Source organism: Lepidochelys kempii, chromosome 1 (assembly GCF_965140285.1).
Source record: "Lepidochelys kempii isolate rLepKem1 chromosome 1, rLepKem1.hap1, whole genome shotgun sequence".
Lineage (NCBI taxonomy): Eukaryota > Metazoa > Chordata > Testudines > Cheloniidae > Lepidochelys > Lepidochelys kempii.
The window spans coordinates 185916566-185988654 of NC_136380.1; the positions used below are offsets into that span (position 1 = coordinate 185916566).

Consider the following 72089-nt stretch of genomic DNA (forward strand, 5'->3'; position numbering starts at 1 on the left):
CAAATAAATGTATTAGTTTCTAAGGTGCCACAAGTCCTCCTTCACTACGGGATTGTTTCCCTTTGCTCCAGCTTGATGTTCTCCTTCCCTGAGACTTTCATCCTCCTCAACAGCATGGAGGCTGTCAGATTGGGGGTGGGACCACTCTACTGTGTCCCAGAAAGTCTCATCTGTATTCTTCTCTGTCTCCCTTATCTCCTCCATTTCAGTCATTTGGCCTCAAGTGCCCTACTGTGTTGCTAAGGGCCATGAGTTGCTTATAATTCATGTGCACACCTGCCACCTGCCCACAAGGCAGGTAATCATACATGCTGCATTCAATGAAATAAACTGGATAGCCCCCACTCTGCTGCAGACTTCTGCCTGCAGAAACAAACATATTTGTTTTTTAACTTTTGCATGATTTTTTGCTTTTGTGTTTATTTTTGTGAGATTACTTATTGGCCCAAATTTGGAGCATGTTTGTTAGGTGTATTGGGATTGGTTTGGATTTTTTCTTCTCTCTCTCCTCCCCTCATGTTTCTTTTCTAGGGGGCTTTTCTGGCATCCTTTTAGTAGTTAGCTTAGCCTGTAGGCTTCCTCCCCCCGCCACTGAACTCTCACTGCAGCCAAACTGTCCTGACCTTGGTAGCTCACACTGTTGCATGTCTCTCTTACTCTGCACCAGGGTTCTCTCTGCTTGAGAGCTGGACCTGGAAGGAATGCTTCCCACACTCCCTCACACAACTCCTGTTGGCTAGCTCCTCTGGTCACTTAGGAGCTCGCTTGTTAAACCCCTGCTCTCCATGTGTTAGCCCCACCCCCTTGCAAAGGGATCCTGAAGGGGTTATGGATCAGGCGAGAGCCTTGTTGGTAAGCTCTCAGCCCAGCCTAGCCCCCAGAACATACCACGCTGTAATCTTCAAACAAACAACAGACAAACTCACCCCAAGGATCATGTCATCTCTCCTCCTTCACCTTGAGAACTCCCTTGCAAAACTACCCTGTCTGATGTTCCTGTTCAGAAGCTCCTCTGATACCAAACCTGATACCATAGCTTATCTAGCAGTTTGGGTGAAGACCAGAACTGCCAGAGCCATCTCCTCACTTCTGTGGAAGTCATGAGTGATTTTAGAAGTATGCATTTGTTGCCATGGTGTAGTTTGAAAGGCTTAATTCTATGCCTCTCCATTTAAGTCAAAGGGAATTGTGGGATGATATCTTAGGGCTTAAAACATTTTCACAACACACGCAAAGCAAGGGGATTCAAGGCAGGACATTCATACATCTCAGAAGCCGTATAATCAGCTTGGAATTCTACCACGCTATTGCTCCTTCCCATAAGTCATGAATCCACAGTCCTAGAGAGGACAGCAAATAAGTGCCCAGACTCTGCCTCTTTGGGAATGGCAGGTGGCTCTTGGAGCATTCACTAACAAAAAATCCTCAGTGTATATTTTCAGGAAATAAACAAACCTATTTGCTCCATTGGTATGAGACCCTGGGTAAGATTCATCCTACCATACTCTGAAGAGTGCTGAATTGTTTGTCCATTCCATCAGCATACACCTTCTCACCAACAATAGCAGGCATAAGTGTCAGTATGTGGAAAGTCTTGCTGATAGCTAATCCCCCAATATCAACACCCTGCAACCCATTTACTGTAAAAATAACTCATTCCCTTTCTCACAGCACCTACTTCCCCTCTTTCAAGGAATAGAATAAAGGGAAGAGAGATTGGAGAGCAAGCAGTGGCCTCCCTTTCTCACATTTCCTTACAATGAGAGAGAAGTGGGCCCCAAATCCTCCCTATCCAACCTCCCATCCTGAAATCTCAGAGTGCTTGCCTACTTCCTCTGCAGTCCCCATTCTGTGCTTGAGCTGCATCTGTTCTATTGATAAACAAGAGGCTTTATTCTCATGACAGTTGAACCAGCATCGTTCATGAGCACTAAAATTCATCCCTTAAAAAAAAAACCCCTATCAAGCAAACACCTCCCAGTGCTTTTCACGAGCCATGCTACAGAAACCCCAAGGCTGCCTAGCAATCGGTCACAACTCTGCAAAGTTCAGCAGCTGGAAAGGCAGCTGGACATGAGCACAATAACTTTAGTAACGTGAGGCAAAAATCAAACAGACATTTGCCACAAAAATTCACTACTGGCAAATGAGACATAAGAGACTAGTACAGTGGCTCTCAAACTGTTTTACTGGTGACCCTTTTCACATAGCAAGCCTCTGAGTACGACCCCCCCTTAAAAATTAAGAACACTTTTTATATATTTAACAACATTATAAATGCTGGGGGCAAAGCGGGGTTTGGGATGGAGGTTGACAGCTCGCAACCCCCCCATGTAATAACTTTGCGACCCCCTGAAGGGTCCTGACCCCGAGTTTGAGAACCCCTGGACTAGTATGTGGTTTGAAAGAGTTACGGACAAGACTGCAAAAGGGGAGGTGTGAAGAATGTGGTAGGTCAGGGAACTGGTATTACTGAGAAATCAGAGCAGCAAAGAAAACCAGGAGCAGCAACCAAAACAGTAACATGGACATGACCAAAGGCAGCCCACAGAGAGCTACAACATTATCCATGGTTCCTTCAACTGTAATACAGAAGTGTGCCCTGCCAAGAGGCTGTCGGGAGGGCCCAGGGTTTCTCAGACCAGAGAATACTGAACATTGGAACCTGTACTCTCTACAGCTTGCACTGTTCTGTTCAAGATGAAGGTGGCTGCAATCTTCTTTATTCTATGCAAATTGAGTGGCAGATTGCAGCTCCTGGCAAGTTGCCAATGTGGCCTACAGCTGGGCAAAATTTGTGTGGCCCTGTGAAGATATATGAAGGGTGACTTTGGTCACAATCTTACCATGCTGAAGAGACAAAAACTGAAGTGATTTATGCAAACTGTATTTGAGGTTACTTGTTATATCTGAAAATTGTCACACATGTCCGTTTCCAGCTGACTATCACACACGCAGATATCACATGTAATCTACAGATGTCTGCACTTTAGCTGGAAATTGACATGTGGGTTGATTTCTGGAAGTAACAAATTTAGACAAACCTCCCCCTACGCTAAGCCTACAGTCGTTGGTGAGTCACGGATGCCTCATGGAGCCACTTCATTTCCTACAAACTACTCCGAGTGTTGTTAGTCATCTTTAATTTATTACCCAACTTGCCTAAGCCTAGACAATGGGAGCACGGATTAGTGGTACTGCATACATATTACTGGAAAAGCAAGGCTTGGGTGGGAATGAAAGTGAAGTGTATTGGTTTCTGACTCTCCTTGCAGGAATGAATTAAAGTTGTCTTGATCATCACACAGGGTGGAGGCAAGATATCAAGAGGGGTAAGAAAAATCTCACATGTGGGGTTGCAGATCAAGACACATTTCTCATGATGCAAGAACAAGGGGAGATTCAGGCTGGGATTTTCAAAAGCACTTAACATAGGCCTAACCTAGCTCCTCTTAAAGCAAAGGTAAAACTCCCATTGACTTCAATGAGTGCAGAGTAAGGCCAATACTGAGTGCTTTTGAAAAGAACTACCCTTGTTGTAACTGAAAGGCAAGGAAATTTAAAAGTGACAAAACGAAATACATTTTTACACACATATAATTAATCTGTGGAACTCATTGCCTCAAGATAGCATGAGTCCAAGCACATAGGAGGTCTCAGAAAAGGATTACATAGCTATATGGAGATAGTGAGAACATCCATTCCAGTGGATAGTGGAAATTGACTTTTTTTAAAAGGGTCTATATATGCAAAGAATGGAGTCTGTGTGTAGTTGGACTGAGCATGCCTCCTGAGTCACTACCTCAGCTATTATACATAGTGACAGAGATAAAGAGACAGGAATAGATGTCCATGTTTCAGATCCTAACAAAACTATTCAGTTTTAATACCAGGAACCAGATAAACACCTTGAGAACACAGGGTATCAAGGAACAAAGAGAGTCACCATCAGGAACCGTACAGCAGAAGCAGGAATGTGACAAGATTCTGGCAGGAGCCATCAAAGCTGAGCGCTACAAGGCCCATTTAGGTCCCCGATGGCCAGACTGTGCGAACATAGAAGGCCTGTCCATGTGCTGGCTCATAGTGATAACATTGTGTGCTAAGATTGGCACAAAATCCAGGTGAAATCATAATTGGAAAGTCCTTCTCCACTCTCAGAACTGAGTGTTCACACTCAGAGCTCCTAGTTTCCTCCTCAGCCATAAACACTATTGCATCTCTCCTTTGATCTACTCCCCAAACTAAGTCTATCCCACTCCCAAGGGGATACTTTCTCTGGTTTGGCTTGCTTCCATCATGCTGGCACAGAATTGGATCATGAGCAGCCATTGTTTTGTCATGGGAAATATTACAGAAATTGCCTGGTCACATCCAGTATAAATAAGGACCCAGATCCTCAGCTGGAGTACATCGGCATTGCTCCACAGACATCAACAGATCTGACTCCACTTATACGAGCTGAGAATCTGGACCATTGGCACAATACTTTCCATTATTCCCACTATGGTTTCAAATGTTTATAACTTTCAGAAACATTCTTATCTGAGGCGGATTTCACCCCATTCCTGGTTTCTGCCAAAGTTAAAGTTTTGGGGATGGAGCGGATTTGAACAAAATCCTATCAGCTATTCTGGAGTGATAGGAATGTGTTGGGAAATCTTTTTTTCCATTGGAAAAAGTCCCAGACTTTTTGGATCAAAACTGCAGAAAAAAACCCCCACGGTTGACGTCTGTAACTTGAAAGTGAGGCACGGCCATAATCCTTGGCTTGAGGAGAATTAAAACAATAAAAATAGAGAAGTTTATGAGTAATTGAAAAATTATTACTTCTGAGCATGCTCAGTGGGCACATGGTAAAATTTTTAGCAGAGCCTAAGTTTGAGAGATTTGTGATAGGGGACTGGACAGGGGCTCAGGAGACCTGGGTTCTATACCTAACTTCATCAGTAACCTGCTGAGTGATCTTGGGAAAGCCATGTCACCTCTGTTTCCCATCGCACTCTTTGTCTGTCTTATCTAATTTGATCGTAAGCTCTTTGGGGCAGGAATTGTCTCACACTTGTGTTTATACAGTGTCTAGCACACTGGGGCATCTAGGTACTTGTCACAGAGGTGATGCCCCAGCACAACCCCTCTTGGCTGGAAGTGGTAGTGTAGCAGCTGTGCCTCAGTTTTCCCAGTGTTTTTTCTAGCCCAGTCTGCCTGTAAGACTGACCTAATCCTCCAGCCAAACCATATAAGAGAATCCACCCCTTTGGAGGCCTCAGACTCTTTCACTTAAAGTCCAACAGAAAATAGTAAGACACTAAATTGACATCCCAGCGAGACTCAGCTGTTAACCTCCTCCATTGTAGGCTAGACCTGGCTGCAATAAACTGTCCCAACACTGACCCCAGTTCCTGGGCTTCAACCTCACCACCCAGGGACTGACACACTGTCCCTCTACTCAAGATTTTCTGGCAGCCTGTAGTCCCTGACCAGCTCCTGTCTCCAGCTAGGCTCCTTGTCCATCACAGGACAGTCTGTCTGCTCTACCTCGCACACCTGCTGGGCTTCCTTCCTCCTCTGAAGTCCAACCCTGCATAGTTGTAGAGGGGCAGGGCTAATTAAACAGGGCTGACTGGCCCAAGACTTCTGGCCATTAAAGGAACAGGCCACCCTGTTACAGTGCTACTATAATATAAATAATAACAATCTTGGATGGCTTGGACAGAGACAAGAATTAGTGCTCCTTGGTTGCTACCAGGGACATTTGCTTGAGGGATATTATAGGTGTCTCATTGACACATACACAGCAAATACTTCCAAAATAACTGTGCCCAAAGAGTTGCCAATCTAGGACCCTGGTCCTGCAAAAACTAATGCTCATGCTTAACTTTAAGGCAGGAATCCACTCCAAGGGCATAAAATTAAACTCATGCTTAAGTCTTTGCAGGGTCAGGCCCTAGAAAGAGGAGCAGCATGCAAAAGGTGGGAAGACAATCAAATATCATTATTTGGAAAGAGATCGACACATGAATTTTTCAGGTGTGTGATTACCCAGATAAACACATAAATATAGGTTTGAATTCTTGGTTTCTAGTTGATTAAACAATTAAGCAAACAAAAGCCATTCATAATTCCGAGTTAGCATAAATATGGATTCCCCACCTCCCAAAGTGGAAGGAGTACAGCCAAGTACAGTGTGTACTTAACTGCAACCATATCCACAATGGATAATAGGTACGGTGAGGTAATGTGAGTACCTTTAGCTACAGAGCAATCCCAGATTGGTGAGACTCATGGTGGGCAAAAGGTTTGGGATTTCATTTCAGTTTGGATAAGCACCACTATCGCACTACTGGAGGTGGGGGATGCTGCAAACATATTTCGGGAGGGGGGTTGACTAGAGCTGAGTGACATTTTTTTGGCCAATAGTAAAGTCTCCAAAAAATGCATTTTTCTGCAAATTCTGCAGATAGCATTGGCCAAAAACAACAACAAAAAACCCCTAAAAAAATAATTGGAATTGTCAAAATGACGAGCTTTGACATTTTAAAAATGAACCATTTGGTGTTTTGTTTTGAAATGACATTTTTCAAATGAAATGTCAATTTGAAACAATGTTCAAAACAGCTCATTCAGCCTGAACTAAATTTTTTGTTTTGTGTTTCAGTGAGGGGGAAAAAAAAACAGTTCCAGCTAGAAATGGAATTTTTGCCCAGATTTTTCAATTTGGCCACTGAACGGAAAAATCGATTATTCACTCTGCCGTAGTTCTGACTACCCTCCCTTTCTATATGGCTGGATGGGAGAGGGCTTCTTAAACTTTTTCCTGTTGTACCATGGAGTCATGGTATGGAAAAGGCTGGGGACCACTGGCTCATCCCGGCTGACCAAATGTTCTGAGTCTGCAGAGCTCTAAAAAACAGCACATCCACACAAGATTTCCTCTACTTCTTCCATTTGAGCTGGAAGTAACTAAAGAACAACCAGCCTCCTAGGAGGTTTAGGTGACCATTTGGTAGGGCAGGTGGTTTCCCATATTATCCAAACCTGTTTGCCCATCCCTAGATCAGATCACATACAACAGAGGGAGCAAGAATATCCAAGACCACACTGGTTTGGGGTTTCTAATAGGTGGTGACTTCTATTGCTGTATTAGGTGGGGTTACATGGTGTAACAGTAGTCACTGGTGTTTGTAGATATCTACCCCTGACATGTGACATGGATAGTAACCCTCGCCCAGGTCACATGACTGGGGCCAGGAAATAAAGAGAGGTGTCTTACCAGCATTCCTGAGTGCCAACATACTTAGTTATTAAACATCCTGTGATATGAAATGACAGGTCCCAATGGGCTATGAAGTGAAACAGCAAACAAATCTATCTGGAACACTGTCGCCTTCAAATTATTTTGTGGAAACATGGATCTGCTCAAACCAGCACAACATGGAGAAACTGGATCATGTTATGGATAGTATCTCAGTCATCCCAGGGATTCAGTGGCGTTACCTGAGGGAAGAATCTGGCTCTCAGTGAGGTTGGTGTGTTCTGTCATAGCAACACATGGAGAGGCTCCTTTTTACATAAATGCTTCAAGCACAGTTCCCAATTTGTCATATCAGACCTAACGTACCCAGAACTACATTCAGTATTTCTGGGATAAGTTTGATGGCTTGTTGGACTTTTCCATGTGTGTGTTTTATTATGGTACAACTGCAGGTACATATTCAATTGCTTTCTTCCCATTCCATCTGCCTCTCCCCTCCCTTTGTCTCTCTCCTTCTTCCCTTTTCTGTCCCGCTCCATTTCTGCTCCTCTCCCATTTCTGTCTGTCTCTCCTTCCTTCTGTGTGTGTCATTCCATACATTCATCTGTCAATGCACATCCTCTGGGATCATCCTCTCCAGCCGCACCAGGGTTCCCGGTCCCCTCTCTGGGGCTGTAGGAATGCATATTTCAGTAAGACTAAACCTGTAAGGACAAGCAGACATCTCCTCGTTACTGCCAGACGCTCATTGCTCAATACAGCAAGGAGACGCCTGTAAAGTGATAGCCTTATATCCGCAAAGACCTCTGGAATTTGAAATGCTCTCTCCTTCCATTTTCAGGGCAAACAGCTGAAGAGACTGGGAATTTTGCCTCCCTGTGAGGATCTCTCTCTCCCTCAGACATCCTGGCCCTACAGATATCAACCTTACCTCCAGACCCTGCTGTTCAGCAAAAGCACTATCATATATCCTACTGTTTACCCAGCCCATGCAATCTGATCTGGCACCTATATCCAAGAGGGTGATTAATATCTAAGGGTACTTGAGAGCTGACCTTCCAACAGCCATGATGCATTTTTGGAAGGACAGAAAGAGTCAAAAGGCTTGTTAAACACTTTGATCAACTAGACTTCCCGTTACCAAACGCACATCAGCACCCTCTCCATAAACCCGGTCACTCATTCCCAGCTCCATGTATCCTCCCTGTTATCTCAGCATTCACTACAGACCCAGTCATTCATTCCTAGTTCCAGCTACCCTCCCAGCTACACCACCACACGTTTAATAGGCCCAGGAACTCATTGCTCAGTTACACTATCTTCCCTCCTCCAATTACCCCAGTGTTGTCTCCAGGCATCGTACCCCTTCCTTAGCTCCCAAAGCATTCCAGTTAGCAGGAGGGAGCAGCATTCAAAAGTTCAGGCCACCATTTTGTCACTTGTAAACCCTTAAAAGCCAGCAATATTAGTGTGGGCTAATAGCATTCCGTTCTCTCTCATAGCTCCCTTTCCCCTTCCCAGCCTCTCTATTAATGCCTAATGCCAGCTACCCCTAGTAACGCCCTGATTTTTACTACTAAAAATATATATATCCCTTAATTGGTGGAATTTTGACATCAGAAGTAGCCCCCACCCCTCTACATGCATTTGCTCCACTTCTCTCTTTCCATTACACTCTAATCTCTTCTCTTCACCTCCTCTCCCTCTGCCTCTATCATGTGAGCTTCTCATTGTCAAAGGGGAAGATATTTGCCATCGCTGTTGTTGTGAATGGAGAGTTTGGTATAGCACCATACCAACAAGGAGCTTGTAAGCTAATGCAAAGAGACAGGAGGGCGCAGACATGACACAATGGGTGACCAGATGACAGTCTCATTTCAGAGTGGAACAGCTTATTCATTTCCACTGCATATCACATAATCCTACAGTTTTTGATTGAGGTGGCTTGTAATTACAAGGCTCTGTGACAGAAGTGTGTCGTAAGGAGGGATTGCAATGCGGAGAGGTGGTCATTTCGTGAGCAAGGCTAGAAAGGGATTTTCAAGGGTGGGGCACAGAGCAAGGGGTTAAGATGAGAATGGGGTGGGGCAAAAAAAAGGGCAACTCTGTGGGTAGCTCAGGAGGAATGTCAGTAGCAGGAGGGGAAATAGGAGGAGCTAAGGGATGAGATGTAGCCAAGGCATGAGTTGTTGTACGGAGTGCAGAAGGTGATGCTGAGAGGTTGGATCTAATGCAGAAGGCAACAGGAAGCCACTCAAGGGTTCTGAAGATGGGGAGTGACGTGGTTAGAGTAGCAGGATTTTGGAATGCATGCAGGAGGGTGAAGTGAGAAGCTAGCAGATCATGGAGAAGGTTACAGCAGTTGAGTAGATAGATGGCCAAAGAACTGACTAGGTTTTTATTGTGAGGGACAGAAAGGAAAGGTCAGATTTTTGAGATAATGTAGAGGAAGGATTTATGGGATTTGGCAGCATCTGGGTTTGGGCAGGGCTGGATTATAACACCATGTTTGCAAACCTAGCTATCAGTATCAGAGAGAGTAGTGGAAATTTTCATGGTGAAGGGGAGGGGAAGGGTTTCATTTTTACCATGTTGAACTTGAGATGTTGGCAGACCATCCAGGAGGAGATGCTGGAAAAACAACCGGAAAAGCAAGACTGGAGAGAGGTGGAACGGCAGACCTGCAAGACATTGGCATAGAGTCAGTAGCTGAAGTTACAGAACAGACAGGTATAAGGAGAAAAGGGGAGAGGTACAAGGACAGAGAATGGAGAGACTGGAGGAGCAGTCACCAATGGAGATGCGTATTAGATAGGCAGGACCCTGACCCTGGGCCAAGGAGCAGAGTGAAGGGAAAGGGAAGGATCAGCATTGTTGAAATCAGAAGAAAGATCAAAGAGGCTCAGACTAGAGAAAAGGCTCTTAGACTTGGTAGCCCTGGGGGGAGCAGTTTTGGGGTGATGAAGATGGAGCTGGGGTGCCAAGGACCCAAGAGAGAATTACAGGGCAAGGGAAAGCCAAAGCAGTGAGAATAGACAGCACACTCAAGGAGCTCACACCATCCCAGCTATGTTCTATAAAGTGATGTGTACATTTAAGGCACTGTATAAATGATTTAGAATAATAAATAATAGTGGGTGATGGTGCAAGGATGGAGTTAGGGCACAATGAGAAAAAGAGATGCAGAGACACGGCAAGACTATTATTAGAGCTGGCTGAACATTTCCAATAGAACAGTTTTCCCGTCAAAAAATGCCGATTCAAAGAAATCTGAACGTTTTGCAGGAACATGTCAATTTAGTCTATGTTTGAAATGAAAAATTACTGAAAAAATTCAGTTCAGTAATGTTGAAGCATTTTGTTTCAATTTTATTATGACTACTATGTCATATCTAAAAGACAAAACAGTAAAGTCAAATCAAAGTGCTTCAATCTTAGCAAAATAAAGCCTATTGATATTTCCAGCACAAAAGTGTTTAGAAATTTTGTTTGGCAGGAGATTTGAGTTTTCATTCCGATTTGGGACAAAAGAAAGTTTCTAAATGTCAGAATTTCCCACAGAAAAGAAATGCTTAGTTTTAACCAGCTCTGTTATGTAACAAGTGGCCATGGGTATCTTTTTCCCCCTCCAAGGCTAAGCTTTGAGTAGTGGTGTATGAACCTGCCACTGCATCTAACCTAACAGACTCACTCCCTTAATTCAGTAGCAGTTCATGATTTTACATCCAGAGATCCTCCTGGATTCAAATTCTTGCAGGTGACCCATCCAGGGGAATCACTGTAAGTGGTATCCCCCATGGAAGAGCTAAACTGCTGTGAACTCAGCCAAAGAGAGTGAGTAACAATTGTATATTCAAAAACAGAAGCTACACTGAATGACCGTTTAGGTTGTAACACGACACACCACCACCCACCCAAAACCTCAAAAGCGTGGAAATAAGAAGTGAAGCGGAAGACTTTCCACCTTCATATTGCCTACAACGCTATCAATAACTCCATCATACCATAGAGTTTAAACTTCCATTTCCGATATATACCCCAGCTCCATCAAACTTGCAGTCCAATGTAAAACCTTCCCAGTGACCTCTAATGCTTTTATATCAACAGAGCAGCATACGGGAAGTTATGCTGCCTCATCACTGTCCCAGGCTATAGCTATTCTTTATTACCATGATCTGGCCCTGAGTCCAGGCTTGGGGTAGCTGCCTGCTTCAGCTCTTTCAGCCTCTCATGCGCTGCAGCATTCTCAGCCGAGTTAGTCAGGAGATTACGCCAGGGATGGTATTTTATCAGAGCTGCTACGAGGTGAGTGAAGACGCGATAAGGACGTGTTAAAAGTCAAGGAGGTGCCACTGACAAGGACCAAAGTTGGGCTTGAACTTCCCCGCCTGTCATGTGTGCACTGACGCTCTGCAGTCCAGTGCTGTTTTTGCCAGCTGCTTCTTTGGCAGTTCTTACTTCACCCTTTTTTGTATGCACTCCTCTCTTTGTCCCGCCAGCTGATGATCTCCAATGGAAGTACAGCAGCACTCTTGAGCTCTAGGCTTGTGGGGAATGAATCCTTTCCTGTAAAATCCTCACTGTGTCAGGTTCCCCAATGAGTGGAAAAGGCACGCTCCATTTTTCAGGCACTCTGATGTAGAGGTAGCAGGGTTGCCTTTATTTTCCATACCCTCATTTGGGAGGACTGTTTAAATGCTGAGTGACAGTCCTACCAGATGAACTACGTGGAGCCAGGAGAGCTCTGCTACAGTACATCTGCCATTCCACCCACAAAGACTGATATAATGTGATCCATCTCTCCTGATTCCTTAATTGCAAGATTCTAGGGCTCTGTTGAGATTTAAGATCCTTCCCAACCTAGCCAGATCAGTATGCACCCTGTTTTCAGAGGAGCTTGATGCAAGATACTGTAATCAACTCATTAGTTTTTTTGTGTGTGAGTGAGAGAGATTTTTGCCACCTACTGGATGGACTCTGAACTGGTGAACTGCATATTATAGGCCCTAACAGCTAAGCAAGAGTCTCCTTTGTCCCAGGTGATAAGGTCTGTGTGTTTGGAGCAGGAAGATCTGTGTTCGATCCCTACTGTAACCCTGTAGTTTTGAGTGGCCATGATGTGCAGCATGGTGACTACAGCAGAGTCCTAAGAGGCCATGGATTTGTTTTAGAAAACATGAACCCCAGAAGCACAGAAATGTAGGGCTGAAACGGACATCAAGAGGTCATCAAGTCCAGCCCCCTGCACTGAGGCAGGACCAAAGAAACCATCCCTGACAGGTGTATGTCCAATCTGTTCTTAAAAGCCTCCAATGATAGGGATTCTACAGCCTCCCTTAGAAATCTATTCCAGAGCGTAACTACCATTATACAGGTTTCAGAGTAGCAGCTGTGTTAGTCTATATCCACAAAAAGAACAGGAGTACTTGGGTCTCTAAGGTGCCACAAGTACTCCTGTTCTTTCTACCATTATACAGTAGTTAGAAAATTTTTCCTAACATCTAACCTAAATCTTCCATGCTGCATATTAAGCCCCTTGTTTCTTGTCCTACCTTCAGTGGACATGGAGAACAATTGATTACGCTCCTTTTTGTAACAGCCCTTAACATATTTTAAGACTGTTATCAGGTCCCCCTTTGGTCTTATTTTCAACACTAAATATTTTAACCTTTTTTTTAAAAAACCTCTCCACATAGATAAAAGGTTTAGAAAACCAGACCATTTTTGTTGCTTTCCTCTAGACTCTCTCTAATTTGTCCACATCTTTCCTTAAGCATCATTCCCAGAATTGAACCCATTCCTGCAGCCGAGGCCCTCGCCAGTGAGGAGTAGAGCAGGACAGTTACCTTCTGTGAGCTCAGGGATCAGTTTTATCTAATTATATACAAAAAGACCAGCTTAGCACAGATCTTCCTCTAGCTCAGCCAGGGGAAAACTCCCATTTGGTTCATCTAGTAGAGCTACTGCCAGTGGGCCTCAGGGTTTCTCAGCTGGTGCTTGAATGTGGCAATGTGCAGGATGCAAACCCCAGTCCAGACAGGGTCCTCCACTAGCTGGTTAGAGTCCAATCCAAGCCCCTGCCCCTGGTTTCTGTGAAATGAGCTGATGTTCTCAGTTAAATTCCTAGGGGGCAGGGGTCCACATCAAACAGTTCCATCACAGCTGGCACCAACTGAGCTCTTGTTAGCAGTCTCAGCAAAGAGACCAGGGACTGAATGGGATGGGAACACAGAGTGACACACTCACCTGCAGACAGAGTCCCTCCTGCTCAGGATGGAGGCACTCTGGCCTCACAGTACCAGGAAATTTGCACTGCTGCTACCCATATTTTACCAGTTTTGCTAATGAAGAGAGGACTTCTAGCTCTAGCACTGAACTTACTAGAAGAAAGAGAGATGTCCCTTCTCTAGGTTGCATGTTCATAGAATCATAGACTATCAGGGTTGGAAGGGACCTCAGGAGGTCATCTAGTCCAACCTCCTGCTCAAAGCAGGACCAATCCCCAATTTTTGCCCCAGATCCCTAAATGACCCCCTCAAGGATTGAACTCACAACCCTGGGTTTAGCAGGCCAGTGCTCAAACCACTGAGCTATCCCTGATCCCCCTGTTCTGTCCATCAGCTGCCAAACAGCCTCCCAGACATCAGTACTTCCTCTTTTTCAGTCCTTGTAAACAAGGCCATTGAATTGCTGCGCTGGGGCAAGAGTGGCTTCCTCACAATCCACAGGCAGACATACAAACCCACAGCACAATTATGCTACTTGTACAAGCGCAGGGGTGGTCCTACCTCCTAATGACTCTACTCCCTTTCCACAGCTCATAGAGGTTCCTGCAGCACCGCTCAGGACTACCCTAGCCTGCACCAGCAGTTGAGCTCGCCGCCAGCAGCCCCTGAGTAGGGAAAGTACAAGCCAGCTCCTCACTGCCCCTGCATCAATGCTTGTATGAAAGGGGCTTTTTATTGAGACAAGGGTACAGAGACACTGCTCATTGCTCAGCCACTTCAGCCACCACAGAAACGTTAACTCAGCTTGTGTGGACTCAATATGCTTGACGTTCCTCAAAATAAGCTTTTGTCATACTAATTATTCCCTCTTTTGATATTAGTGCTGCACAGCTATACAACTTGGGAAAAATTTGATGCAGTATTTTGAAAAGAAGTTTTATGTAGCAGGGAGGTTTCCTCACACTTCCTCATTTGGTTTTCTAAGTCTTTCTTCAGAAGATGGCCCCTCAGAGTGGTCCTCAGCCACTTGCACAGATGTGATCCCGGTATGCCGGACCTGCTGCTAGCCATCCTCTCCACACCTGAAGGTCCCCACGACATCCCTCTTTCCTACCTTCACCATGAACTAGTTGCCCTGTTATCATACTGAGCCCCACTGCGCTGCCTCGCTCCCATTCAGCTGGGTGTGTTCTACTTTGCAGCCAACTTGGAATGCTGCAATTTGTAATCTAACAGAAGCTGGTTGCTTGGGATTTTCCTACATGGCAAGATACTGTACAGCAAGCCAGGTTGTGAATCTACAGTGACCCCGCTTGCCAACTAGCAATCCACCATGCTGGTCTGGCTACAGCACAGCAAAAGTCACAGCACGAGGCTCAGCATCCTATGCTTTCAAGCAGCAATACACAAGCTGCCCTCTGGGTCCTTCACTGTGCTGCAGCAGGGTTAGGGTGACCAGATGTTCTGATTTTATAGGGACAGTCCCAATTTTTGGGTCTTTTTCTTATATAGGCTCCCCACCCCCGTCCAAATTTTTCACAGTTGCTGTCTGGTCACCCTAAGCAGGGTCCACACAATAAGTTACTGTATGGAAAGCTAGTGCACTGTAGATGCACTCCCTGGCTTGCCATGCACTAATTCACTGAGAAGACATACCCCAGGGTTTGGAACATCCAAAGCTCTGTTGTGGGTTAGGAGGGTATGCTATTGAATGCGGAGGAGGATAGACAGACAGATATCATAACACAGCACATCACAAACGTATTTGTCTAAAAAAGACTTATACAGGGACCAGAGTCAAATTGGGAGCCCAGAACCTGTGGGTTCTCTGTGGATTTCTAACCTATTCATCTATAGTTTTACACTGTCCACCACCATAGTGTCTGAGTAGCCACAGCTTAGGGTTTGTCTAAGACCTGTCTGTGTACCACCTACCCCTAGCTCTGTGGGAACCCCAAAGATTTGGAGCTTTGGTTGGATATGGATAAGTGGCCAGATTTCAAAAGCTCCTCTGAACATACACCTCTACCCCGATATAACGTGTTCCTCGGGAGCCAAAAAATCTTACCGCGTTATAGGTGAAACTTGCTTTGGCCTCGAGCATTTCCGTTATTAATAGTCACTTCCCGCCCCCTGACTGACCCCTCAGAACCCCCGACCCATCCAACTCCCCCTGCTCCTTGTCCCCTGACTACCCCCTCCAGAGACCCCCCCCACCCCTAATCACCCCAGAACCCCACCCCCTACCCAACCCCCCTATTTCCTGTCCCCTGACTGCCCCAACCCCTATCCACACCCCCGCCCCCTGACAGGCCCCCCGGGACTCCCATGCTCTATCCAACGCCCCCGTTCCCTGACTGCCCCGCCCACAGAACCTCCGAACCATCCAACCCCGTCCCCGCTCCCTGTCCCCTGACCGCCCCCCTGAGACCCTCTGCCTCTTATCTAACCCCTCGGCCCCGGCCCGGCACCCTTAACACGCCGCTCAGAGCAGCGTGTCGGAGCCAGACATGCTGATCCGTCGGAGCGCGCAGCCCCGCCCCCACAGTGTGCTGCTTTACTGCGTTATATCCGAATTTGCGTTATATATGGGCCGCGTTATATCGGGGTAGAGGTGTATCTTCACTCTGGGAACCCGACTGGCAGCCTCAGGAGATCAGGCTGCTTTGCAAGAACCCTACTACGTCCTAGTTTTGTCTGGAACAGAAACACCACAAGCACAGCCTCTCTTAGAGTACATCTGCTTGCAGTCCTGACAGACCAGAAAGTTCCTCAGTCTGGGATTTCCCCCCCTCCCCCACAAACATTTACAAAGTTAACCTAACTTGTCTGAACCTCAAAGACGCTGAGGTTGGGCTAAAGGTTAGGTCAGTTCTTATACCCCGATACCCAGCCTTAATCCATCCCAGTTCCCATTCCCAACTCCAGGAGTTGCTGTTGCTGGCGGCATGCTCAGGGCTAGAGTCTCCCCTCTGCTACAGCCTTTTTGCAGCACTCACGCAGAGTGAAAGGGCCATAAAGATGGCTAAACCAGCTACCCGGAGATTCTTCAAGGGTAGGGAGACTCCCTGGGTGGCTCTGTGCCATTTCTCCTGTACAGTTGTGGCTGAAGGGAAAACGAGTGTCTGGCCAGAGCACAGCTGCACTCTGGCTGTCCCAAGCTGCCAGAATGGCCTCCTGGGATCATGAGCAGTCAGGGACAGGCAACAACAACCCTGAGGCTACTCTGACATACATTGGGGTCTGAACTAGTCCTTGTCTGGCCCCAGAATCAGAGATAATAAAAGGTGGTCTGTCAAGCCTCCTTGGCCCACCCCGCTTTGGTTGCTATGTTGAGTGAAGCTCAGCCAGTCTCCAGCAGCAGGGCCAAAGCATTGTGTTCAGTTAGTTTAAGGAAGTTTTGTTCGCCAATTCTTCAAGTGGCTGTTGGGAACCAAGTAGCTCTACTGCCCTGTTGGGGCTCCAAAGTCACATGAAAACGTCCATAGAGAAATCCAGGGGAAGTCCATGTCTGCATTCCCCTCTGGCCATTTTGGGACTAGTTGCTTTCATGGCAGCATGCATGGAAATACGGGTGTGTAGGACCCAGTTTCTCCCTCCTTGGGGGCATATGAAAGAAAAGAAGAGGGTGGTAAGTACGTGGTACCTGGGGAATCCTGCTCAGACCAGTTCCAGTTTGCTGTAACTGGAACAAATTGCACTCACTTCAAAGCCTTGACTAACAAGCCATTGCTATCCCTCACTGGTAGATGCTAGAGCAGGGACAGAGATAGAAAAAGCAGGAGACTAGGCAGAGACAGCAGCTCCTGTGTGCCTTCAAGCTAAAAATTAGCATCAACACCCAGCAACAATGCCAAAGTTTTAGAGAGGCCCAAGCTGCCATCTGACTCAGCGTCTAGGCAGGATATTGATTAGAGGGGCTATTCTTTATTCCTCTGCTATTGTTTGAACACTCACTGCCCTTGAGACACCAGCAGCAGCCGTGGGAACCCAGCAGCTTTGGTGTTAAAAAGTGCTCTTATCACCACGCTGAGCAGAAAGGTCTCTGTTACAGATGGTGTGTCTGATAGGCAGAGAGAGGCATTATAACAGAGTGTCTTATTTGTAGCATGGAGTGTATATTGGATGCCCAAACACACACCTCCTACACAAATTACTTGATTTAGCTCATCAGCAATTCAACGCACCCTGACCCTGAACTATACAGGCTGTAATTAAGGAGGCTGCTCAGCGTACCAAATCCCTAAGCTGCCAGTAAGGTGCCAAGTGTACTGCGACTTGGAGGCAAGCACTGTAGGTGCTTCAGCAGCTAGACCTTGTAGGTGCTGCCTTAGTGGGTCTCCATAATCACCCAGACACATGGCTAAGGAAAAGTGGCATTTTACAAGGGCTGGCAGGAAAGGGAAAGTCTGCAGATATCCTAGGTACAGAGGCTTAAACAATTACAGTTCAAAGTGAGCAGCAGTGGTTCTTGTTTGGGTCCCTGGGGCAGCCCAACTGAGAGTCAGAGCTTGTCTGGCCTAATGCCTGGGTTGTTTTCTCCAGTCTGGTCTTTATTCAAACTTATAGGAGCTTACAGGTGTCCAGGCCAGGCTCAGTTAGTGTTTCCTAAACAGTGGAATGTTTTAATTGTATTAATTGTTTCAATGTATTAATTTAGATGGAACAAATGAACCAAACGTATTAACATAACCCAGCCACAGTCCAACATTAAGCTGTGCTACACAAAGTTCAGGATTTGGTATACAAACTCCTTAGCCTGCTTAGTACCATGGCCAACACACCATCAGAGGACCTTTTAACCTTCTATTAGAGATTCAGAAAAGAAGTGGGGAAACAGTTAAAGCATTTGAAATAGGAAGTATAGAATAATTTTAACAGCATCTCCTGGTCCCTTTAGCTAGAGAAAGTTTTTAGAAAGAATGGTTTCAGAGTAGCAGCCGTGTTAGTGCGTATTCACAAAAAGAAAAGGAGTACTTGTGGCACCTTAGAGACTAATAAATTTATTTGAGCATAAGCTTTCGTGAGCTAGTGAGCTATAGCTCATGAAAGCTTATGCTCGAATAAATTTGTTAGTCTCTAAGGTGCCACAAGTACTCCTTTTCTTTTTAGAAGGAATGAGACCCTTCCCTTACATTACTCTCCTGTAGATCGTATCAAAGAAAGTAAGAATTGTCTTTCACATGGCAGGCCTCCTCCCTCACCCTGGGTTCGTCTCTGCAAACAGCCCTCATACACTCCCACAGCAAGTTCAACACCAAGTGCTTTATTTACAGCATGATATACAAGTCCTTGTCTCCCCCCAGTTCCGCATAAGGCAATGCGGGGAAGAGATCTCACCTCCCTGAGATCCTGGGCTTCTCTGGACCTTCCTTCTAGCCTTTCCTTCTCCCAATTCCTATCTCTCTTTTAATTGTCCTCAGCTGAGGCACTAAATCACCTTGTTAATTGGTTAACCCTCCAGTCCTTATCCAATTATCTCCTCAGTTTGGCCCATGTGGGGACACCTGCCAAGTGTACAGAGTGGTGAGTCAGCCTTAGGCTACTCACACTCTGTTACACTGTCCTTCCAGGGGAGGAGAAAGTATCTGAAGTGGGCTGGAACTGTTGGAGCCCTCCCATCGACATAGCACTGTCTACACTGGGAGTTAGGTTGGTATAACTGCATGGCTCAGTTTGTAGTGTAGACCAGGGATCAGAGTTTTATCCTCTCTGTAAACCTCCATCCACTAGAGGGTAACAGAATCTAAGCATTTCAGCCAGACTGATTTAATCTAGTAAAGGACAGGGGTGCTACAGGATTCTGACCAACCAAATTCTGCCTGATTGCCTTTGGAGAGGTGAAACTAGTCACTGTGTATATACTACCGCTTGTTCTCCACTCACATTAGATTCCCAAACATCATCCCTTGGTTCTGTTGTTTCCATCTTTAGGGGACTTTGTTTCTATCTTTACAAAAAATCAAAAGAAAAGAAAAAATCCTGTAGGCAGTGAGTGGACAAACTTGAACATTCAAATTCACTTGAAAGAAATCCAAAATGAAACCCCAAAATGCATTGTTGTGTTGGTAGTGTAATCATAGGGTATTCTCTGTGTAGCATATTATTCTGGTGTCAAGAAACATTCTCCACAATGTTGCAGCACACCTTTCTCTGTATGTGTTTACGTTTATTCACTTTTTTACAATCTGCTAATGGTGGGAATCAGCCAAACCCTTTAGAGAGCTGTCATTCTTCAGTTCAATTTCTTCCCCCAGTTTTAACCTATCAGGGCTCATCCATGGTTCTTCTCCAATTTTCAGGAAATAGACAACTAAGCAAAAAGTGAGTTGAACATTCAGTCATAGAGGGCTAAATCCTGCATCATAGAAGTCAATGGGAGCAGGCTTGGGCTCTGAAAGATCCCCCAACACAACCTCTCTACCTGGGATATAGTTACTGGTCTCACTTCTACTCTGACTTATGTACTACACTAAAACTGGCTCTGTGAAAGTTCCCACACCATAGTTTGCTTTTTAGACTACTGGTGCACAATGAGTAGATGTTCATAACTTCATAGATGTTAAGACATAGTCTGACCTCCTGTGTTAACCAGGCCAAGACCGTCACCCATTAATTTCTGCATCAAACCCATGACTTCTGTTTGAACTGTAGCATATATTTTCCTAGAGCTGTTACCAGTAATGTCCATGTGATCTTTTTCATGATGAGCTACAATTAACTTAGAACCCAGAAGTGCATGAGTACTTCAAACCAGTGGTTCTCAACCAGGGGTATGTGTACCCCTTGAGGTATGCAGAGTTCTTCCGGGGGTACATCAGCTCATCTAGATATTTGCCTAGTTTTACAACAGGCTACATAAAAAGCACTAGCAAAGTCAGTACAAACTAAAATTTCATACCGACAATACTTGTTTATACTGCTCTATATACTGTACACTGAAATGTAAGTACAGTTTTTGTATTCCAATTGATTTATTTTATAATTCTATGGTAAAAATGAGAAAGTAAGCAATTTTTCAGTAATAGTCGCTGTGACACTTTTGTATTTTTATGTCTGATTTTGTAAGCAAGTAGTTTATAAGTGAGGTGAAACTTGGGAGTACGCAAGACAAATCAGACTCCTGAAAGGGGCACAGTAGTCTGGAAAGGTTGAGAGTCACTACTTCAAACTATTCCTCCCAACAGTCATTATCTTGCATTTGTCTACAATGAATTTCACCTGCCATTATGCTCTTGAATCACCTTGTTTTATTAGGTTCCTCTGGAGTTCCTCACAGTCTTCCCTGGCCTAGACTAACCTAAACAGTACACAGACTCTAGCTGGTATATTTTAATTTTAATTTATGAACTGCCACTACAGCTGCGTTCCTCTGGGACAATGCAGATCTCAAAGCCTAGGACAATGTGCATGACAGCTGGGGACAAAGCATTTTCTGTCAAGGAGAGCTGGCTACAAAACAATTTTCCAGAGGAGATCAGGCGAAGACCTTCCTCTCCGAGAAAGTCTTTCCACCATAAGTGTCGCTCACATTATTGATACCCATTTCTACCCCAAAAATCCCAACCAAACAAAACAAAAAATGTAACCCTGAAACATATCAATCTTAAAAAAAGTAAGTAAAATCTAAAAAAAGCAAACTCCCCCAAACTCCATCAGAAGCACAATTTTGAGCTTGGAAAGGAAGTGCAAGAGACCTCACTAGGACTTAGCTATCGCTCTTGATTTTACATGGAAGGTGCTCAGATACTACAGTGATAAAGGGCAGTACAAAACCCTAGTTAAGAAAGAAAATTTTGTGTCATTTCCATATTTGACCACCTCACTGTTCATCCCCTTGTCCAGATCACTAATAAAATAATATATTAAATATCATTGCTCTTAACAGGGATCTTTGGGGCACCCCACTGTTAATCTCTTTCCATGTTGAAGACTGACAAAACTGTTCCTGCTCTTTATTTTCTATCATTTAGTTTCTGATCCATAAAAGAACTTCCCCTCTCAGCCTGTGACTACTTGTTTTTTCTTAATAATCTCTTGGGAGGGTCTTTGCCCAAGGCTTTTTGAAAAGCCAAATACATTGTTTCCCCCAGGTCTCCTTTCTCTACTATTATACTGACATGTTTGAACAATTTGAGTAGATTGAAGAGTCACAATTTATCTTTATAGAAGCTGTGCTGATCTTTCCCTGTTATGGACCTGATCCAGTGTCCATTGAAGTGAATGGGAGTCTCCTCAGGCCACAAACCATGTTCACCCAGGTGTTTTATAACTCTCTATTTAATTGTTGCTTCCACCAATATCCTGGTTCTGGTCCAGGCCCTGGCTCACTAGTCTGTATTCCTAGTGCCTTTTTTAAAAATCAGAAGAAACATTTCTTCCCTCCAGTTCTCCAGTAGATCAGTTGGTTTGAATCAGAGATTGGCTATTTTTGTGAGCTGTTGAGGCACTTCCTTCTGAACCCTTCAGTCTGCACCATCTGTTCCCAGTGACATTCTGCTCTCTAATTTATCAGTTTGTTTCAGCACCTCCTTCCTACACTTTGGGTGACAATGCCTCAGCTTGGCTTCTGGCACTAAAAAGAGTAGGGGCCTGATCCAGAGTCCTCATTCCCCACACCCCATCTGCCCGCCTACCCACCTGCCTGTCCTCCAGTTGGCTTTGCACCTCTCTGAGACCAAAGCATCTTTAAAATCATCTTCAACAGCTACCTGAGGATCACCCTGATGTAGGGGAATGCGCTCATAGTGTAGAACTGGCCTGGGTGGCCCTACTTCACCCACTCCTTGCCCCAGCATCAGAGAGGAGTGACAGGGATGTCAAAGCGAACCTGGAGCACAGCTGTTACTTTGGCAATTCCAGCAGCAGAACAGCCCCTTGGGTTCTTGCAGTCAATTGTAATTTAGAGCAGTCCTGAAGCTGCACTAAGTAATGCCAGGGATGAAATGGCCCCAAGCAGTCCCAAAGACTGGAGGGGTGTAATGGTGGCTTAAGGCAAAAAAGTTATGTATCTTCTCTGCAATGTCCTTGTTCTCCCTGACTGCAATGTAAAACCCAAGTATGTGTGAGTGTCCCTCCATAATTGTGCTCCTTCATTTCACCACCTACTACATGACAGCCAGAAAAATTGCAGTGGCTGTGATGACCATCCATTTCAGTGAGTTAAATGGTAAATAATAGCAGAAGGAGAAAGAAATGAAGAGGTAGAGGGAGAAATCTTTACATATTTCTGGCTATGACTTGGGCTGAATGCTCCAAATGTACAAATCACCTCCAAATTCATCCCTTTCTCACAGCTGAACTGTGACGCTTCCCGGGAGTACCCAAGGTTGTGAGACACCTTGCCCTTAGCATGACAAAGCCTTGTCTGTGCCTGCCTGGAGTCAGCTCCCCAACTCCACCAGCCATGGGCAACATAAGCACTCCCCTTTCAGTCTGCCCAGGCTTCGCTACCCCTCTGCTGGTAAGCAATAGGCCCACTCCAACCCCTGAGCCCTCCATCATCCCCCTGGAGTGTCCAATCCCTGGCCCACTGGATACTCGCAGTACTCACAGATCCGCCATTCCCAAAGGAAGAGTACACCTTAGCTTACCAGTTACATCTCAGGATCACCGCTCAGCCCCACTTACAGCACTTAGATGTGTTTATAGTGAAAACAAGTAAATGTTTATTTAACAAAGAATGGAGATTTGAGAAGAAGAAAGCAGAATAAATGGAAACAAAAGATAACATATAAAATAAAATTGTAACACCCTTTCTAAAGCCTAAACTTAACTAGCAAGATATTCCCCTGTCTCATAAAGATTAGTTCACCCCAAGTGTTTCTCCCAGCATTAAACAGCCAGACCAGCTATGATCCTACATTCATAAGACAAGCCAGCCGGCAGTCTTTTTCCCAGGTAAAGGATATCTCGGTGTATCTCTGCACCCCCAGATATAATTCAAACAATCCGCAGTCTTGTAAACAATGTAACCCCTGGTGCTTGTTTTTTCCTGTTGAGAATCTCCCCTGTAGACTTCACAATCTTTAGCATTTTGCTCACTTGATTATGATTTTTCTCAGACTGTAAATAGGTATTTATTGTGAAGTATACAACACTCAATCTACATATAGCCAGGCAATTAGATAAGTATCTCCTGCCTGAAAGAAACTTGTTTACCTTCTGATGATAAACTCACAGCTCTTAAGATCATAATTATCAGTACATAAACGTATCTCCTTACGTAACATCCACACATATATTTCACAATGATTATGATGATCACTGTGACACAGGCATTCAGTAGAGACCTTACATGACACTCGATGAACTATTATGTAGAAATCAGACCCAGGGGATCTCTGTACTCCCATGCACTCCTGCAACCTCTGCCACTTGACACCAAGAGGTCCCCAGGTCATATAAACCTACTCTAAAGCAGGAGTAGCCAATTATTTTTTGTCAAGGTCCAAATTTCTTGGTCAAGGTATAGTCAAGGTCCAGACTCCAGAGAAACATTTTTCACACGGTAAGTGCCCCTGTTCAATGAACACATACAGTGCTGTGCACTAGTAATATAACCAGGGCCTACTGCTTAATATTTTTAGTACATTAAATGAAAAATCAAATCAAATCACCATATAACCTAAAAATAACCTCCAACAAAGTTGCAATAAATTACTTTGAGAAAGTACATGGATAAAATGTCAAATAGATGCAAAAAATAGCATTAAAACACTTTCAGACAATTGTTTTAAGTTCTGAGATTACCAAGAGTAGTAACTTAGGTTTTGTCAAATAAAATTATTGTAGGCATATATGTATATAAGTTGATAGATAAACATATTTGCAACTTTCAAGCTTTCAGTGGTTTATTTAATATTAGTATCAGAGTTTGAAAGAAAATAAAAGTGCACATGAACTCTTCATCTTTTATGATTCAAGTCTTTCGTACAACAAATACACACCCACCTACACGTGTATTAAGCAAAAGAATCATGAATAATTACTGTGAAATTGTTAAAACCGTAGTGTCACTACTGAAAATGTAATTTTATACAGCAATACAATTTTATAATATGGGTGAATAATGTATAATTAATAATCAGTGGGAAAAGTGACGGGTCCTTTGCTGGACAAGGGCCTTGAAGTTTGGAGTGAGTTCAGTCAATGCAAGACAGGCAGTTGCACTGTTGATTATCAGTCAGAATGAAGCAATTATGTGATTTAATGTTACTCATTGTTGAGAATGCCAACTCACACACGTATGTTGAGCCAAACGTAGACAAAATGTTAAATGCCACTTTCCTCAAGTGTGGATACTTGGAGTCCAGCACAGGTTGTCCAGAAAGTTTCAGGTGTAGTTTCAGCGTGTTGCACCTTAAGTACTTAATCTGCTTATAAATCAGTAAGCTCCAGCTGTAGTTTTGCTTTTTCAACATCTGGAAAGGATGCTTTTGCTTGATCCCACCATGTGCCATTTGCTTGGGTTCCTTACCAACAGAGAGATGTCTTTAACACCTTCAAATTCTTGGAACCTCTGCAGCAATTTTTGAAGAAGCCTGTCCAGAGATGATGCCATCAGATTCACATCTGCATTGTCCTGGCAGCTTAGCAGCATCAAGAAATGCAGCATCTTCCCAGTTTCCAAATCACTTTTGAAGAGACTCAGTTTGTTCTGAAGTGAAGTGACACTGCCGTGGAGATTCACTACATTGCGATTTCACCCCTGTAACTTCGAGTTGAAATCAGTTAAGTGGCCTGTTAAATCAACAAGGAAGGCCAGGTTGTTCATGCTTGTGACATCCCTCAGAAATACATGTAGTTCTTCTGCCTTTTTCCCTGGAATGTTATGTACATATTCTTCCACTTGAACTCAGATTTCCCACTGCCTTCTTAGTACTTGCTCTCTGCTCAGCCAAAGGATGTCATTATGAACCAACAGGTCATCGTAATCAGCAGAAACTTCTGAAATAAATTTTTTGAACTGTCTGTGTTGCAGTGATGACTTGGATTGAAGGAAGTTGACAAGTTTAATCACCATTGATATTACATTGTGCAAAGCTTAGTGATGAGTATGCTAAAGTGCGGTTTGGTGGATTACACAGGGACAGGAAATCAAATTCGCGTTCAGACCTTGCAGACGTTTCACAAGCCCTTGGTGATTACCAATCATGGAAGGAGCACCATCTGTTGTAATTGACACACTCTGAGTCACGTCAAAACCTTCATTAGACAAAACAGTTTGAACAGTATTAAACAAATCCTCATTTGTCGTGCAATTGTTATGTAGTATAAGGAACAACAAATCCTCCACAAATTTCTCTCCACCAATAACCCAGGCATACAGCCATGGGCGGCACGTGAATCACAGGCTTTGAGAGGCTAGCCCCCAGCTCTGCCCCTTCTGCCCGAGGCCCCGCAGCCCCACTGGAACCCAGAGCCTCCCACCGCAGCTGTGGGACCACCAGGGCGTGGGTGGGGTCACACAGGGCTGTTTGGGGAGGCTCAGCCTCCCCTGGCCTGCGATACCTGCCACCCATGCATATGTAGTAGCTGAATTGTATCCCTGACATCATAGGATTCGTCCACTGCCATGGAAAATTTTCCCATTTTCTGTTTCTCAACAACTGCTTGAAAACGTCTTGCACTATCATCTCAGTGCGCCTAATAGCTATTGTGTTTGAAACTGGCAGTTGTATGAAAGCATCAACAATGTCTTTCTTTTCTGCAAAAAAGGTTTCAGCTGTAGTAACCATACACTGCTTAATAATATCTGTATCTGAACAAGATTTCCTGTGTTTTGCCATTACCCACACACATCTCAATGAAGCTTCAACTGCCTTTTCCTGATCACAAGTAGTCTTTGAAATAATATTTGTGCTCTGAAAATACGCATTCTTTAATGAAGAGATCTTGTCTGATCTTAAACAGGAGCCCAGTGGATATTTGTGATCAAATTCCATGTGCTTCATTTCATATTGCTGTTTGATGTTCCCACTTAGCAATGGCTACAGTCTCTGTACAAATTAAACATACTGGTCAACCTTTTGAATGTTGTAGCAAAATAAAGCGTCAGTCCACTCTTCTTTAAATGAACCATTTTTGGTGTCACCTGTCCTTTTTTTACTTCTTTTTTTGCTTTGCTGTCATGTTTAAACGCAGTGCCATTAAACGTCAGAAGTGCAGGAGGCAGGACTACCTTCGCTCTGGAGCTCTGCTCCCCCCCTCACAAGGCAGGGACAGGGGGTGCAGGGAGGGAGAGGAGAAAGGGGAGAGGCATAAGAGCCCTCCCCTTGTCACAGGAGTAGAGGGAAGGGAAGAGCAGAGCTGCCCCAAGACACTGAACTCTTTCTTCTCCTTCCTGACTCCTGAGGGGCAGCAGGGGTAGAGAGCATTGCCTGCTTCCTGCAGCAACCCTGATTGGCAGCAAGGGAGAACACAGCCAATCAGAGGCAGTTTCTCCAAGACAGACAGGAACTATGGACCCCTCAGCAGCTTAGGTGGAATTGTGGACATTTTATTTGTGGGGTTCGTGACCCAGGGGCGCCATTTCAAATTTTGATGGGGGCAGCAATTTTAACCATGGTTCCAGGGGCTGTTTGGCTGTCAGCCGTGGGGCGGCAGGGCACCCACTGTCAGCCCTGCATGTGGTGGGGCTCGGCCTGTCAACCCTGCACGCCAGCCGGGGCTCCCGCTGTCAGCCCCACATGTCTGGCAGCTGTCATCCCAGCGGGGCTCCCATAGGAGCAGGTGTACCATTTAGAAAGGGTGGGGGGTCATCCCCCACCCCGAGTTTTGTGTCAGCCCCAGGCAGCTGGGGCTCCCGTTGTCAGTCCCGGGTGTGGCAGGACTCAGGCTGGCGGTGCTCCCACTGTGAGTTCTGGCAGGTGCGCAGGGCTGACAGAAAACCCAGGGAGAAGATGCCCCTCTGCCCTCCCTAAATGGTGCCCCTGCTGTGACCATCTTTGACCAGGGGCACACAAAGCACTGTTGCCACAGTTGGGCTAAACTGCAGGTGGGACTGAGCTGCAGATGCACCTTCTGGCCTCTTGAGTGCGCTGTGGCCCCTGTGGAGCAGGCAGTCAGGTGCCTTTGCTGATGCTGCCCCTCAGTCACAGGCACCAGTGGTGGCCTGTGGTGGTGGCAGCAGCAGGTGAGGGGCACAGTATTGGTGCCAGGCTCCTCCACCTTACCCCAGAGCCCCAGCTCCCCCAAGCCTCCAGCATGTGGCCAGTCACTCCTCTACCCGCACTAGCACCCCCTGCACTGACTGCCCATGGCTCCCCCCAGAGTTTTGCAGTCTGGTCAAAAACATCTGGCAGTCTGGATTTGGCAGGCAGTCTGCCTCTTGACTCCCCCTGCTCTAAAGTGTGTTGAACTGCAAATAAAAACTCAGTATCCATCTCCTTAGCAAAGTGCAGCTTGCCATTCATTCAGCAGTCCCAGTAACATTCAGCACATGCCATCACTGACCTGCTTGCAATTCCCTTAAAGTTACTCTAGCTAGCTATCTCTCCAGGTTTTTATACTGGTGCCCATCACCATGGTGTCTGCCTTAGTGACTGATTTTAGTTTGCTGCAGGAGTATAAATCTGATTCATAGTGGAGTAAATAACTGTCGTATTTTCTTACTACTGGGAATGTTTTCTCAAAGAATCTTTTTTTATACTAAGCACCCTGGGACAGATTACATGAGCAAGAAGAAGAGTCACACCGAGCTGGAGAGGGAGAAATAGGAAGGTCTGTTCAGGCTTTAAGAAGGGTCCAAGCCCTGGATTGGAAGGAAAAAGATTTGCCCAGACCTTACTGATGGGCATGGGAAGAAGGGTTCTCCCAACTTTTTGCAGGAGAGGGAGAAGGTAGCGCTTGTGGGTCGAGATGGTAGGAAACACCTATTGTTTCCATGGTTTAGAGAAGCATTGTAACTTCTGCATGCTAGAGCTAAGCTGAATCTTTGAACCTGCTGAGGTTTCCATCTCTCATCCCTTGAGTATCCAATGGCATTAATAGCCATAACAACAGCTCTCTGGGCAGTATCTCTCATGTGTTCCAAACAATCTGGGATCTGCAGACAAATGCTGATATCTAAGCCCAATAATTGGAACAGGTTGCTCAGCATTTTCCTATCAGCATATTTCAAGGCCCTTTAGATTCCTTTCCAGAAAGCCCCAGTCTGCAGCCATCTGTTCTCCTACATAAACTCAGAACTCACTATTATTGCCATAAAATTACTCACGGCAGAAACACAGAATCATGCAGATGAGGCTATTTAAAAAACCTTTACCAGATGTTATGTGATGCTACATTATTCCATGCCACACATTTCAGAGCTTCCTCCTACTTTTGTGCGCTGTTGTTACCTTACCTGAGACTGGAAATTAGTTCTGAACATGGACTGACCTGTGCAAATGGTCAGAATTCCCATTTTCCCATCCATCCCACCCTCTGGAAAAATTTTGCATGGCTTTGAACCATTTCCATTTATATTTTCCATTGCCTTTTCTGTGGACTTATCCCATTGTGTCCCTGATTTGGTGACAACACTCCCAAATACGGAGTGCATTGTTTGGAAACCAGTCTTGGGTTCCCTTTGATATTAGAAGAACCAGCTGAAGTTGTTTTCCTTCTTCAGGGGAAGGGGGGGAGGGTACAACAAGGGCTAATTATTAGCTTAGTCCACATGGGTATCACATGTGAGAACCATCTATCCCACTAGCATGTGCCTCTTGGTTTCTCACACTTGGAGAAACACAAATCGCGCTCAAGCTTTCCTCAGGATTTGTTAAGGTCATTCTTATCACCTCAGATGCCTCGGCATTTCCTCTTGTTTTTGGTTTTTAAACAACATAATTGATGTTTTCCCACAGGCTTTTCTCAAGGGGACTGATTCCATATTTGCGGACTGCCTGAATAGGTTTAGCTGAAATAAAATTGTTTCTTAGCCACATCAATTTCTTTTAATGACTTTTAACCATTCCTCCCAAAGCAAGCTCCCCTTCAGTTAATATCAATAACTAATCCAATGCTATCATGAAGTTCCTGTATGAATTCATATGTGGTTTGTCCCAGAAAAGATTTGGACCAGTACCAGCCCACTTTGGTACCATGTGACAGTCACACGATCAGTGAGATGCAAAAACACCAACCCTCATCGGGAACACGTAGGTGAGGGTTATGAAGTTTGTGTGCATTTTATCTTAGAAGTTCTAAATCCCAGGATCCTACCTCATATTCCCTTCTTCTGATTTCAAATGCAGGATGCATATTCACCGGCAAGTGGAAGGAAGTGATTCCCATCCCATCATTATTCTGCAGCAACCACCTCAGGCCATGCAGAGACACAATGAGAAATTGCACAAAAAGTCTATCCAGCTCTCTTTGGGCGAGGAAGGTCACTACAATGCAAAGCCTTGAGAGGCAAGGGGCAAGGAAGTTCTCCAAACAAACTAGTCAAATATTGCCCATTATATAACATAAGGATTCCCAATGCTAGTCAATTGCCCACCACATATCATTCAAATTCTACCCAACAGTCCCTCATGATTCATACTTTGCCCTGTGCTTTAATCATAACCATTAAGAGTTCTACATAAATCCAGGGGCTTAATTCTCCCTGTTTCCTTAACACACTGCAGGTTCTTATTTGCAATGCTTGGTTGGAGGGCCATTAAAAAATGAATCCAATGTTGTGTTTTACTATGAAGGCCAAGGTGCCCAAAAATACAGGTAAGGATGGATGAGCAGGTTCACACAAAATATGAATAGAACAAAAAAACCTTCACTCATCCAGAAAGTGGAATTGGATATAAAACTTTACTGAACTTTAAAAAAGTTCAGTGCAATGTTGTCTTTTTCTTGTCACGTTTTTCCAGTGAATTTTGGTGCTGGTGCAAGGTGCCAGACTGATAAGACCTGGAAGGTGAAGTCCACAGTAGGCATCCCTACCTCACTGCCAGGAGCACAGGAGCGGACTCCGTAGGTGCTCCAGGGCTCAAGCACCTATAGAAAAAAAGAGTGGGTGCTCAGCACCCACCAGCCACTATGGTTCCTGTGGCTCCCAGGCTGGCTGTTTGGCAGGCCCCAGGGCTGAAGTACTCAGGGAAGGGGGGCAAAAAGAAACAAGCGCCTGGCAGGTGGGGAGGACTTGGGAGAGGGGGCGGAGTAGGGGCAGAAAGAGGCGGAGCAAGGGTGGGGCCTGGGGAAGAGGCCTATGGGGAACTCAGGGCTGGAGTTATCCTAACAAAATAGCTTCAACCTTGTACTTCGTGTGTGTGCGCCTTTGGGCACGGGTGTCTTCCTGTCTCCTTCCATTCACCGCTCTATTGCATGCTCTGCAGTTCTCAATAATATACCCACAGCACATCCTTCACCTGTATGAGACTAGATTGACCAACTGGTCAGAACCCTTGTCACTGGAGGTCTCCAGGGATGGGTAATTGAACAGAGAGGTTTTCACCTCTAGATTAGTGCTTTGAATCCAGCCCCAGTTGGTAGTGATCAAAGCTTATCAGGGAAGGCAGGCCTGTGTTATCTAATAACCTGATTAACCTCTATGAAAAGGGTATGAGGTTTTAGTCCAGTTCCTAGTCCACATCGCCAGAAAGACCACCACAATCGACACCGTCTGGCAGTGAGACAGGCCAAAGATGAATAGTCTCATGGAGAGTAAACACCCTCTTATTCCTAGAGGCAGTCACTCAGGGTTGAGACATGTTGGCTAGGCAGCATGAAGGTTGCACCTCCACTTGCCCATACTATAATTGCTTTGTTCAGAGAAGACTTCAGTCTCTGAGGCTGTCCACAGCACTAAAATCACTAATAAAAAGAGTGGACAATAAGAATATTTTCTTACTAATTTGTGCAATTAAATAGCTCTTAATTTTACCTACTGGGTCATGTCTTGAAACATTTTAAGAATGCTTCTAAAGGTAGCAATCAGACTTTGGGCAATATGCCCTGTCAAAGGAACCCCTTGTGCTTCAGGGCAATGCTATTAACGGCCAGTTCAGCACTATGCCTCTTGTTCTGCAAACTCTTTCATCATGTTTCCCCAAGAGATTTCTGTCAGGGAAGGCTCCACACCTTATGGCGAGAGCACTGTGTTCAGGGTAGGATTGGATTCTGGGTCCTCTACCTCCCAAATAGGGTTAATCGTCATGGTTGTGGGGTTATGCTTATGCTCTGGAGCCAGGAAGCCCTCCAGTGCCACAGCTAGCAGAGGAGCAGGTGGCCTCATGAAGCAGGTGCCAGCACTAGTCTCCTCCAGATGGCAGCACTCTGCAGATAGAGGTCCCAGAGTATTTTTACCTGGCAGTATCTGTCAGCTCAACAATTTCCAGGTTATCACATCTGCTTTCGTGATGCCAGACATGGAGTATCATCCTACATGGTGGCCTGTCATCTCTTTGCTAGGGCACTAGCACAGTATATATCACAACTGACATACCACGGGATTAACATTTATGCACACTGGTAACTTTACCCACATGGGTAGCACCATCAAAGACAGTAGGACTATTCCCATACATGAAGTTACTCACATGCCCAAGTTTTTGCAGGATCAGAGACAACATGATTAATATGGAGAGAATACATAGTGATATGGCACCAGTATGCAGATTTTAGAGCTGTAAGCTTGAGATGACTGCATTACTTGTAAGTGACTAAGCCATGAATAAGTTACACAGGTCACTCCAAACAGGTGCACCTAAAACATTTACTCTAACAAACACCATCATGAGTTTTGCCTGCGTCACATTTTAGAAGAATGATACTTTAGAAATATTTTTGTATAGCTAATATCTGCTATAACCCCCTGCCAATAAAGCAGGCTATGTGAGGGCCTGCTTCAGCAATGCATTTAGGCAGGTGCTTCCCTATACGCACGTGCTTAAGTCTCAGTGAACAAAAAATGGGATTTAAATATGTCTTCAAAGTTAAGCATGTGCTTAAGGGCTTTGCTGAATGGGAATGCTGTGCTGAACCATGGCTTTAAAAGCTGTACAGAGCTCAGAGTGACAGACATTGTAAACATATTTTTTAAACCTCTAGGAACATACCTTTTCTGTATATCAGGCTGTTGCAGTTTTGAGAGCCAGTATCTTGGGATCTTCCAGAGATCATGCAATCACACAGCTCTCTTATGAGACATAGCAGGTAACTCTAGCCCTAGCGGATTACGACAAAATCACCGGATCACACCTTAAACCTGTCACTGATCCAGGACTGAATATTGTCCAAGACTTTAGAGAGCAGAGGAATTTTAAATCCCTGCTTTTCGAGCTGCTCAGAGGTTGGGAGTGTGAGAATTTTGAAACTGTGCTGGCTCGGTGCCTTTCAGAATCAGTCTCTCAGGCACCTGTTCCTGCATCATTGAAGTTAGTGATGAGTTTCACCATTGTGTTCAAAGGGAGCAGGATAAGGCCACAATTAAGTAATTAGCACCATAAGTAAATGTTGCTGCTTTGTGATAAAGGTATTTTGCCAATGCTTAGAACATAGTTCCCTTTTTTATTCTCTCTCTTGTCGGTGCAAACAGTGAAAGTGCCCAGAGAGGGCTAGCCAACCTGAACATTTTATGCTTGCAAATGTAGCAGCATGGCTCTCCACTCTCTTATACCAGCATGATTCCAGTGACTTTAATAGAGTCATGTCACCAATATGCGGGTATAACCATGTGGAGGAGTTGATTGCAGCTAGTTTGGAGCAATGTAAATATTTTTAATAGGCCAATGGTAATGCACTGGACTGTAACTAGACTAGAGGTCTATTCATGGCCCTGCCATTGGCCTACTGTATTTTTTCTCCTTTGCATAGCTCAAAATGGCTGAAGAAATGTTCCCCTCAAACTATTACTTAAAGGCAAAGGCTGAGCTAAGACTTAGCATGGAAGATTTCCATCAGCAAGGAGATTTTTTTTGTGGTGCCTTGGAAAAGTGTGGGTGAACATTCATTTTATCATGAAAATCCCACCATAATCATAGCAGTTGCCCACCCTAAACTCCTACTTTCACCTTTCAACAATTAGAAATGTCTGCTCCCTTTTGATTTTTTTACTTTCCTTTGTTCTCACAAAGACAAACAGGAATGAAATTGTGAGGCTTGTCATCAGCCCTTTAAATAAATAGCCCTGCCATCTTTTCAGTAGTTTGACAAGTTGGTTCCAGGCCCCGGGGAGGAAGCTAATAAACTTTTAGTTGCTTTGCTATTGTTTTCCTAAAACAATTTGACTTCCTTTCTGATAACCCCAAATCCTTCATTAAAAATAGAGTAGCTGGGAGCCAGAGGAAGAGCTGAACTTGGGCCAAGTTGCTGCTTAAAATACAGCCTGCGTAAGATCACATTTATATCCCGATCCAGGACAACTCTTTAAAAGAGCAATAGGCAGACAGCTGCCAGTGCATGTCAGGCAGAGCGCAGGAGGTGGAAACCCCAGCTTATTTCCTTCAAGCTTTAGGGAATCTCCAGCCAGTCAGCTAGTGTCAGACTACAAGAGGCTGTGTTCCAGGAGCCATCTGGTGTTTATTTGCCCCATTTAAAGGGTCCTCCCCAGACAAGGAGCCCTACTGAGCACTGGACACTAGCAAAGAGATGAGTTCCAGCCTGCACTAGAGTCTATGCCAAAGCTAATAGTAACCTTCACCCCCCTGCATAGTGTGTTGTTCCATCCACCTGTCCAGAATCAGCAGAAAGAGGTAACAGTTTATGGTTTTCTTCTTATTATATTGAAATAACATGCTTGTGTGAGATGGTTATTGATTTAACCGGAGTGTGTATATTTATAAGACAGGGAACAGTGTCTGGTGGCTAGAGTCACGGATAGGCAGTCAGGACTCCTGGGTTCAGCTTTTGGCTCTGCAAATGACTTGCTGAAGCCCTGGGCAAATTACTTAGCCCCTCCATGACTTAGTTTCCCCATTTGTAAAATGGAGACAATTCTCACCTTTACAGGACTGCTGTGAGACTTAATTAAATTCATGTTTCCAAAATGCTTTGAGATGCTCTGAGATGCTAAGGAGGTGAAAGGTAGCCAGTAGTACCGGCAGCAGAAGATGAAGCAATGCAATGCTTTGTTACAGCTAACACAAGACTTGCAACTAACCATTTACTTCAGGGAAGATGTTCACTTCTGACTTACCGAGATGGAAATCTGCCCTGATTTTTACTCTTTAAAACTTTGTTTCTGAATGCAAATGAATCTGACATTCTTGTGCCTCACCTTTTTTTGCTGTGTCTATCTTGGATTAATACTTTGGGGCAGGAGAAATTTGGGTGAAAAACATCTTACTAAATTCAAAACATTTAAGATTTTATACTAAAAGAATAAATGTGACTACAAAAAAATGGCTCATCTGGCTCTTACGGTTTTATCATCACACGCTGATGCAGTGCTCAGAGGGACAGTCCACCCATGGGAATTATATTTTGGGACTGAAGATTCCTCCTCAACTGTACTGCTCCCAAAGAGTTCACAGCAAGGAAGGTCTCCCTTTGTCACATCTACTTCAGGGAACTTTAGAAAAAAAATGCCACCTGGCTCACATTGCTAGGAGCACTGTCCTAGTATAGCAAGGCTCCAGTGGATTTCTGTGTTTTTTGGCACACTGAGGAGCAGGTTTACTTGAGTGGTGAGGCCACGTGAGCCATGGCTACAGAAGGGTTCCTACAGGTGCTACCATTGGTGGTAGTCCAGGTGGGATTTGTTTTTCTAAAATCCCCTTGTGTAGAAAAGCTAGAAAGAGAAGATACATTCCTCGGGTGTAACAGGCCCCCTCCCTTCCCTGAAACCAAGAGCCTCAGAGAACAACTTAGCCTCCCCTGAACCAGCTTTGCAAAACTGCCAGGCTCTCAAGACAGCACATGCCCCTGCATGAAACAGCCTTCCCAACAGAGCATGAGCTTCATAGAGCATTATCTTTATGTGGTGTGTACCCCCTTCAAATGCATGAGTCTTGCCTGCACCCTGTACTCACACCCATTTTCAAATGGAACCAGACTTTTTATTGGTTTAGTAGGTTAACTAGAAGTCTATGGTGCAGGATAAATACTCTCATTAACGACAGATGGGACCAATGCTAAATGCTAACCAGTCCTTGTGCTGAGACTCTGCTCAGAATCTTGCTCCGGCTTTTTTCTGGGTGAGATTAGATAGCTCTGATAGGGCAATGCAGAGCAGTCTGCAGGCTACACAAGGTAATCTTGTGGACTACACTTCTTATTGCCACTTGTCGTGGGGAGGCTTCACTCCCAAATTCACTCTCCAGTCAAAGCATCTGAGCTTTGCATGGGAGCCTCTTGAAAGGAGAGGAGGACCAAGCTGCAGTGGGGGAAGTCTAGGTTGGATATTAGGAAACACTTGGAGGGTGGTGAAGCACTGGAATGGGTTACCTAGGGAGGTGGTGGAATCTCCGTCCTTAGAGGTTTTTAAGGTCAGGCTTGACAAAGCCCTGGCTGGGATGATTTAGTTGGGGCTGGTCTGCTTTGAGCAGGGGGTTGGACTAGATGATCGCCTGAGGTCCCTTCCAACCCTGATATTCTATGCTTCTATGAACCCTTCTTCTCAGGCTGTGGTGTGGCAGAACAGCTGCTCCCTCAGCCTCAAGCTGGAGGAGACCGCACAACACCTGTGCCCTGTAGCCATGTGGGTGGTGGGAGACAGTGTCTGGCCAATGGAGCCATAAAGCAGCAGCACACTGACCTCTCTCACCTCTCCCTTCTACTCGCCTGCTGTCATCCAACTCCCTGCTGTGCGACACCACACAAGGTGTCCTCAAAAAAAACCGAGCTCTTTCTAGAAGGTACAGCAGGGCACGCCTGGTGCACAGGTTCCTTAAATCCTGCTTCCAATCCATGCAGCAGAATAACCCAGGTCTGTTGTGGGCAGGGGACTCTGTGACTGCATAATATGACAGGATTTGCCCCACACCATACATGATACACACAGACACAAACATATAAATAGCCTCACAGAAAGCCCCTATATTCATTCAGCTGAACCAGATCTTATCTGGGTTCACAGATCAACCCAATGAAGAGTGCATCCTCCTGGCTCAGTCTTAGGGTGAAAAAAATAAAGAACTAAGCCAGGAAAAGCAGATCAGATCATTCCGTGTGTACAGCAAAGTACCACCAAGGGCAGTTTCGGTTTCATTACAGCTATAGCATACACAGCAATAACAACACTATGCACCCCTCTAGCACAAGTATTAACAAATCAATCCTAAAACCACCCTGGTCAGTTAGGTCTGTATTATCACCTTTTTATAGATGTGCCTTTATGGACAAATCCTATCAAAATTAATAGGGATAATAGGGTTCTGTGGAAACTGAATAAGGCTCTATAGAAATTACTCTAAATAACCTAAATAATTTAATATTGTTCTCCTTTCCACATATTTTTGTTTGTTTCTTTTTGTCTATACAATAGAATTCCATAGCAGGTATATAATTGTCTATTTAATAACCTATGAAGGTTCAACAAAACCTATAGAAAAGTTATCATTTTCTATTACACAAGATTTTTCTATAAAGCAGACATATAGTAACAAGAGTTAACTTTACTGCTCAATGCCACACAGCAAATCAGTGGCAGAGCTCTGATTAGAGTTTAGCAGTTCCTGGTTCTTCGCCCTCCACTCAGTTCACAAGAACAACCTTCCCTTCTCAAATGACTTGATCTGGTTTAGCTGATGTAAGCAGGTAAGGATCACTGCGAATGTATAATATGGATGGGACAGAAATACTTCTGACTACATGTAGGGTTACTGAGGGAAGTAAGGCTACCAGAGAAAGCATATGGTGAAACCATTGTGCAGAGTATAGTTTTCTTTTGCCAAAGCCCACATCACACGTTTATCAGCTTTGTTTTCTGCCAGCAGCCATAGCTCAGATTTGCTGGAATCTCAGCATTTGTTTTTACCACTGAGGCCAACCATTAAATAGAAATGAACAATGGGAGTAGACATGAGTATGGGTAATTAGCACAGCCAACATTAGCTAGGATGAAACCATTTTTAGAAGTCATATAAACCCTCATGCTTTAGGACATAAAGCAACCTCTATGTGAAGGGGTTAGGAAGACATGTCCCCTGAGGCAGGTCATTCCATATTGTCCATAAAGAGGTTTCTTGCCCCATCCTCTGGCACATCTGGACATGGCCATGGTCAAAGATGGGATTCTGGAGTGCCCCACCTCTGATCTGAGCTGGTATGACATTTCCTATGTTCCTGTGCTCCAAATGAAGCATGCTGTATTTGGGGTTTATTTTAACTTTTGGAGCTGTGCATGTATTTATATTTAGAATGTTTATTTTGTTTTTCTTGTGTGCAAGGCATTCTTGGCTAAATAAGAGATCCCCCTTGCACCACAGGAACTCAGCTTGATTGGTTGGGTTTTAATAAAAGAGTCCGAAAATACTACCCAACATTCTCTTTAGTTTTGGTCCCATGGGAACTTCCTTGGCTGTGATTGGGATAAGTGAGGGGGCAGCTCCGTCTCTTTTAATTTAAAGAAAGGTTTGAAACCAGGACTTGTTATCTAAGAGAGGAGGTGCATGAACTATGTGTATTGGCAATTGGAAGGGACAGTGTGAAGCCAGCAGTCAGTTCAGCGTGTCTGCAGTGAGGAACAGCCCAGGGTGAGAGAGAAAGCCCAAGAATGGCAGAAAACACATGAAATTGATATTTTTTAAAGAAGCAAAAAAGATGGATACTTGGATTTGAGAGAGAAAGTGCAAAGAACAGAGAAAAAGTGCGGGGGGGGGGAACTGGGGAGGAGACAGAGAGGGACAGTGTGGGGGGAGAGAGAGACTGAGAAAGGGAGTAGGTGGAGAGAAAGAGGGGGAAAGGCAGAAAGTGGGGGGGGGAATCAAATGAGAGACAGACAGACAGAGGAAGTGGGTGGAGAAGAAGGGGAGAAGAGAGAGAAAGATTAAAGGTGTATAGAACAAACAATTGAAAAGAAGACTATAAAAGAAGAAGAAGGAGCCCCAGGAAGAAGAAGGAGACCAGAGAGGAGATATCGAACATCAGGTAGGTAAAAATGTCATTTAGAAAAAAGAATAGAGCTGCAGAGGTATCAAAGGGAAGTCACGTTACTAGATTCCAGGGGAAACGGTGGTGGAGGTGAAGATAAGGGTAGCCATAAAAAGAATAAGAACGTGGACACACACATTCTTTTTTCCATTTATTTCTATAACATCCAGACTAGTACTAAGGACAATTATGGCCATTCTAAAAATTTAAATCCTTTAATTACAAGCAACTACAGAAGTTATAGAGGAACCTGCCGGTAGTGAGCTGGGATAACTCTCAATGAGGTGGAATGAAAGCCCCAAATAGCCTCATTACAGTGAAATGTGCAGACTGCAGCACTGGTTAAAGTTAACCTCAGCTTTTAAGTGAAGCTGTCCTAAGGCAGGAGGGTGTGGGGAACTTCTTGCTATTGCAAGGGTCCAATGTATAAATGCTTCACATAGTAGATTGGGAGCAGGTTTCTTCGAATGCATGCTGAGTGGTTTAAAAAATGTTCCAGTTTCATTTCCTTGAGGATGTCACATCCCAGCTCTGCCGTTACATAGAGCCTGAGAATGCTGCATGACATTCCTAGGGAGAGCAATGGAAATGTACAGTGCCACCTCTTTAAAATGTCCTTATCACATGTATTGTGTGCGATGTGCAGTAACTGAGTCTCAGGGCTGTGAGCCCTTTGTTCTTTGAACTTCCTCTTGGTTCACATCCTAATCCCAGCAAACCCAGTTAAAAACTGATAACTATAAAGCCCTACAGAGACAAACACTCAACACTTTCCATTCTCATTAATAGCTTTTCTTGAACCTATTTTTCCCCAACTACTTCTTGTTTTTTAATGCTTGCATTGTGTTTACCTTTTAATATTGAATATTTGTGGTATTATAGTAACAGTTCAATACATAACCAGCTGTAAATTGTTGCCTTTATCCTTCCCACTGTGGGAGAGCTAGTGCCAGGGCCTGTCATGGGAGACAGAGCCTTTCATCTCCTAACTTCTCGGTCCAAACCAGTCAAATGTTTGTAGTGACCCTATATAATCTCACTCTACCTAGTTAGCTAGCTATAGTAGCTGAGCACCTTCCCCATTAAATCAATACAGCGATAGCGAAGTCTCTAGAGGATTTTGTGACGTTCTGAGGGCAGTTCAATGGCCTAGCTAAATTGAGTAGTTGTCACAGTCCAGTTGATAGAGTATACATAACCACTTTGTAAAGGACTAAATCAACAGCCTGTTGGCAAAACTCAGATGAGAGGCCCTTAGACTGAATGGGCCAACGCAACTGAGCAATGGGGTTTCTACAGGTTAGGGGTGAAGTACGTTGGTTGGGTAGCATGTGTGGGCGGTTTGTACTGCTGCTGCCTATGCTGTCCTAAATCTGTGAATAAAGAGCTTTGTATATGTATTTGTGCGTGTGCGCATGTGCATGTGTGCGTGTTGTGTCTGGGCATAGGTTAAACAGTTATTCTAAAATCCCTGACACTGTTGGTACATTTTCAGTATAAGCCAATCAACTGTGTATTTCTTTTTTTTTCTGAAACTCACCCGAGAGGAGAGAGCAAACACTTCTTTTCCCATCTTTTGATTCTGCTATTTGAGAGAATTCCTGAGGGTTCAGAGTTCAAAATACTGGTCCGACTTGCTAAAGCTCTGTTCACTTGGGAACTATGCTAAACATTTCTGCAACTATAAGCGACAGCTATTTTTTTCCTCCCTACATTATATTTTCTCCTAATATTTTGGGATCTGGAATTCCAGAGCTTTGCTAGAAGGAATTTGTAGCTTAGCAGAAAACGCAGGACTTCCTACCCCAACCCTTTTTCCTTTTTGACCTTCACACAGACTTCACACATTGTGCTCTGATTTGGCCTCATTTTCTGACTTATCTCAGTGTATTGAAAATAGACTAACTGGAATCAGTAATTCAGCAGTCCGGCATGGTCGGCACAGAGCATTTCAGAGCGTATGTGGCACGCCTCGGGTGTTGTTGTGTGAGGCACGAGGACAAAGTCTTAAAATTAGAAACAGCCCTCAGGAGACACCGGGCAAACTTCGATCTTTGGGATCAGAATGTATAAAGAGGGAAAGAAATCAATTTTCTGGCAAATTGACAGAAAACAGGGAGATCCTTGTGAACAACTCCACACTTCAGAACTTTCCTGAAACAAAGAAATACTTATAGCCATACAATAAGTAATGGGTATGTAGATATAAAAAAACTGCCTGTTGTATCTGTAAAGGAATAAGAGGTCAACCTCTTCTAATGGAGGAACTAGAGAGAGCTTTGCTACACCAGTGCTTCTGTCTCTCTTTGTAAGCGAGCAATGCCTGTGCTATTACTGACATGCCTTAGGTTTCACAGTGGTAGCTGTGTTAGTCTGTATCAACAAAAACAAAGAGGAGTCCTTGTGGCACCTTAGAGACTAAGAAATTTATTTGGGCATAAGCTTTCGTGGGCTAAAACCCACTTCATCAGATGCATGGAGTGGAAAATACAGTAGGCAGGTACAAATACACAGCACATGAAAAGATGGGAGTTGCCTTACCAAGTGGGGGGTCAGTGCTAAAGAGCCAATTCAATTAAGGTGGAAGTGGCCCATTCTCAACAGTTGACAACAAGCGGTGAATACCAAGGGAAGGAAAATCACTTCTGTAGAGCTAATGAGGCCAATGCAATCTGATTGAAAATAGACTAGCAATCTGATTGCATTGGCCTCATTAACTATGAAGTGCCGTGTAGTAATAGGTACTCTGAAAAAGTAGATCCTAGGTGTCTCAAATTGGGTACCCAAAATTAAGGGGCCTTTTGGCATTAATCTCTCTGTAGCTCCGTTCCCTGTATGTAAATTGAGGATAATACTACCCCTTCACCTCACAGAGATGTTGTGAAGATAAATTAGTGTTTGTGAAGCACTCAAAACTATAGTGATGAGCACCATAGAAAAGCCCACAAGGAAATAATAATTCTGGCTTCAGAGCAGGGTTTGAATAATGTGCAGTAAAATAAGGCATATGACCTTACACTGAACAAGGAGGATAAAACAAAATATCGAATAGCTGCTCATTCAGTGAGCACCATCCATCCTGAGCAATGAAGGAAACAGGGATCCTGTGGAATCATAATATGTGATCATGTAATTACAGACTGTATTATAATGCATATACACAAGAGCGCTGAATGAAGGATTCACAAGTAACCGTAATACTGGCATTTCCTAATTGTTGAGCGGTTGACTTGGCAACCATATTAAGGAGCCTTTAACACGGGGGGGGGGGGGAGGGGAGGTGTGTGTGTGTGAGTGAAAGCGAGAGAGAGTACAAAATAAACTACCCACAAATTGTATCCAGACTTAGTTCTGAGTGCAAATAGCTGTCCAAATTTGCTATATGTCACATATGTTGAGAGATAACATGAGCCAGGATTTTAGCACTGAGGACTGAGATGGAGGTGAGAATTTCAGATATTTTGTAGAGGAAGAAGAAAAAGGATTTGCATTGGACACCTCCACCTCTCCTGCAATCAGTTATCATTCCCCTTTGTTTATTGTCCTTCAGCTAGTTTTCAGTCCATATAGTCTCTCTGCTTATATCAAAATGAACTGAGTTTTCAGGTAAAAGCTTGCACAGTGCTGTATCACATGCTTTACTTAGCTAACTAAAGTTCAGTTTTATTGCATCTACTGCATTCCTTTTGCCCATTAAAGGTCCACTTCTGCACATGTTGAAAGGATCCCAAGGGACTCTGAAGGTGCTAAGCACCTGCCAATAGCAGGCCTTATTAATACTGTAATTTAATGTTCTTTTAAATCAAGGTTTTAAAATATTATGGGCCAAATTCATTCTTGATGTTACTCCACTGAATCCAGCTTGACTACACCAAAGCTGAGTTTGCCCCCAAATATCTGGCTATGGTAATACATGATTTTACACTGATCAAGAACAGAGAGCATCAGGTTCCACAGACCAAACAATAATACTCAGAGCCATTCAGCAACTGGAAATTTTAAAACTTCCACCAACCCTTCAGATTAAAATGTTCTGCATCAGGCTGCCTTGCATGTATGACATATCCCTGACGTATCGACCTGAAGGTGTTCAGTGAGGTGTGTGCGTGTGTGTTCAGGAGGTAAGAACTAATTCAAATCCCTAATCTTCTCACTCCCCTTTTTTGTGAATTCTGAGATTTTCCACATTTGGAGTGTGGAAGAAAAGGACACTTCATCAAGGAAGAGCTGAGGGTCCAGATATCAGTGTGATCCTCACAAACATCTCAGTGAACTGAGAAGAGGGACTAGGGAGTGGAGGGACATCTGACTTACACACAAGCCTGGCCAAAGGGACTGGAGAAGAACCTGAGTGAACATGCAAGTCCCCTCTATTAAGCAAGAGTGATTGGGATCCAGGCTGGTCCAGATCTATGCACAGATCTGACCACTGGCACACAGGCTGGAAACCAGTCTGTTTCATTGCATGCCTTGGTAAGGAAGACCAGGCTGATCTCTCTCTCTCTCTCTCTCTCACCCACCCACACACACACACACACACACACGAGATCTGGAAGACATCACCTGACTGCATATGAAACAGCCAATGTGAGTAAAGAGGGATCACACACTGCTGTGTTAGGTTTTAGTACCACTTTATGCTCCAACTGTCAGACATCTGAATTTTAAGGAGCACACCTTTCACAGGTGCATTTCTCACTCTCCTGCATTACCACTCCTATTTTAACATATATCTGTCCTCCCCAAAAAAGGACTGGTCTACACTAGGAAATTAGGACAGTATAACTATGTTGCTCAGGAATGTGAAAAATCCACACCCCTGAACGACGCAGTTAAACCAACCTAACCTCCAGTGTAGACAGCTCTAGGTTGACAGGAAAATTTTCCTGTTGACCTAACTACTGCCTCTTGGGGAGATGGATTGCTACACAGATGGGAAAAGCCCTCCATTCCAGAGCTTGGCACTGAAGAAAAGCAACATCCGGTGGATGCAGGCTGTATACATTCCTGAAAGAAAGGTTTCAGAGTAACAGCCATGTTAGTCTGTATTTGCAAAAAGAAAAGGAGTACTTGTGGCACCTTAGAGACTAACCAATTTATTTGAGCATAAGCTTTCGTGAGCTACAGCTCACTTCATCGGATGCATACTGTGGAAAGTACAGAATGAAAAAATGGGTGTTTACCACTACAAAAGAGAAAAAACCTTTTGTAGTGGTAAACACCCATTTTTTCATGCTTTGTGTATATAAAAAGATCTTCTGTACTTTCCACAGTATGCATCCGATGAAGTGAGCTGTAGCTCACGAAAGCTTATGCTCAAATAAATTGGTTAGTCGCTAAGGTGCCACAAGTACTCCTTTCCTTTTTCCTGAAAGAAAGGATCTCTTCTACCTTTCTGGCACTCTAATTGGATCTGTGGCCTGTAAAATATGCCACAAGTGACATCCTCTTGAGATGAGCTCCTTACTGGCTCAGCCAGTGTATGTGCTGAGGATGGCAGCATGGCAAGGGATAGTCCCTGTTAGTTTCCCTCGAAGAAACTCTTTCTAGTGTCAAGAGACCACCAGGTCCCAGTTTGAGCCTGAGCTCCAGTTTGTCATGGAATCTGTTAAAGCAGAGCTCTCTGTGCAGTCTGTAGATTAGTAAGAACATAAGAACGGCCATACTGGGTCAGACCAAAGGTCCATCAAGCCTGTCCTCTGACAGTAGCCAATGGCAGGAGCCCCAAAGGGAATGAACAGACAGATTATCATCAAGTGATCCATGCCCTGTCACCCAATCCCAGCTTCTGGCAAACAGAGGCTAGGGACACCATTTCTGCCCATCCTGGCTAATAGCCATTGATGGACCTACCATCCATGAATCTATCTAGCTTCCTTTTTGAACCCTGTTATAGTACTGGCCGTCACAACACCCTCTGGCAAGGCATTCCAGAGATTGACAGTGTGTTGCGTGAAAAAATAATTTCTTGTGTTTCTTTTAAACCTGCTACCTATCCATTTCATTTAGTGGCCCCTTGTTCTTGTATTATGAGAAGGCGTATATAACACTTCCTTATTTACTTTCTCTGTACAACTCATGATTTTATAGACCTCTATCATATTCGCCCTTAGTCGCCTCTTTTCCAAGCTGAAAAGTCCCAGTCTTATTAATCTCTCCTCATACGGAAGCCGTTCTATACCCCTAATCATTTTTGTTCCCTTTTCTGAACCTTTTCCAATTCCAATATATATTTTTTGAGATGGGGTGACCACATCTGCACACAGTATTCAAGGTGTGGGCATACCATGGATTTATATAGAGGCAATATGATATTTTCTGTCTTATCTATCCCTTTCTTGATGATTTGCAACATTCTGTTTGCTTTTTTGACTGCCGCTGCACAATGAGTGGATGATTTCAGAGAACTATCCACAATGACACTCCTCAAGAAAGAGATCTTGGAAACAGCTAATTTAGACCCCATCATTTTATATGTATAGTTGGGATTGTTGTTTTCCAACGTGCATTACTTTGCATTTATCAACATTAAATTTCATCTGCCATTTTGTTACCCAGTCACCCAGTTTTGTGAGATCCTTTTGTAGCTCTTCGCAGTCTGCCTGGGACTTAACTATCTCGAGTAGTTTTGTATCATCTGCAAATTTTGCCACCTCACTGGTTACCCCTTTTTCCAGATTGTTTATGAATATGTTACATAGGACTGGGCTCAGTACAGATCCCTGGGGGACATATAGTACATAGGTTTGGGAGTCAGGGTTCCATCACCAGGTCTACCTCCGATTCAATGTGCGGCCTTGAATAAGCCACTTTGGCCCCGATCCTCAAAAGTATTTAGGTGTCTGACTCCTATCATTTCAATGGGAGTTAGACACTTATGGGCTTCAGTCTCTCTCCACCTCAATGCCCCCATCCTCATAATGAAGATAATGGCACCTGCGGTCTTCACAGGGTATTATGAGGCTTAATTACACAGTTCTTTGAGATACACAGATGAGAGGTATTATGGAAACGTGTTATTATCTGAACTCTGTCAGTCTGTGATGGGATCTGGACAGATAAAAGCACTCTCTGTGTGTGAATGGCTGGCAAGTGATTAGCACTTCTACAGGACATGAAGGGCCAGATTCTCACATTCCATGTAGTTCCCTTTGTCCTGCTCAGGCAGCACAAAGGAGCCAGAGAGTCTGTCTGTAACTGGACAACTGAAAATCCCCGCTTTGAGGTAATGGTTCTCTTCACTGGGGTAAAGCCAGCAGAGCTGGCTCCTCCACCAAATATGCCTTTCTCCCCAGTGTAGGGTGAATGTTGGGAGCGGGAGGCGCTCTACTCTGCCAATTCTTACCAGGTGTATGATCTGCCAGTTCCCTGACATCTCCCACTTCCCCACCCCACCCCGGCCCCACTTCAACCAGATATCAGACACATGAGAGATCACGCCACTATTTTCTTTTCTTTCTTTCTGTCTCCAGTTAACAGACCTTTGGCAGACAAATGAATATTTGCCTGAGAGTTTATTTGAATGTCCACGGTCACTGTGTCCAAATCAGGGTCCAGTGGCATGTAAAGGGGAGAAGTGAGCCCAGATGGAGTCGATGCATTTCTATAATCAGTCTCTCTGCTAATTTTAGAAGCATCCTGCAGGGCCAGCGTCCTCCTGTCACCTTTTTGTGCGAAAAGTTAGTGCAAAGTGTTGAGCTCAGCTATTTATATCACTGTTGCTGATATTGCAGCCAGTCCTCCAAAGAGGGGAGCTGGTGGATTTTTGGCAACTCCAGAGCAGAAGGGGAGTGGAGTCTTAGGGGAAGAAGGAAATTGCAAAGTGCAGAAACTCATGTGGCTTTGTAACAGCCACACCCACCTACCTCATCAGTGTGAATTTCTTAACCTTTCCCTGAGGCCATCACCATCTGTCAAGGTCAGTGTGTCATCCAGAGCAAGAAGTACTGGTGCATATTGGCTAAAATACTGCCTGTCTGTCATTCAGATCATGTGCTATCAATAAAGGGAAACCAGGAACTTGAACACTTACCTCCTCCAGAAGAATGTAACACAAATGACAGCCGATATGGATGCTTTGTACTCAGGCCAGCTTGATGTTCTAACACGTGCTGTTTTTGCTGAAGCATTTTTATCTGAGAATTCTTCTGTCGCAAGGCATAAAGTTGGTTGGATTCCATGTGTCGTCCGGCTCTTTGATAATTGGTCTCCCCTAACATTAATATTGTTCCAGGTGACGATTAAAACTGGGATGGCCATCATTTTGTACACAGCTGGTCTTTGTCACATACACTTTCTCTGCTGAACTTCCACTGTTGCCAAGATCTCATGAGTTCACACAGCTCATTTGTTGATCCAGTATAAAGTTAGCAGCCTAAGGGACTATAACAGGGCAGCAGATTCTAAGACTCTGTATGCATATGCAGAGCTCTTTTGTTGAGTCATCTGGATATCAGGTGATGGGACCCTGCAAAGATGTGCAGAGGTATATTTGCTGAGTCACACTGGAATTAGATCACGGGGGTCTCCAATTAGCTCCAGTTTAGGAGTATAAAAGGGCTTAGACACACACACACACACTCACTCTCTCTCTCTCTTTCCTTCTCAGAAGCAGAAGGCGAGGACGGAGTTTTATTGCAGGGAAAACCCCTAGAAACAACCAAGCCTGGGGAGGTCAGAAACAGGTTTCAGGGGACTGTGACAAGCTTTCTTCACTTTATGGGACGATGGGGTGGGGTCCTGAAACTTTTCTCTGTTGTAACAAAGTCATGACTTCAAAATGTTTGCAAACCCTGGCTGAAGCTTTATGAATGGCTTACTAGCTCACTAATACCTAAAAACCAGCTAAACAAAAACCTCCAGTCTTATAATGGGACTGGTCCTTAGTGAGGAAAAATCTAAGTTGCAGGGTGGATGAATTAACAAGCAAATAAGATTGTCAGTGATTGAAAATAAACTCTTCTTAGTATGCTCAACAGGCATCTGCTAAGATTTTAGCAGAGCCTAATACAGTTCTACTTCTGTGACATCACAGACAGCAGAACAGCAGCTACAACTTTCACTTCACTGCTATGACTATTAAAAATGCACAAAAAATTAACTACAGAAACTAATATTAATTTTAAGGATCTGAAATTTAAAGACACAAATGTGGAAAAGATAAGGTTCTCATAATATTATTAACTTGTCACATTGCATACAGGCCTTGTTTTCACTACAAATAAAAGGAATGTTTTTAACTTGAGTTAACTACCATGAGGTAAAATCCTAGTGAATACAAGGCAGTATGGCATTTTCATGAGTTAGCAGGTGGAGTTAAAGACTATGGAGGAGCCTAGAGTTTGCCTCAATCAGCTCATTCCTATGAAAACTCCAAACTGACATGTCTTCTACTTCTGGGGAAATTCTGCACCAAAAAATGCAAAATTATTTGTCAAAATAATGCAATATAATCACACCAGTTTCACTTATTTTGGTAATTTATTTAAACTACCATACAGGAAAACAATCACAATAACTGTTCAGCATTTCCTAAACATATGAAAGTTAAGTTACAAATGCTTGGTAACCAAGACCCTGCATTCCAGTTATAATCCTGGATTTTCATTTAAATTACACTACTTTTATTTTGGTGTTTGGTGTTCTGTAAAGTAGAATGTTGCTTTAAATTGTTCAGACTTTCACACAAGAAAGTCAGACAATTTTGCTAATCATTGTCCGGCTTTTTTTTTTTTTTAAATGGATAAGTAAAATAGATCCTGAGCTGTAATCTAACCCCATTGTGCCTCTCTTGCACGGGAAAAAAAGGGAGAAAGCACTAAGGTCATGGCTACACTGGAAACTTCAAAGGGCTGCTGTGGGAGCACTCCTGTGGCAGCGCTTTGAAGTGCGAGTGTGAGCGCTGGGAGAGAGCTCTCCCAGCGCTCCTGGTAATCCACCTCCATGAGCCTGGAGCCTGTCCACACTAGTGCTTTAAAGCGCTCTGACTTGCTGCGCTCAGGGGGGTGATTTTTCACACCCTTGAGCCAGCAAGTTAGAGCGCTATAAAATGTAAGTGTAGCCAAGCCCATAGACTTTCCTAGCTGAGTATTCCGTTACTGTCATACACAAGAAGCCTCCTTTACACTACTCTGGCAAGGTAAAGGAGCCTTAATTGACTAAGGGTATGTCTACACTACGAAATTAGTTCGAATTTACAGAAGTCGATTTTTTAGAAAGCAATTTTATACAGTCGATTGTGTTTGTCCCCTCTTAAGACCATTAAGTCGGTGGAACGAGTCCACAGTACTGAGGCTAGCGCCAACTTCCGGAGCGTTGCACTGTGGGTAGCTATCCCACAGTTCCTGCAGCCTCCACCGCCCATTGGAATTCTGGGTTAAGATCCCAATGCCTGATGGAGCAAAAAACATCATCGCGGGTGGTTCTGGGTACATGTCGTCAGGCCCCCCACTCTCTCCCTCCCTCCATGAAAGCAACGGCAGACAATCGTTTCGTGCCTTTTTTCCTGGGTTACCCATGCAGACGCCATAACACGGCAAGCATGGAGCCCGCTCAGATCTCTGCGGCAGTTGTGACCACTCTAAACACCACGTGCATTATCCAGTAGAATATGCAGAACCAGAACCTGCAAAAGCAGGCAAGTAGGCGACAGCAGCGCGGTGAGGAGAGTGATGAGGACATGGACCCAGACTTCTCTCAAAGTACAGGCCACGGCAACTTGGCCATCCTGGTGATAATGGGGTAGGCTCATGCCATGCAATGCCGATTCTGGGCCTGGGAAACAAGCACAGACTGGTGGGACCGCATAGTGTTGCAGGTCTGGGACGATTCCCAATGGCTGCGAAACTTTTGCATGCGTAAGGGCACTTTCATGGAACTTTGTGACTTGCTTTCCCCTGCCCTGAAGTGCCAGAATACCAAGATGAGAGCAGACCTTGCAGTTCACAAGAGAGTGGCGATAGCCCTCTGGAAGCCTGCAATGCCAGACAGCTACTGGTCAGTTGGGAATCAATTTGGAGTGGGCAAATCTACTGTGGGGGCTACTGTGATCCAAGCAGCCAACGCGATCACTGACCTGCTGCTATCAAGGGTAATGACTCTGGGAAATGTGCAGGTCATAGTGGATGGCTTTGCTGCAATGGGATTCCCTAACTGTAGTGGGGAGATAGACGGAACCCATATCCCTATCTTGGGACCAGACCACCAAGGGAGCCAGTACATAAACCAAAAGGGATTCTTTTCAATGGTGCTGCAAGCACTGGTGGATCACAAGGGACGTTTCACCAACATCGATGTGGGATGGCCAGGAAAGGTACATGACGCTCACATCTTCAGGAACTCTGGTCTGTAGGAATGGCTGCAGCAAGGGACTTACTTTCCAGACCAGAAAATAACTGTTGGGGATGTTGAAATGCCTGTAGTTATCCTTGGGGACCCTTAATGCCATGGCTCATGAAGCCATACACAGGCACCCTGGACAGTAGTCAGGAGCTGTTCAACTATAGGCTGAGCAAGTGAAGAATGGTGGTAGAATCTGCATTTGGAAGTTTAAAAGCGCACTGGCGCAGTTTACTGACTCGGTTAGACCTCAGCGAAACCAATATTCCCATTGTTATTACTGCTTGCTGTGTGCTCCACAATATCTGTGAGAGTAAGGGGGAGACGTTTATGGTGGGGTGGGAGGTTGAGGCAAATCACCTGGCCGCTGATTACGCGCAGCCAGACACCAGAGCGGTTAGAAGAGCCCAGCAGGGTGCGCTGTGCATCAGAGAAGCTTTGAAAACCAGTTTCATGACTGGCCAGGCTACGGTATGAAAGTTCTGTTTGTTTCTCCTTGATGAAAACCCGCCCCCTTGGTTCACACTACTTCCCTGTACGCCAACCGCCCTCCCCTCCCACCTTTGATCACCGCTTGCAGAGGCGATAAAGTCATTGTTGTTTCAAATTCATGCATTCTTTATTAATTCGTCACACAAATGGGGAGATAACTGCCAAGGTAGCCCGAGAGGGGTGGGGTAGGAGGGAAGCATCGGGTTGGGTGGTGGAGGAGGAGAGGACGGAAGGACAAGGCCACACTGCACTTCAAAACTTATTGAATGCCAGATTTCTGTTGCTTAGGCAGTCCTCTGGGGTCGAGTGGTGCCCGGAGACCCCCCACCACGTTCTTGGGTGTCTGGGTGAGGAGGCTATGGAATTTGGGGAGGAGGGCTGTTGGTTACACAGGGGCTGCAGCGGCAGTCTGTGCTCCTGCTGCCTTTCCTGCACCTCAACCATACACCGGAGCATATCAGTTTGATTCTCCAGTAGCCTCAGCATTGCATCCTGCCCCCTCTCCTCTCCCTCGTCCCTCCTCTCCTCGAGTTCATTTTGTGCTTTCCTGGACTCTGACATTGTCTCCTTCCACGCATTGTGCTGGGCTCTTTCAGCGAGTACAGTTTTTTCAGCTTCTAATCTTTGATAGCCTCTGGGACAGAGATGATACATGGAGTGATGAAACATTTGCAGCTGTGGGAGGGAAAAAAGGGAGATTAGTCTTTTAAAAGAGACATTTTAGAGAACAATGGGTAGACTCTTTCACTGTGAACCAAGCTCTTAACATTACATAGCATGTGTGCTTTCTTTACAAGGTTGCATTTTGCCTCTTATATTGAGGGCCTGCCAGTATGGTGTGAGAGATCATACACGCAGGGCTGGCGGGCAACAGAATTCGGCTTGCAGGCAGACATGGTAAGCCACAGTCTTTTGGCTACTTTAACCTTCCTAACATGTGGGAATGGTTTCAAACAGCAGCGCCCTCATTTCACATACCAAGCACCCCTTGGGTTGGCCATTTAAAAGGAGGGGCTGCGGTTTTTGGGTTAATGTGCAGCACAAACCCAACTAACCACCCCACCCCACCCCCACACACAATTCTCTGGGATGAGTGCTTCACCCCTAACCCAATCGCATGGCTAACAGCGGGAATGATTTCTGTTCAGCCACAGGCAAACAGCCCAACAGGAACGGCCACCTCTGAATGTCCCCTTAATAAAATTCCCCTATTTCAACCAGGTGACCATGAATGATATCACTCTCCTGAGGATAACACAGAGAGCTAAAGAACAGACGTTGCTTGAATGCTAGCAAACACCGGGACCATACGCTGCCATGCCTTGTTATGCAATGATTCCAGACTACGTGCTGCTGGCCTGGCATGGTAAAGTGTCCTACCATGGAGGACAGAATAAGGCTGCCCTCCCCAGAAACCTTTTGCAAAAGCTTTGGGAGTACATCCAGGAGAGCTTCATTGAGATGTCCCTGGAGGATTTCCGCTCCATCCCCATACATGTTAACAGACTTTTCCAGTAGCTGCACTGGCCGCAAATGCATCCCAAGTCTTCAGGGCAAATCAATCATTAAACATGCTTTCTTTTAAACCGTGTATTATATTTACAAAGGTACACTCACCAGAGGTCCCTTCTTCGGTGAAAAAATAGTTGCTGGCTGTTGGGGAAAATGGCTTCTCTGCTTGCTTCCTGTGCTTCAACCTCCTCCTCCTCCTCATCATCTTCCTCGTCCCCAAAATCCGCATCCCTGTTGCGTGAGAGTCCACTTATGGAGTCCACGCACAGGGCTGGGGTAGTTGTAGGGGCACCCCCTAGAATGGCATGCAGCTCATCATAGAAGCGGCATGTCTGGGGCTCTGGACCGGAGCGGCTGTTTGCCTCTCTGGTTCTTTGGTAGGCTTGCCTGAGCTCCTTAAGTTTCATGCGGCACTGCTGCGGGTCCCTGTTATAGCCTCTGTCCTTCATGCCCTTGGAGATTTTTTCAAATGTTTGGGCATTTCGTCTTTTCGAATGGAATTCTGATAGCACGGATTCGTCTCCCCATACAGCGATCAGATCCAGTACCTCCTGTTCGGTCCATGCTGGAGCTCTTTTGCGATTCTGGGACTGCATGGTCAGCTGTGCTGAAGAGCTCTGCATGGTCACCTGTGCTGAAGAGCTCGCCACTCTGGCCAAACAGGAAATGAAATTCAAAAATTTGCGGGGCTTTTCCTGTCTACCTGGTCAGTGCATCTGAGTTGAGAATGCTGTCCAGAGCGGTCACAATGGAGCACTCTGGGATAGCTCCCAGAGGCCAATACCTTTGAATTGCGTCCACACTACCCCAAATTGGACCCAGCGAGGTCGATTTCAGCGCTAATCCACTTGTCGGAGAGGAATAGAGAAACCGGTTTTAAGAGCCCTTAAAGTCAGAAAAAATGACTTCGTAGTGTGGACGGGTGCAGGGCTAAACTGATCTAATGCTGCTAAATCCAACCTAAACTTGTAGTGTAGACCAGGGCTAAGAGTGGGAACAATTAATTAACAATGGGAACATCAGCAGCCTGCCTGTTTAGTTGTTACATTTCTGCTCTGCCTCAGAGACAGAGCCTGCTTCACACTACACCTCCAAGCCCAGGATGCAGCAACAGGGACAAGAGGGACAGAGTAAGTCTCTCTCTCACTCATTGGCACCCCACCCACTTAATGTCTCTCCATGGAGGCATGCCCAGCCTCCCTCCTCCCCCACAGTGGTGATCTCTCTGCTGCTGGCTGCTCCCAGCAGATGTGCCTGGGCTGCCATGGAAGGGGCGTGTGTTCCCTACAGATTTCTTTGCTCCCCCATTTTTCTGCGGGGGAGCCAAGAAATCTCTGGCAGATATGAATTCTGTGCCTCTTCCCCGCAGGGCACAGAATTCCCCCAGGAGTAAACTTCAGTAGAATTTTACCTCATGTTAGCTACCTGAGTTAAGAACACACCTTTCTTCCTAGTGAAGACTCAACCCATACTATAGACTCAACCCATAGTATATAAAGTTAGGTATGTATTTAAACAGTCCAGTTAGTCACGGGAAATATTATGAATGTGTAATGTGGGTAAATTAATGTTACCCAAGAACCCTTTCCATTATTTCTGGACTTTTCATACATTTTATTTTTTCACCTTAATCTTGCATTAATTTAGATTTTTATATTTAATTCATGTCTAGAACTGCAGAGTCCTATAACTTGAGCAACAAGTTTTAGTACTTTGGAAACATCTGAACATTGTACAAAATGCCAGTGTGAGACCAAAACCATTAGAACTGATGAGAAATTGAGCTAAGTCCATGATTCCAGTCCACAGAAGACCAGTGTGGCAACTATTTGAATTTAAAACTTTTTACTGCAAAAGCGGGCACTGGAAATTTTTGCCTTACCAAAGAGGGTATACAGAGAGAAGTCAACTAGCATTAACCAGTGTTGATAGGACATAATATTATCGGCAGTATCAGTCACCCATCTACTTCAAATTATGGGAGGCTCCCTAGCAAAGGCAGAATCCTGAAGGAACACATGCAAGTAGTGGACATGCACACGCACAAGATGAGAGAAAAGTGTACAGCTAAATCTCTGTGCCCGGCAGAAAAAACATTTCAGACATACAACTATGCTATGGCACACTGGACTCACTGGTAACAGACTATTTACAGACTTATCAGGAGATAACAGGGTAGATACCACATCGTTCCCATTATGGAGTTACCAAGCAACATCCAAGAAACATAATGCATCATTTCATAGTAACTATTTATAAATAACTCATATCACCAACATATCAGCCTGTTTTAATCCCTTGTCTGCTTATAGCATTTTCCCACAACATTGAAACTGTATATGAACTAAAGTCAGAAAATTCAGACGGTGGGACAGATCCTTGGTGGCACCAAATCTACATCCAGTGCAGCTGTGGGGAGGGAACAGGTGACTAAGCCACTTTACTGCTCCCCAAGTTCTGAGATGGCTGGGGATTGAAACAGCCTCTAATATAATTTAGAGCAGCCTCCGGGTGGCTCTACATTATGGCAATGGAAGTGGTCTAGTATGGAAGCAGGTGTGCCATCCAGGATCAGCCAGAGCCCCATCCACTCACTTTGCCCAGTCCCATCTGTGGCATGCACCATCCCCATCCTGAAACATTCCCTACATGGAGTGGGGGAAGTGAACAACCACCTAACAACTCTCCTCTGTCAGGGGGAATTCTTGGCTGTCCCTTAAGGGCAGCCTGCAGCAGCACAGAGCAGCCAAAGCCAGTTTTGAGGATTAAGCCCACGATGAGCTGTAACTGGATGACACTGTACATATACACTGTAGTATAAAGCACCATGTACAGTGCTATATTTTACTCCCCATTCTATTTAACAAGGGGGTAACTTATTGTTCCTATACAAATCATATCCTTGCATACTTCAACTTTTATGCATGGAAAATCTCAACCATATTGCTGCAGTAAATTTTCATAATTTAATAAAGTCTGAAACTCCACTCTCCATGGAAGCTATACAATCTTTGCTCAGGGAGAGTCATTAGCACTTGTAGACAAGACAAAGAATGATTAAGAAAGACTTACATTTCTGGACCTTTGTGGTGTCAGTATTTCCCTCGTGCGGTGATTTTTATTATCTTGCCATTGTAGTTATTATGTTTTCCATTTGTTAAGAGGTCATAAGATATTTTGTTTTTGAAAGGGCATATTATCTACATCAAAACACTGTACACTCCTATAGCACATCTGCCCTTGGATCACAACTTCTTCTACAGATGTTTGCCACATGATGCCCCTGTAAGGTAGGTATGGTAAGTATAATTGGACCAAATTAATCTCTCTTGTATCTCTCTTACTCCAGAGTTACAGTAAGGCTGAATTAAACCCATTATTTCCATATTACAGATGGAGATTTGAGGCACAGAGAGATTAAGTGACTTGACCAGAAGGAGTCTAGCAGAGTCTGGGATAGAACAGAAACCAGATCTCTCAATTCCTAACCCTGAGCTTTCAGTACAAGATCATCTTCCCATGCCTCGCATCTGACCTTTATAACTAACTAATGGTCTTTATAGATAATTTTAGTCCCATGGTACATCACAGAGGGAGGTTTCTTTTCATCTGAATGGTGAATTTTGACTTAAAAATAGCAAGGCCTGATGCTAAGATTTTACAGCATTCCTGTATCAGACAAATGGTTTTTCTGAAGCAAGCATCAACGATCAGAATTTGGATTACAAGGTTGGAAGAGGACCTGAGATCATTGCTGGCCCAGAAAATGTTTATGATTTATGTCTGAAATTGTTGGAATTAACTACACACAGCAACAACAAAATGAAATCATAGAGCTGGGGGGGGGGGGGGGTTCCTACACATTTATTTGAATGGTGGCACTCAATTCTGAAATGAAACCCAGCAGAGTAAGAAGATGCTGCATGCATTTCAAACATCTAGCATGTTTGTGCCACTGATACATCCATTTTAAATAGGCTACAGCAGAAGGCCAGCATAAGCAAGAGGAAGTGCAAGGATACTGCTCAGTCCTAGCTTTGGATTCAAATCTCACCTCTCAAAGTATCTGTACATTTGGGGAGTCCCAAGAGAACAGTTCTGCTATCCATACAGCAGAAGGAGAACCACCTTAGATGCAGGTTCCATAGAGGATAAATTTAAGCTCAGACCACAGAGTAAATATTTCCTGAATCAAGAATAAAATCTGGTACATCTCAAATAGTTTAACAGCCAAGTTATCACTCTGTAGTCTTTATACTAATTTATATTTTATAAAATCTACCACAACCAGAACAGATCAATGAACCATCTAATTTGGTGTCCTGTCTTTAGCATGAGGCTCAAAGCCAGATGCTGAACTCACACGGCTATAAAGCACTGAAGTGGGAGTGTGGGAGGGGGTTTCTTTCAGAAGGGTGTTTCAGTACACACATTCACAGAAGATTCCTGACTGCCTCTCAGTGCCTTTCAAATGCAGCATTTTCTGATTTAAGGATATGAGTTCCCCTCACCTGTCTCAGAACCTCTCTCTCGCCATCCTTTTTCCACAGAGGCTGTGGCTCCACTGAGCAGAGATGGATAACTGGACCTTCCTGGGAGAGTTCCTTGAAGAGGTCCACAAGCATTCCACCGTGGTGGGAAAAGTCTGGCTGACCGTGCTTTTCATCTTCCGGATGCTGGTGTTGGGCACAGCGGCAGAGTCCTCGTGGGGAGATGAGCAGTCTGACTTCATGTGTGACACCCGGCAGCCTGGCTGTGAGAACGTTTGCTATGATAAGGCTTTTCCCATCTCCCACATCAGGTACTGGGTCCTTCAGGTCATCTTCGTCTCCACCCCATCCCTGGTGTACATGGGGCATGCGATGCACACAGTGCGCATAGAGGAGAAGAGAAAAATGAAGGAGGCAGAAATGAGGGCAAAGGGGATTAGAAGCAGTGGTGACACTTACCATCAACAGGAGTACCCTGTGGCAGAGAAGGTAGAGCTCTCCAGTGGGGAGGAATCAAGTGGGAAAATAATACTCCAGGGTAGCTTGCTAAACACCTATGTCTACAGCATTTTGATCCGCATCACTATGGAAGTGGTCTTCATCGTTGGACAATACATCCTCTATGGGATCTTCCTGCAGACTCTGTACACCTGTCACCGGGACCCTTGCCCTCACCCTGTGAACTGCTACGTCTCGCGGCCCACAGAGAAGAACGTCTTCATCATCTTCATGCTGTCCGTGGCGATGTTGTCGCTCTTGTTGAGTCTGGCCGAGCTGTACCACCTGGGGTGGAAAAAAGCCAAGCAGAAGTGTGCTAAATCTTACAAACCCAGCCCCACCATGGCTGCTGGCAAACTGGAGCCTGCACCGCAAGTGGAGAAGGCTCAAAGTTGCACTCCCCCTCCAGATTTTAATCAGTGTTTGGTCAATCCCAATGGGAAATTCATCAGTCCTTTCAGCAATAAAATGGCCACTCAGCAGAACACAGACAACTTTGCCACTGAGAGTCAAGAGAATGCAGCTGGAGAAGGCCAATTTATCCAGATCAGCTATGCACAGAGTCCTGAGGCACCCAATGACTCTGCCCCCCACCAGGTCTCCAATGGTTATTTCAATGAGAAACGCAGGCTCAGCAAGACCAGCCGTGCCAGCAGTAAGACTAGGTCAGATGACCTGTCCGTGTGACCTGTTACCAGGTGGGGCAAGGAGGGAGGGAAAGCCTCAATGCTAAGCAAAACTTCTGCAGTGTGGACTTTGAACTCGTGCCATTCTGCTCTCTGTTTTACAGCCCTCTGCTCCTTTTTAGTGAATGGCACTGCCCTACTCCAGACAACACTTCTCAAGCCTTAGAACAGGGGCAAACTTTCCCAATAAAGGGCGGACTGGCAACTTGCCAGGAGCCTGAACACAGCACTTAATTTGCAGAAAATACAGCAGATGGTAGCCAACCTCATATTTCATGGAGAGGCGCCACCTACAGGGACCACAGGACCTGCCATTCCTAGTCACTCAGATAGAGATGGAATGTTGGCTAGCAGGAGCTGTAATCTCCAGAGATTGCATCTCCCCCTTAAAACTGAGGCTGGCCAGGAGCTGCAATATTGAACTCACCAAGCCATACACTGGCCACCTCATTGTTGCTTTGAAATTACTTTAACATGGAGCTACATCCACTTTGCAAGCACATCAAGTTACAACTTTTCTCTCCTGAGAAAAACAGAAATAAAACACTAAGCCAGTGGTTCCCAAACTTGTTCCACCGCTTGTGCAGGGAAAGCCCTTGCCGGGCAGGCCGGTTTGTTTACCTGCTGCGTCCGCAGGTTCGGCCAATTGTGGCTCGCTGCTCCAGGCCAATGGGAGCTGCTGGAAGCGGCGCGGGCCAAGGGATGTACTGGCCGCCGCTTCCAGCGGCTCCCATTGGCCTGGAGCAGCAAACCGCGGCCACTGGGAGCCGCGATCAGCTGAACCTGCACACGTGGCAGGTAAACAAACCAGCCCGGCCCGCCAGGAGCTTTCCCTGCACAACTGGTAGAACAAGTTTGGGAACCACTGCACTAGGCCTTTGAATGAAATGCTTTATATTTTTCTCTCTCTCTTCCCTTTTCTCTGCCTGGGCCCAGACACATTATACCACCTTGCCTTACCTATACCACGTAAATGTGCAATGAATTCTACTTGAATTTTTAACATTATGTATGTAGCCCCATCAAGATCTGACTGGTAGTTAAGAATTGTCTGTTTTCCTCCAAAAAATAAAGTGCCTTAGTGTCCAACTGTGGAAATACCTTCATCCCACGGTCAGGCCAGCAGATAGACCCTGGGATATTACCCAGGCTACCTGCTGAAGGGGCCTAAGGAATTTTCCCAAGTTACTTATTAGACTAGTTTCAAGAGAAATGTCCACTTAACCAAAATAAACAAATTTTCCCATGGATGCAAATATGTCACTCGTAAAAAGGAGAGACTCTGGTGTGAAAAGACATGATTTTTTTTTCTCTTTAACAAACGTTTTAAGTACATTTAGTTCTATCGAAAGGATGCTAGACCAACAGCCCTGGAGAGTGAGGTCCTCTGTTCATCCTCAGAAGAGTTACAGCACAGGCCGTGGTTGTGCAAGCTTCCTCAACCCTGCCCGGCCAATAAACCTTAACCTCAGCCTCATTCTAGACTGAGAGCACTGACCAGCCTCTATTGCATCCATCAGTCCTTGGCCGCTCTGCTGAGTCTGCCAGTTCTTATTCGTTCAGAAATCGACAAATGCACTGATTCTTTTCACCACACAGGTCAACCTGAGCTCTCATCAGATGGCAACACTGGTAATGAGATAAACGAGGATCCCAGAGCAAGGCTGTTCAAGCAGCACTTAGGGTGGTTCCTAGTCCCCAAACCCAACCTTGATCCCCATTAATTTGGTCATTGCAGAAATGAAACAAGGGGATTAAGTTTATCTTTCTGTCTTTGGAGGATAAACTAGTCCTAGTTCAACCTGTTCCCTTTCATTTACCTTGCCCTTTTGAACATGTGCAGCTGCTTATAAATGGTTGAATTGTGTGTGTATGGGCTTGGAGTGATTTAAGACAGGACTGATCTATTCCCTCCTATATCTGCTGTTGAAAGTGATTGTCACTCCTTGAGTCCAATGCAGTGCATGGTTTGGTACAGTTGCCTGCACATGAACCAGGAGGGAAACATTTTAGTTTGTAAGTGATTTATGTACAGGTATTTTTGAATCAGGAAAAGATGTGTGCTCTCCTGAACAAGAGTTTTTAAACAATTGTGCCTAGTTTGTCCTAATAAAGTTCTGATATCATTTCCTATTGTTCATGTGTCTCCTCTTATGTGTCCAAGAATGAAAGAATGAGTTGCTAACATCTATGGGTTTCCATTCCAACTTCTGCCTGTCAGCTATCACAGAGATTCCCAAAACAAACGTGGGCCATTGCTTGGAATTCTGTGTGTTTGAGGGGTGGGGGTCGGAGGAAATATATGGCCAACTATAAATGTTGAAAAACTATTGTTTTACCAGCTAGTGGAGTCAAGGGAACACCCCACACCCTCTGGTTTATCAGAGAAGAGAAGAAACACAGGAAGCCAGCTAGGGACAAACAGCACTGGTTGTAGCTTTGCAAGATGTTCTCAAAGGGATGAAGGGTAGCAAAATCCAGCCTGAAGAGTTCAATTGTGCTTCCATCAAAATCAGTCAACCAGGAGGAGGGCCTTAAGAGGGCTCCTCTAGCCACCTGATCCTAAGAGGATTGACCACCCACGCTCATCGCTGTCTTCAAAGAGCAGTTTGGGGCACTCATCTCTCACAAGATTATGCTGTCCAACCTACAAACTCCTCTTCTCTCCCCTGTCCAAAAAGCTGACTTCTCTCCTTCCCAAACTGAACTCAGAGGCTCTTGTCCTTCCCTTGCTGCCACCTCTCAGCCCACAAGCTTCTTTTCTCCCCTGCTCCATCTGTCAAACTCAAAGGGTCTCCCCTCCTACCGCCAACCCAACTTCACCTCCCAACCCATGGGACCTAGAAGGCTGGAAAGCAGAAACAAGGGGGATCATTGTATCCTGTTGAAAATGAAGGGAAAATTTACAGAGAACATAATTACTCAAGCTGGAAGTAGGTGAGGAAACCAAGGATAGGACCACCACTCTTGGGGAAAGTTTTACGGTGTCTTTGAGGCTACAAGTGGTCGGAACCTTGATTTGGCATCTCATCTGAAAGACTGCACCCTCAGCAACACAGTGTCCCCCAGCATCACGCAGGAAAGATGAGTTCTAGTGCTCCAAATTTTCAAAGTAGTGTACAGGCATTTCTGAGTGCGCCTGTCTGATGCATGCAAACTGCCAGGATGCACATGCATCTGAAGCTTTGTGTGCCTAAGTCAGGCTAATGCACACATGCACTTGAGCAGTCACCTCTTTGAAAATTGGGCCACTGAGTTCTCACACCAGGCCCTCGATTTTCTATGGAGATCTTCCGTCCAAGCATTAAACCAGGCCTGACTAATCTTAAATTTCTGAGAATGGGTCCAAAGTGTAAAAGCCCCACTCTAATCAAACGCATCCTAAAAAACGCAGGGGTATTTGATCCTACTCATTATAAATATGGGGTAGAGCTGGGAAATTAAAATATGGATATGTACTAAGATTTCAATCCTCCTAAATTCAAGGATGTTCACACCTGAGGACATGGTTCATGCCCATCTCTTTGACAAGATCACACCCCAACCATTCCCTAGAAAACGTGCATTAAAGCCAAGTACTGAGCATATATTCTCCTGCTCCCAATCTCTTCTGCACGCCTCCCTGGCTGCCTCCTGGATATCACAGATGGAGGATGTGTGATGGATGGATGTTTGCATTTACTGACAGTTCATATGCTTATGATGCTCTGAATCCATTGTCAAGACTGCCTGTCAAATCATATCACAAAGGGAGTATTTAGTTCTAACTGCCAGTGAGCAGGGGAGCAAGAGCTGTCTTTTCAGGCAGATTTCTTGCACATCGTATTGGATTGGAAGGATGGGCAGATGGCATTAAGGGTGTGAGCTAAGTCGATAATACTTACAAAATTCAGCATTGGAGTTGGCACTCAATCTTTGTCTTCCTCATAGCATAAGTCAAGGTACAGTTGTCATTTACTTTACAAAGCATTCTGAATAAAAGATTTTCATTCTGCATCAATGCTAATTTACTGGGGCCTGCTCCATATTATAGTTTCCTGTTCCCACTAACTCAGATTCCTGGAGCGTCAGCTGGAGTTCCTGGTTAATTTAATTAGATTGTACCAGCTCCATGATGTCACAGCGTCTCCTCCTGTTGCGCTTCAAACCAGATTAGCATCTCCTCCTACCTGATATAGCATGTCAAATAAAGGGGCTGTCTCAACAATCCAGCAGTCAACCTCATTCTACAGCTGCTTGAGGTCTGGATTGCTGATTCTGAGCTATGTCCAACCAGGCTCTTAAAGCAAAAAAAGTTAATCCTATAAAAAGAAAATCTATATTTAAAAAAAATCCCTAAGGCCAAACCTAACAAGACAAGACAGTGATACCAGGATGAATTCAAGACTACAGTCTGCTCCCCTGCCTCCATCCAAACAGCAGATAATGGGACTGTTCAGAGAGGAGACAAATGAGAGAGGACCCGAGAGAGGCACACAAAATAATGAATGGCCTAGAGAAAGCAGGTCGAGAATTCCGCTTTCCCCTCTCATAATATGAGAACAAGAGTCTAGGCAACAAAATTGAAAGACAACACATTTCAAAGTGATAAACTGGAAACAAAACACTGTTTCCCATGGAACTCATTGCCAAGAGTTTCATAGGATCAAAAAAGGAGCAGACATTTATCTAGTTGAGAACATTACAGTTACATAGGACAAATATAAGGAAAATAAACCTCATCCTTCAAGGCATAAACCAACCACTAAGACCTGGACTTTCAAAGTTGCTGAGCACTCACAATGTCAGCTAAAGTCAGTGGGTGCTGTGAGTGCTCAGTACCTCTGAAAAGTAGGCCCATCTAGCCTGAGATTAGGAAGATGCTTCCACTTTAGGTCATTCCATAATTGCACCTTTCTCTGAAGTTCCTGGTGCAGGCCAGTGTTGGAGACAGGATATCAGATTAAGTGGTTGTGATGGGTTTGGGCCCTTTGGGTTGTCACTTGATGTGCTGGGATGCCACGGAGTCGGCCTATTCTACCAGCCTGGGTTCCCTTACCTGGCCTTGCTGGGTTAGGCTCACAAGCTTCTTCCTGACAAGTACACAGGCAGGGCCACGCCCAGCTGCACAGAGAGACAGAGATCCACTCTGGAAAGATTCAGCCTTAGGGGCTTGCCCCAACACTTTGGTGCCCACTCCCTTTGAGGGGTACAAACCCAAAGGTTTTATGAAATTCGCCCCCTCCCAGTTAGACAGAATATAACCCAGTTTATGTAATTAACAAGAAATAAGTTTATTAACTACAAAAGGTGAATATTAAGTGAATATAAGAGATAACCAAACAATGCAGATTACTGAACAAATAAAGCAACACACACAAGCTAAGCTCAATATACTTAAGAAACAGGTTACAAAATGTAAATTCTCACTCTAAATGTTATTTTAGACAGGTTGCAAAGTTTCTGTGGTTCAGAGTTCCAGTTATATTTCCTTTCAGACTGGACTCCCCTCTTGCCTTCCTTTCAGGTGGCTTTAGCAGTCTTTCTTCTTGGGCAGACAGGCCACGGAGAGGAGGAGTGCCGTTTGCCTTCCTCCCCACCCTTAAATAGGATTTACATAAGGCGGGAATCCTTTGTTTCCCAAACTTGATCACCCCCTCCCTTCCAGTGGAATGGAACAAGAAATCCCAGGTAATGTTTAGTATCAAGTGACAAGACCATCTGACCCTGTAGTATTACAGTGTCCATGAGTCAGTGGCAGTATGGGTCAGCAAGAAGGCCAAGCCTTTCCACAGTCCATTGTCCTCGCTGATGGGCCATCAGCCGTGTCTGGCTTTTCCATTGTTGTACCTGAAGTGTTAGCAGTGGGCGTCACCCAAAGTAGCATAGTTGAAATACAGATACATAGTCAATATTCCTAACTTCAGATACAAAAACGATACAGGCATACAAATTGGATAATCGCATTCAGTAAATCATAACCTTTCCAATGATATTTTACAAGACCCATCTTGCATAAAGTACACCTCAGTTATGTCATATTCATATTATAAGCATATTTTCATAAAGAATATGGAGTGAAATGTCACAGTGGGCCACTGACTTGATCCAGAATAGTGACTCCTATGTTCCTGCTGGGCTTCAAGCAGGCATTGGATACAGCTGGTCATTGTGGTTGGGGTTTTCTAAGGTAATATCTTAGCCTTAACTACCTGTACTGCCATGATGACTGAAGTTCCTTGTGAGACCATGGGATTTTCAACAACTGGATGTGTTTAAACTTTCCTCTAAACACCATAGTTACAGCATCTCCATGGTGAATGGGGTGAAAGGAAACCGGTAAAATGAATTTACACCTTTCGTTAGTAGAACTGGGAAACTGATGTAAAAACATATCTTTTTGTCCCAACAAATATTTGTTCACATTTTTAGATTAATTTATTTGACCTCACGCACACCCCATTCTTTTCTACCCAGGAATGTTTGAGAAATAGGATTTGACTGTCAAAAACTTTGGGAATTTCAATTTCAATCACGTATGAGCATTCACTGAAGCCAAATTTTAAATTCATATATGCAAATATTCACACTAGAGGTGTTCATCCACTCAAGAAACAGAAACACCACCATGTGACTTATCTAACCAATCACTATTCTGAATATCTGCAATAAATCCAACAGTAACATATTTTTAAAAATAGCTGTTGATTAAACTGGAATAGCAAATACTTCTGAGGGACTGGTGATCTGCTAACAGATATTCTACTTGCAGAAAAGTGGCTATATTTAACAAATTATTAGTTGCAATTTATTTACTCAGCTCTAATTACTAGTTCAGATAGTGGTCAGGAATCCCCTAAATCTACCCAAGACTCACATGGAAAGATCAAATTAAGGGGAACACAGCACCCCTGCTCTCTCTCTCGGCTAGTTTGATGAGAGCTCCCTACAGCCCGCGCTGCTTCCCGCAGCTCCCAATGGCCGGGAACGGCGAACTGCGGCCACTGGGACCTGCGGGGGGCCATTCCTGCAGGTGGTCAACATAAACCAAATGTCTCACGGCCCGCCAGCAGATTACTCTGATGGGCCACGTGCTGAAGGTTGCCAACCCCTGATGTAGAAGCACTTCCCATAAAAATAATAAAAACAATGATATTGAGCTTGCAGTTTAAAAAAAAAACCTCACTGAGGGAACGTAGAGATCGGAAAGGCTGCAATTATTTTTCTTTTTTGCTTCCTGTCTGAAGTTGTGTAGTGCTGCTACATCCCATCTGCCCTGTTCCACCTCAGAGCTGACTGCATTTCAGTGGTAGATGAGGTGATCCCTTTCTATACTGTATGTTATACAGGCGTCAATCATGGAAACACTTGAGCACATGGGTAACTTTACTCATGTAAGTAGTACTAGTGACTCCAGGTGGATAAACTACACACAAGCTTAAGTGTTTGCAGGATTAGAAGCGACAGAGGGTGGAAAAAGACTTGGATGTATTCTTTGATCACAGAATGACTATGAGCCACCAGTGTGATGCGTCCATGAAAAAGGCTAATGCAATCCTAGGATATATCAGGCGAGGTATTTCCAGTAGAGATAGGGAAGTGTTATTGCCATTATACAAGGCACTAGTGAGACCTCATCTGGAATACTGGGTGCAGTTCTGGTCTCCCATGTTTAAGAAAGATGAATTCAAACTGAAACAGGTGCAGAGAAGGGCTACTAGGACGATCAGAGGAATGAAAAACCTATTTTACGAGAGGAGACTCGAGGAGCTTGGTTTGTTTAGCTTAACCAAACAAAGGCCAAGGGGAGATATGATTGCTCTCTCTAAATACACCAGAGGATTAAATGCCAGGGAGGGAGAGGAGTTATTTAAGTTAAGGGTTAATGTGGACACATGAACAAATGGATATAAACTAGCCATCAACAAGTTTAGGCTTGAAATATACAAAGGTTTCTAACCATCAAAGAAGTGAATTTCTGGAACAATCTTCCAAGGGGAGCAGTGGGGAGCAACAAACCTAACTGGCTTCAAGACTGAGCTTGATAAGTTTATGGAGGGATTGATACAATGAGACTGACCACAATGGCATGTGATCTATCTGCGACTGCTAATAGGAAAAAAAATCCCCAATGCCTAGAGATTGGACACTAAATGGGGAGGACTCTGAGTTACTACAGAGAATTCTTTCCCATGTGTCCAGCTGGTGGGTCTTGCCCACATACTGATAGTTCAACTGATCACCATATTTGGGGTCGGGAAGGAATTTTCCCCCAGGCCAAAGTGGCAGAGACCCGAGGGGGGGGGTTCACCTTCCTCTGAACCATGGATCACTGGTCTCTTGCTGGATTAAACTACAGTAAATGATGGATTCTCTGTAACTTGAAGTCATTTAAATAATTATTTTAGCATATTTAGTTATATTCAGTAACTCAGCCAGAGGTTAGGGGTCTGTTACAGGAGGATCATAAAGTACTTTACAAACTGATTTACAACCTCTGGCCCCAATCATAGACTTTAAAGACTTTAAGGCCAGAAGGAACCATTGTGATCATCTAGTCTGATCTCCTGCACATCGCAGGCCACAGACCCTCAACCACCCACTCCTGTAACAGTCCCAGGCACCACCCCCCGAGACTTCTCATTCCAGTCCCACACTCCCTGTCCAGCTAGTCACATTGTATCCACAACCTGGGATCCTCATCCAATTATTGTCTTGCCCCTCTCTCATCCCAGTTCCAGTTCTCCTCATAGGCTCCTTGTTCTACTCCCCTTGCCCATCTAGTCCTACCTCTTCCCTGCCACTCCAGCTCCTTGTCCAATCTTAGTTTCCCATTCCCCTCGTCTCCCCACACCTCCCCATTTCTCATTGGCTCCTTATTTCAGTATCAGGGCGCAGTCAGTCCCCGCCAGTTGGGTCCTGGTCCCAATCTCCCCTCCCTTCCTTCCTCATCAGTTCCTTGTCCCACCCACCCTCTGAGGCCCGACACCTCATCCCTCTGCATTTGAGTCAGGTGGCTTCATCCACCAATCTGGCTGGGGCCCTCCAGTGGGAGCACTGACAGCACAAGAGCGAGAGTCTGTCTGCTCTTAGTTCCAGTGCCACAACAGCTTGCCATTTCTAAGAGCAGCGATTGCAAGGAAAATTCTGCTCAGATCCTGGTTTGGCGCATGCTCAGTGAGAGGGAATCTTCAGGGAATTTAGCTGGCAAACCCTCACAAGTCTCTACTGAGCAGGTGCAAACTTAGATTTTCTAGAGGCTTATAACTTGGCCAAATTTGGGCAGCTTTTCATGAGAATAGTGTAAGGCACATCTGGGACACCGAAGTAACCCACTTGCCAAATTTCTAGTCCTTGCTCCAAAGCATGGGGCCTCTAAAGCTTCTCAACAAAATATATGTAAGAATTTTTAACATGTATTAATGTATTTTTCCCTAATCTCATTCTCAGAAATAGCTAACGCTTTTTTTGCCACCGCTTCTACCCCTATCACATAATACTTGTGTGATGGGACATGGCATGGGAAGAGAATCAGGACAAGGGAATGAATGTATCTGAGAGGAGTCCAGGTGATCGAACAGACCCACAGTCGGCCAGTATGTCCCTCGGCCCGCGCCGCTTCCAGCAGCTCCCATTGGCCTGGAGCAGCAAACCGCGGCCACTGGGAGCCGCGATTGGCCAAACCTGCGGACATGGCAGGTAAACAAACCGGCCCGGCCTACCAGGGGCTTTCCCTGCACAAGCGGTGGAACAAGTTTGGGAACCACTGACATACAAGAAACAAAAACACATACATTGACTTTTTAGGCATATCTTCACTGGAAGTTAAAACAAACGTCTCCCAGTCCTCACAGTGCCACTCACCAGAGCCAACACACTCATTCTCTGCTACGTGCAAGGACGATACTGAAAATTGCTTAGTTGCCACCAGCTCCTACCCTTAAAAGGAATCAGATTAGCAGGGAGGCAGCTCTGGGTCAGAGGCATGCCTGCTATTTTTGTTTTTTGAAGTAGATGCTGTGCCAGCTGTTCACTTCTGGAAACAAACTTGGAGTTAAACATGAAAAATACCCTTAACCCAATCAGTTTGATGCATGCCAGGCTACAGCCAAGATTTTCAAAAATGGATGGCTAAAGTTAGGCTTCTAAATCCATATTCAGGCACCAAAGCTAGTGACCTAGCAGGACTCAGTGCTCAGGACTTTTGAAAACTAGGCCGTCAACTTCGGGCCTACATATGGATGTACCAAGATAACTTTAAGCAGCTGTTTTTGAAAATCTTGACCTAACTCTCTAATGTCTGGTAATTCATATATATAAAGATGGTACATACACACACAGGCAATCACAATATTTTCTTTCTGATCATAGATCCAGGATCTGTGAGGAAAGTTTACAGTTCCTGAGAGAATTTGTAAAAAGAAAAGGAGTACTTGTGGCACCTTAGAGACTAACAAATTTATTTGAGCATAAGCTTTCGTGAGCTACAGCTCACTTCATCGGATGCATTCAGTGGAAAATACAGTGGGGAGATTTATATATACAGAGAACATGAAACAATGGATGTTACCATACACACACTGTAACGAGAGTGCTCACTTAAGATGAGTTAATACCAGCGGGGGGGCGGGGGGAGGAGGAGAAAACCTTTTGTAGTGATAATCAACATGGGCCATTTCCAGCAGCTGACAAGAACGTCTGAGGAACAGTGGGGGGTGGGGGAATAAACATGGGGAAATAGTTTTATTTTGTGTAATGACCCATCCACTCCCAGTCTCTATTCAAGCCTAAGTTAATTGTAACCAGTTTGCAAATTAATTCCAATTCAGCACTCTCTTGTTGGAGTCTGTTTTTGAAGTTTTTTTGTTGAAGAACTGTCCCTTTTAGGTCTCTAATCGAGTGACCAGAGATGTATTGATCAGCCAGAGCATTTCAAGGCCTGGCAGGTCACAAGATACCAGGTCTTAACGACAGCATGATCTAAAAGAAATGAGATCTACTCAGAGTTCTGCCATGGGGCTTACTGGGTGCTTTTGGCCAAGATTTTCAAAAACAGGAGCTTCTTAACTTCATTTTTACATGACTATATAAGTGGCCTGGATTTTCAGAACTGCTGGGCACCCAGAATGCAGGGCCAAGATAAATCCCAGAGCCACAGCGTGCTCGGCATTGTTTTTTAAAATCACTTATTTAGGAGTCCAAATATGGATTTAGAAGCCTAGTTCTAGGATCCTATTTTTGAAAATCTTGATCTTAACTTTTTATATCTCTCAGTTTTCTCATCTCTGAAATGGGAATGATACATATTCACTTCCCAACGGTGCTGTAAGTCTTCACTAATTCTTGAAAAGTGGTTGAAAATGTAAAGTGCAAGTATTATTTCAATAAAATTGTGTCTGATTTCCACCTTGCTTTTTTCCTGCTTCAGGCTCCAGTGCAGCAAAGCACTTATGCATGGGCATATAGGATGGTATTATCATCTCCCCACTTTATAACATTATGTAGCAGACCAAAAATGCATTAGATTTTCAGCTCCATCTCACAGCAAAAACACAATTTAATTTGCTGTTTGCTCTCATCCTAGGTTTCTCTAAGTATTACTGTTTCTCTGCTTTTCCTTCCCATTAAATGTGTGTTTTGGATTATTTTTCCCTAAAAGTATGAGTTTCTCTTTTCCCAGGATCTTACTCATTTTTTTTATTTCCTCCCCATATTTCTAGTTTCTCTAGGTTCCTTTTTTATTATTTTCTGATGTTTCCAATGTTTCCCATTTGAGTACTATATGTGAAATTAACAGTGTGCTGTTTTACTCCCCTCTAGATCATCAATATATTTATTAGCTACGCAAAGACCTAACAATAACTCTAGCAGTATCCTGCTGGACATTGACAACTTAAGTACCAGTGCATATTGTAGCTAAGAAGGTGAATGTGATTCTTGGATGTATAAGTGGGGGACTATAAAAAAAAATGGGTCAGAAGGTGGCATTACCTCTGGGTATGGCATTAATAAGACCTTTACTGGAATGCTGCGTCCAAGTTCAGGAATCTGCACTTCAGAAAGAATATTGACAAATTGGAGCAGGTTCACAGAAGGGCTATGAGATTTATTCAAGGCCTGGAAAATATGTTTTATAGTGAGAGCATAAAGCTCAATCTATTTAGTTTATCCCAGAGACGGTTAAGATGTGACTTGATCATAGTCTACAAGAACCTATACTGGAAAGAGTAGACAGCTCTTTAACCTAGCAGAAAATGCGTAACAAGAGCCAAATTCGTCACAGAGCGGGTAATTAACCATTGGAACACCTTCCCAAAGGGATACAGTGAATTTTTTTTCACTTGTAGTCTGTAAATCATGACTTATATTTTTTAAAAAATATATAGCTACAGCTCAGTCAGAAGTTATGGGCTTGACACAGAAATTATTGGATGAGTTTCTTCTTTGGCCTGTGGGGTCAGACTAGGCTGTCCTTCTGGCCTCAAAATCTGCCAACCTGTGAAAACCTTGCCTCAGATTGATAGACTGGTTTATTATTATTGTGCTTTGCTTACAGTGTTCCAATCAGTTTTAAATCCATTTGACAAATGTGCATTAGCAACCCAATTGGAATTAATGCTATTGAGAGTAAGATATCGTGTGATAACATCTTTACTAAAAGATCTACCAAGTTCCCTTCATCCATTCATTTTGTAATACTATCAGATAACAGTCAAGTTTGGCTGGAAAAATTTTTTTTTGCCAAAATAAAATGTTGTGTGTCTTCCTTTGAGACACTTGAAAGAGGCTTGATTTTCAGAGGGCAGGTGCTCAGAACGTGATGAAAATCAGGCTGCTTTAAGTTGTGGCAAGCTAAGCACCCAAAAATGGAGGGAACCAAAATCATTAATCCTTTTGGAAAATCTTGGCTGTGCATACCTCATAGGTCAGCAAACTGATTTTCATCATACTTTGGGAGAATAAAAAATAAAAGTGTATTCCCAGTTTGAGAGAACCCATCAGCTCAGAATAGGATGATGAGTTATAAAGCTTTCAAAAAGGAGATTTACAATGGAAACTCTGACAAACCCTGAACTCTAGCAATGCCTCTAGGCACCACTCTAAGCCACAACATCTTTCAGACTTGTTGGGGACTTTTAAATTGGGCTAAATATAAATGCAGAAATATATATATATTATATATATATACATACACATTGTTAAGGAAAGAACAGGTGCTCTTTGCAGGCAGTGTATAAAAAGAAGAGCCATGCATGCAAACACCAAACTGAGCAGACTTGACCAACAGCAAAATCATCACACATTCCCTCCTTCCTTTCAGGATTCTCCTAGTTTGCAAGCCATAATCATCTCTCCCCAGAGGACTGAAGCTCCCCTGTGTCAGGGCCTGAGGACTCTCAAGACTTTTCACCTCAGTCACCCAATATATTCACACTATTCCACCCTCTGACCTCTCAGGGATTACTGGATATCTGAAAATAACATGCACGGAACAGCTGGTGTGGACAGAAATGTCTTGAATGTAAATACCATAGCCCCCAAGACAAGGCTTGTGTCCTCTTTTCTGCCCCCACCCCCTGCTGATCCCCACCCACATCAAGCGTAGGGGTCTACATTAAAATAGAAAACAATTCAGAGTACTAGGGGCAAGACAAAGGATTCATGCGCCATTGGATATCATGTCTGAGTTTATGCTGAAACCCACTATGTTCTGCCAACAACAATGGTCTGATCAATAAGGGGCCTTTAACGTTTCAAGATTTACCTAGGCCTGCATCAAAATGAAGAGATGATGTTTCCCCCCCTAGGTTCCATTTTATCACTTCTCACCCACTCTTGATGCAGTGTATGGGTAGGGAGGTATAGGCACAGTTTGCAGGTTACACCACACACACCAGTTCCATTTTTCAGAAGCTTATATCCGTATATGAAAGCATATTATAATCAATTGTTAGACCAGGACCATTTTGTAATGCTCAGAATTGGTGCTTCCCACCCCTCCAAGGGCAGAGGAATAGTTATAATAACTGACATGTATATCATCACCTCTCACTTTCCAAATCATCCCCAAACACTTTTCAAACTAGCACAAAATAGCAATTGAAGTGGCAGAGGTTAAGAATGTGAAACAGTTAAATATAGCTATTGAAACATAAATTTGCCATAGCAACTCAGAGCACTGGACCATCAACTGCGGTATCCTGTGTTGGCAGTAGCCTGTATCTGATGCTTCAGGGAAAGGTGAAAAGTACCCATAGTGAACCTGCACAATTTTGCTATCCAATCACCAGGGATCAAAGTAGGATGGCTTATACCACCTTGTCAAGCTAGTTTTTAGATGGTGCTACCTTGCTTAGTTCTTAGAGAGTGTTACTTCTGAATCTAAACCTTCCTCGACAAAAAAATCTCTAATTTCTATAACTTCCTTGCTGTTTACTTAGTGCTGTTAACTGCTGTGCTGTTTGCCTGAGTCTGCAGACAGCCAGAAGCAATAGAGATGAGTGGTGTGAACTACCCCTATTCATCTGAATGTCATGTTAGCTATGAAGCATAGTGGGTTTTTTTTAGTGTTGACATTTACATTATTTCTTTGCTA

General features: G+C 44.4%; 1 protein-coding gene across 2 annotated transcripts; it reads left to right on the forward strand.

The window, feature by feature from the left end:
• Positions 1-33853: 33853 nt before the first annotated feature.
• Positions 33854-59639, forward strand: GJA5 (gap junction protein alpha 5). 2 transcript variants are annotated; one of them, XM_073304360.2, is made up of 2 exons: positions 33854-34160; positions 56391-59639. In XM_073304360.2, the coding sequence occupies exon 2, from the start codon at positions 56415-56417 to the stop codon at positions 57513-57515; it is 1101 nt and encodes a 366-aa protein (XP_073160461.1). In that variant the 5' UTR covers positions 33854-34160; positions 56391-56414; the 3' UTR covers positions 57516-59639. The 2 variants fall into 2 exon arrangements, with proteins under 2 accessions (XP_073160461.1, XP_073160471.1); XM_073304370.2 differs by lacking the exon at positions 33854-34160 and adding an exon at positions 38396-38496.
• Positions 59640-72089: the final 12450 nt, after the last annotated feature.

Excerpts from the sequence above, each read along its gene's own strand:
- GJA5 (XM_073304360.2), top strand. The coding sequence starts at position 56,415 with ATGGATAACTGGACCTTCCTGGGAGAGTTCCTTGAAGAGGTCCACAAG.